Below are 72089 nucleotides of genomic sequence, written 5' to 3'. Positions count from 1 at the left end.
GCATTCGGTGGAGGCAGGACGTACTGCTGGGCTCCTGAGGTATCTGACAGGTACAACCAGTGGGCTTGCTGCACTTACGTAGGGCCCCTTTATTCTCTATGAAGTCTAAAATACAACCCCATCCCAAACCAGCCTGACCCTGGCTGTGTTTCACCCAAGCAGGGGCTGCGTAAGAGGCTTGATAATACTAACAACAAATAAAACAAAACCATGTTAGTGAAAGATAATATATGAAATAACAAATTAAAAAAAGAAATAATTAAAATATATGGATAAACAAATATATAAATACCAAATATAGGGGTTCTTTTACCAAGGTGTGGGGGAAACGGTCCTGCGTTAGTGGCAGGGGCTGTTTTTCCCGTGCGCCAGGGCCCTTTTTACTGCAGTGGGTAAAAGTCCCCCAGATACACATGGCCATGTGGTAAGAGAACTCTTACCACATGGCCATGCAATAGGGAGCCCTTACTGCCACCCACTGAGGTGGTGATTGGGGCTCTCGCGCTAACCTGATGGTAACCGGGCAGCGTGTGGCGATGCTCGATTACTGCCAAGTTATCACTACACAAGCCATTTCCAAGGGTTCTCCCCCCCCCCCAGAAATACTGTGTGCTAAAGGCTAGACTACTGCCGGTGGCTGCATTGGGCCAGCGGTAATCCCAGAACAGCGAGTGGTAAGCAAGCCCTCATTGGGTTTACCGCCGCTCTGTAAAAGGGCCCCATAAATACTAGAACGTGTACATGAAAACTCATTATTAAATAATATCAAAATCAAATACAAACTCATCTGACTAATAGCACTACAGTAGTGCTATTGCACAGGTAGAGTACGGCAAAGCAGCACTACAGCAGGATGTGGCAAAGTGCCTTAAAGTAGTTTTGTGTTTCCCATGTGGCATTTATCATGCCAGAAAATATTTTTCTATTTTATAGCACGGAGGCATGGTGAAGGAGTGCCTGGCAGTAATTAACCATCGCCATGCGCTGTCTGAGTACCTTTGGGATAGCGCATGAGTCTTTACCGCCTACTAAATATGTGGCAGTAAGGGCTCAGGCAATAAATTGCCAAGCACCAATATTTTTATTAGCACATGGCCATTTACAATGTCCTTTTAAAATAATGGAAATTCCAGCTGCGATAACAAGTAACCACAGCGAGCAGCAATTCACATGTCCATATTATCACCGATTTTATTCAAAAAAATAGGGAGCAATCCAGAGTTAAACAATACAATATTGTTGGATGAATATGGGATGGATGAATGGTAACTGTTAGAGGGTTAAGTAACTCAGGCACATATTGGATTAGTACTGATATTTAATAAAGTGAATATTTGATGTAACCAGTGCTTTTTTTGTGCCGGTACGCAACGGTACGGCGTACCGGCACCTTTTTTTTTTGTTCCCCTCGCCCGTGACGGACGCAGTGCCAGCCCCCATTTCCGGCCGCTGCTGCTTCTCCTGTTGAGCAGCAGCGGCCGCTACACAAAGAAAAAGATTTAAAAAAAACTTCAAACCTGGCTGAAACGCGGCACCCCGGCACTGTAGACAGCCATTAGGCATTGGCTGCTGTCCCGCAGCCGCTCCTCCTCTTGCCTTACGTCACTGCGCTCCTCCAGGGTCTTCCTCCAGGGGCAGTGACGTAGAGGCAAGAGGAGTAGCGGCTGCGGGGCAACAGCCAATGCCTAATGGCTGTCTACAGTGCCGGGGTGCCGCGTTTCAGCCAGGTTTGAAGTTTTTTTAAAAAATCTTCTTTTTCTTTGTGTAGCGGCCGCTGCTGCTCAACAGGAGAAGCAGCAGCGGCCGGAAATAGGGGCTGGTGCCGCGTGCGTCGCGACTTCGCGCCGTTCGCGCCAAACTTGGCAGGGAGAGGGAATCCAACAGAGGGAAGGATTGGGGAGAGAGAGAAGGCGGGAAACCAACAGAGGGAAGGATTGGGGAGAGAGAGAAAGAGGGAAACCAACAGAGGGAAGGATTGGGGAGAGAGATAAAGAGGGAAACCAACAGAGGGAAGGATTGGGGAGAGAGAGAAAGAGGGAAACCAACAGAGGGAAGGATTGGGGAGAGAGAGAAAGAGGGAAACCAACAGAGGGAAGGATTGGGGAGAGAGATAAAGAGGGAAACCAACAGAGGGAAGGATTGGGGAGAGAGATAAAGAGGGAAAACAGAGGGAAGGATTGGGGAGAGAGAGAAAGAGGGAAACCAACAGAGGGAAGGATTGGGAGAGAGGGGAAAACAGATGGAAGGATGGGGAGAGAGAGAAAGAGGGAAAACAACAGAGGGAAGGATTGGGGAGAGAGAGGGAAAACAGATGGAAGGATGGGGAGAGAGAGGGAAAAACAGATGGAAGGATTGGGGAGAGAGGAGAAAAACAGATGGAAGGATTGGGGAGAGAGAGGGAAAACAGATGGAAGGATGGGGGGAGAGAGAGGGAAAAACAGATGGAAGGATTGGGGAGAGAGAGGGAAAACAGATGGAAGGATTGGGGAGAGAGGAGAAAAACAGATGGAAGGATTGGGGAGAGAGGAGAAAAACAGATGGAAGGATTGGGGAGAGAGAGGGAAAACAGATGGAAGGATGGGGAGAGAGAGGGAAAAACAGATGGAAGGATTGGGGAGAGAGGAGAAAAACAGATGGAAGGATTGGGGAGAGGGGAAAAACAGATGGAAGGATGGGGAGAGAGAGGGAAAAACACAGATGGAAGGATTGGGGAGAGAGGGAAAACAGATGGAAGGATAAGGAAAGAGAGAGGGAAAACAGATGGAAGGATGGGGAGAGAGAGGGAAAACGGAAGGATAGGGAGAGAAAGAGGGAAGACGCTGGATGGAAGAATGCAGAAAGAAAGAGGGAAGACGCTGGATGGAAGAATGCAGAAAGAAATAGGGGAGACACTGGAAGGATGGGGAGAGAAAGCAGAGCTGCTGGATGGAAAAGGGGAATAGAGAAAGACTGGAGAATAAGAGGAAGGGGCATGGGGAGAACAAGGGTGAGGAAAAGATGAAAAGCCACAGGTAGATGAAGGAAATTAAAGAATGGATAGTAAGAATGAATTAAATCTGGACAGAGAGAGAGCCTGAAAAATATTGAAGAAAGCAATGAAAAAGGAGACAAAAATGACAAATGGCACAGAAGAGTTAAGCGAAAACAAAGGAAAGGAGAATCACAGACTGGGACCAATATGGAAAGAAAAACAGTCACCAGACAACAAAGGTAGAAAAAATCATTTTATTTTCATTTTAGTGTTTGTAATATGTCCAATTTGAGAATTTACATTGGCTGTCTTATTTTGCACTGGGTATACTACTACTACTACTTAGCAAATCACGTTATTTTTTTCTCCTATAGTACTGTAATATTTTCAATGATGTCTGTTTATATGCGCCATGGCTGGTATAGGGGGTGTGGTTAATGTGGGTGTGGCTATCATAGGGGTGGAGCCATATGTGGTGACCCCGCCCATAATGAGTACCGGCACCTTTTTTTCTACAAAAAAAGCACTGGATGTAACATCATAATTGTCTGGAGTGATAGTGTTAAATATCATATTATCACAGGCCACTTTTTACTACAGCTTTGTAAAAGGACCCCTTAAATAGACAATGGTTAGTGAAATAAATGGAGAGTACCTTTAGAGAATTTGGAACAGAACCTTGTAACAAAGAAGAGTATAACAAATTATCTATCCAATTTAACATGTTCTCTGAATTCTCTTTAATTGATGAAAAAGGTACTAAATCAAGAAGCACACAAGCATTTTTCAAGTCACTTACTGGTTCTCTCACTTTATCTTGTCCAATAAGTGAAAAAGAATCCAATACAACCATCTTTTTCAATGAGTTAAGTAACAAACTCTCCATTTATTTCACTAGCCATTGTCTATTTGAGCGTTCTTTGCTTACATGTGCTATTAGTCAGATGAGTTTGTATTTCATTTTGATACTAATTATTAATGAGTTTTCATGTAAATGTTCTGGTATTTATATTTAGTATTTATGTATTTATGTTTATCCATGTATTTTAATTATTTATTTTTTAATTTTATTTTGTATACTATCATTTACTAACACGGTTTTGCATTATTTGTTCTTAGCATTATCTAGCCCCTGATGCAGTCCTTGCATGGGTGAAACATGACCACTGTTGGCTTTGTTTGGTTCGTATTTTAGACTTCATAGAGAAAAAAAGTTTTGAAGAAAACATTCGATTCTGACATGCTTCTTTCAACTGATAGATGTTTTGGAACATAAAATATGTTCTTTGAAGGCAGCTCTTCCTGTATATGATATATCACATTTTTATGCATATACCCCTGGATTCTATATAGTGTGACCAACATTGCACGTGCAAATCCGGTCATATTCTAGAATTGAGCATGCAATTTAATTACTTAACAAGCCAGTGCTGATAATTGCCACGTAATAAACAATTATTGACAGAAATTGTCATTAATTAGAATTTACACACACAACTTGCTAGGTATATTCTTTAAAGTGGTGCGTGTAAATTCTAATGCATGCAGCCAAAAAGGGGGCATGGCCACTGGCGTGGAAAGGGCAGGCCATGGGCATTCCAAAAATCTACGCATAGGGTTAAAGAATACACCTGCTCCATGCCTAACTTAAGTGCCAGTATCTCCACCAAGTTTTACTTGGCATAAATGTATGCACCTAGAGTTAGGCACAGGCATGGCTGCTAGGTGTATACTATAAACCCACTAGGCATATTCTGTAAACTGTGCCTAAATCTAGCCACAGTTTACAGAATATGCCTAGGCATAAATATTTTCATCGTCAATTTTTCTGGCACCATATATAGAATCTAGTCCATAATACACTTGTTATATGTGTTTTTACAATCATTGTATCACCCCTTGTACTCTATATGCATGAGCATGCTAGACCAGTTTATTTTTATATTTTGTCCTGAATCTGGTGTCCCTCTTTTTCTTTAAACCCCACCCCCTCCCCACGAGTCCTGCATCTCTTCCTTTCTCTTCCTGTCTCTCCCCCTCTTGCAGCCCTCCAAGGTACCTCATGAAAGGCTACAGAGGAAATTGGAGGGTCATGGGATAGGAGGAAATGTCTTATTGTGGATTAAAAACTGGTTGAAGGATGGGAAACAGAGAGTGGGGTTAAATGGGCAGTATTCACAATGGAGAAGGGTAGTTAGTGGGGTTCCTCAGGGGTCTGTGCTAGGACCGCTGTTTTTTAATATATTTATAAATGATTTAGAGATGGGAGTAACTAGCGAGGTAATTAAATTTGCTGATGACACAAAGTTATTCAAAGTTGTTAAATCGCGACAGGATTGTGAAAAATTACAAGAGGATCTTACGAGACTGGGAGACTGGGAGACTGGGCGGCTAAACGGCAGATGACGTTTAATGTCAGCAAGTGCAAGGTGATGCATGTGGGAAAAAAGAACCCGAATTATAGCTACGTCATGCAAGGGTCCACGTTAGGAGTTACGGACCAAGAAAGGGATCTGGGTGTCGCCGTCAATAATACACTGAAACCTTCTGCTCAGTGTGCTGCTGCGGCTAGGAAAGCGAATAGAATGTTGGGTATTATTAGGAAAGGTATGGAAAACAGGTGTGAGGATGTTATAATGCCGTTGTATCGCTCCATGGTGCGACCGCACCTTGAGTATTGTGTTCAATTTTGGTCACCGCATCTCAAGAAAGATATAGTAGAATTGGAAAAGGTGCAGCGAAGGGCGACAAAAATGATAAAGGGGATGGGACGACTTCCCTATGAAGAAAGATTAAGGAGGCTAGGGCTATTCAGCTTGGAGAAGAGATGGCTGAGGGGAGACATGATAGAGGTATATAAAATAATGAGTGGAATGGAACAGGTGGATGCGAAGCGTCTGTTCACGCTTTCCAAAAATACTAGGACTAGGGGGCATGCAATGAAACTACATTGTAGTAAATTTAAAACAAATCAGAGAAAAATTTCTTCACCCAACGTATAATTAAACTCTGGAATTCATTGCCGGAGAAAGTGGTGAAGACGGTTAGCTTAGCAGAGTTTAAAAAGGGGTTGGACGGTTTCCTAAAGGACAAGTCCATAAACCGCTACTAAATGGACTTAGGAAAAATCCACAATTCCAGGAATAACATGTATACAATGTTTGTATGTTTGGGAAGCTTGCCAGGTGCCCTTGGCCTGGATTGGCCGCTGTCGTGGACAGGATGCTGGGCTCGATGGACCCTTGGTCTTTTCCCAGTATGGCATTACTTATGTACTTATATTGTCTCCAGCAATAGCAGGGATCCAGACAGGCAGGCTTCTGACAGCATCAGGGCCTTTCCTGACAGAAAGGTACCTCAGAGGAGGTGGGATGCACCAGAGCAAAGGCCCTGATGCCTGAAGAATGCTGTATGGTAGGATTGTTGCTATTACCACAGACTATGGAGGAAGAGAGAGAGAGAAAGGAAAGGCCTTAATGCTGTTAGAAGGCTGCCTGTCTGGATCCCTGCTATTATTGGAGACTATGAAAAAGTGGGGTCAGGAGGAAGAGGGAGAAAGGGAGAGAGAGAGAGAGAGAGAGAGAGAGAGAGAGAGAGAGAGAGAGAGAGAGAGAGAGAGAGAGAGAGAGGAAAGGATCTGACACTGGCAGAAGACTGCCATATTTTTACATATATAAAATGCATAGTATATTCATAGGTGCGTTATATCAATAATTGTTGCATGTTATATGGGTAAGCACACTATAACCCTAATTCTATATATAGTGCTCAAAATTGTACATGCAAATTTGGGTAATTGCTTAATGAGCCAATTAGCATTAATAATTGGGCACTAATAATTATGTGCATTAATTGGCAATAATTCGAATTTATGCGCGGATCACTATAGACACTATTATAGAAAGATGTGTGAAAAGGGGGCATGCCCATGGGAGGGACAAAGGCAGGTCAGGGGTGTTTCTAGGATTTGTGTGAACAATTCAGAGGTTCTGCACCTAATTTAGGTGTGGGGATTTACACTAGGGTTCAGTTGGAGCAACATTTATAGAATAGCATTTAGCGCACATTTGTTTTGGTGCCCATTTAACGAATTGAGTCCTATATGGATAAATATATCCATAACTCATTGGAAAAGATGGTTGTGTTGGATTCTTTTTTCACGTATTGGACAGGATAAAGCGAGAGAACTAGTAAGTGAACTGAAATATGCATGTGTGCTTTTTGATTAAGTACCTTTTTTCATTAATTAAGGAGAGTTCAGAGAATATCTTAAATTGGATAGAAAATTTGCTATCCTTTTTTTTGTTACAAGGCTCTGTTTCAAAGCCATGAAAGGAAGCTGTAGGGAGGCCAACTGTGAAAAAAAGAAGGGTGATATGAAAATTTTACACCCATCTTTATGGAGCACCTGGTGCAGGAGCCGACGAGAGAAGGAAAAATTCTAGACTTGGTCCTTAGTGGAGCGCATGATCTGGTGAGGGACGTTATGGTAATGGGGCCGCTTGACAACAGTGATCATAATATGATCAGTTTAACATCAATCTTGAAGTAACTATACACAGGAAGTCATATATGTTAGCGTTTAACTTTAAAAAAGGAGACTATGATAAAATGAGGAGAACAGTGGACAACTGAGAGGGTAAAAACTGTACAACAGGCATGGATGCTGTTCAAAAATACCATCCTGGAGGCCTAGGCCAAACATATTCCACTAATTAGAAAAGAAAGACGGAACTCCAAAAGACAGCCGACCTGGTTGAAAAGTGAGGTGAAGGAAGCTATTAGGACTAAAAGAATTGCCTTCAGAAAATGGAAGAAGGAACCATCTGAAAATAACAAGAAGCAGCATAAGGAGTGTCAAAGCAAATGCAAGGCGCAGAAAAAGGCCAAGAGAGATTACGAAAAAAAGGGTATGGAGGGCAGGGGAGGGGAGAGAGCATTGCTGGACATGGAGGGGAGGGCAGGGGGAGAGGAGACATGCTGGGCATGGGCAGGGAAGGGCAGGGGAGAGAGGACGGAGAATTGCAGGGCATAAATGAGGGGAGGGAGGCGACATGCTGGGTATGGAGGGCAGGGGAGGGGAGAGTGAATCCCTGGACATGGAGGGGAGGGCAGGGGAGAGAGGAGACTCATTGGATATGGAGGGGAGGGCAGGGGTGAGAGGAGATATGCTGGACATGGGGAGGGCAGGGGAGAGAGGACGGAGAATTGCTGGGCATGGATGAGGCGACATGCTGGGTATGGAGGGCAGGGGAGGGGAGAGAGAATCGCTGGACATGGAGGGGAGGGCAGGGGAGAGAGGAGACTCACTGGACATGGAGGAGAGGGCAGGGGGGAGAGGAGACATGCTGGACATGGGCAGGGGAGGGCAGGGGAGGAGGAGAATCACTGGGCATGGGTGGCTGAAGGGGGGCAGGGGAAGAGGAGGGTTGCTGGACATGGGTGGGATGGAGGAGAGGGCAGGGAGAGAGAAGAAATGCTGGACATGGATGGAGGGGAGGGAAGAGTGAGGAAGGAGATGAGATAAGGGAAAAGGAAGCGAGGAGAAAAACTGCACATGGATGAAGAAAATAGGCAGAAGCTGGTTCCACTGGACAGTCAAGTCTGCGGAGTAGGACCCAGCTTTTACTTACGGATGTAGGGCAAGAAATGAAGAAGAAAGGTGGAAAGTAAAGAAATAAATGGAAAGGAAGCCCTGGATACGGAGTTAAGAGGACAGCAGCAGAATCGGATTCTGGGCCAACATGATCAGAAAAACAGTCACCAGACAGCAAAGGTAGAAAAAATCATTTTATTTTCATTTTAGTGTCTGGAATAGCACACTTGAGAATTTACATCTGCTGTTACAGGTCCAGTATCCCACTGGGGATACTGGACCTGTAACAGCTTACAGAAATTATTTATAATGAATAAAAATCACATTATTTTTTTCTCCTATACTAGTATAATATTTTCAATGATGTCTGTTTATATGCACCATGGCTGGTATAAGGGGTGTGGCTAATGTGGGTGTGGTTATAATAGGGGTGGGGTCATATGTGGTGACTCCACCCACAACGAGTACCGGCACCTTTTTTTCTACAAAAAAAGCAGTGCTATCAGCAATACTTGAGGATGATATATATACATGTGCCGAGGAAATCTATAAATGGTGCTTAAAATTGTGCGTACGATTCAGGCATGTACTCAATTTGAATGTGCAATTTAATTAACAAGCCTATTAGCACAAATAAATAGGCACTAACAATCAATTATTGGTGTTAGTTGTTTTTCCTTTAGATAGTTAGAATCCCAGGTTACTTACTGTACATGTATTAATTTGCTTCTTGAACTTATTGTAATTGTTTTACATTCTGTATATTATTCTGTTTTATTCACTTTATTGTATGTAAGTCACATTGAACTTGAATCTATTTTGGGCTAATGTGGGGTATAAATGTCATAAATAAATAAATAAATTGGCAATATTTAGATTTACACGTGCATTTTGCTAAGCACTATTCTATAAAAATGCACATACAAATCCTTTAGTGTACAACTGAAAAGGGGGGCATGGCCATGGGAGTGGTATGGGTAGTTCAAGAGCATCAATAAAGATTCATATACTATTATAGAATTTTGGGGATCTGCACCTAATTTAGGTGCAGAAATTTACACCAGGATTCAACTGATGTAAATTATCATGCCTAAAAGTTGAGTGTGGATACTGGTGCTATGCCATTTATATTAGCACACAGCATGCATTTTATTCATGCCCAAATTTGGGCACTATTTACTGAATTTAATTCTATATACTTATAGCTAAAACTCCCATCATGTTTGGCTACCTATGTGGTTGGCATGGTGGAGACTTGACAACCAGTGTTTAAGCATGGGTGGCTGTGGCCAGATTGGTGAGCATGCTTCTGGCCACCTTGTTGGGCAGACTGTATGGACTGTGCAGATCTGTCATCATTTACTGTGTGTTACTGTGAGAGGGAAACTGATTAGTAAGTATGTAACGTGGGCATCAATCAATTTTGAGCTCTGTGTCTGAGTTAGGATGAGGGGAGAGTTGGAGAGCAATTTTTGCTGTGTTTCCCAGACTGAAGAGAAGCATCAACCCTTCCACTTGCACCTTAGCGAGTGTGGAGGGGGGAAGGGAGATGGTGCTTTGCTTATGAATTGGAGGTTGGTAAAGAACAGAAGAGTGAAGTTACAGCTGGGGGAGGGGTTCAAGTAGTCATCTCCCTTAATATTGCCTAATGGAGAATGATAAGAATGCTAAGATTCCAGTTAAGCTGAAGGTTGAGCATTCCTATGTGAATCATCAACATGGAATTCCAGGGGTAATTAGGCAAGGGGTTTGTCGTTACAGCAAACTATGTCGTATTTAAGTCTATCCACTGGAGCCTTTGTGGTTTCTCAAAGTTGATTAGGTCATGACCATCTTAACCTGGGAATTCCGTTGACGAATATGGATAGCCATCGGGATGATGGGAATTGTCAAGGGAATGTTTGTTTATAATTAGATTGTAAGCTCCTTTGAGCAGAGACTGTCCTTCATTGTTAAACAGTACAGTGCTGCGTAACCCTAGTAGCGCTCTAGAAATGTTAAGTAGTAGTAGTAGGCACAAGTTTATTAATGAAGTCTGCTGGTGATTAATAAAGCTACAGCTGTTTGCTTGTTTATTGTTTGTTTTTTTGCTACTTAAAGTTTTGGTCTCCTTGTGTTTATTCATTTCAAGATCTTAACACTTGTCTTCAAAGGCTGCCTCCATCTTGCTCCTGACTACCAGTCTCACTTATTTATTCCCTATACTCTACCTCATACCATCCGATCACTTAACTCAGATCAACTCACACTCCCACCACCCCCACCCCCATCAGTCTGCTGCCTCATAACTACTTGTGCCTCGACTATTAGCTATGCTGAAGCTAAACTAAGGAAGGCCTTACCACCTCAGCTTTGTTCAGATCCCTCCTATTTAAAATTGAAGACTGCTCTTAAAACACATCTCTTCAGTCTGGCCTTTCCTAAATCCTGAACTGTTCCCTTTCCCATTTTCTAGTCTTTTCACTCTCTCTTCCCTTCCTAGCCCCTCTCTTTCTCATTTTTCTTCTTTTCCATTCCACTTTTTTTCCCCTCTGTTAACCGCATAGAAACCAGGTTTTGACCTTTGCAGTATATCAAGTGGAAATAAATAAATATAAATAGAGTGAGAGTGTGCCAGTACACATATTCAGTTTTACACAGGTATACATTAAAACACACATTTGCCCAAATTGTATGCTTTCTTTCAAAATTGTGTTTCCCCCCTCTTTACATTACAAAGAGGATTTAAGGAAATAATACGGTAGACTTTTTATAAAAATCATTTTTTGCATGCTTATTTGTTTTTAGTCATCCGCTGAGTTTTGTCAGCTGATGCCCGTTCAAAATTAGAAAAACAAACATGGATAGATGAGCCACCTGCAAACCACTCATTACATAACATTGTGCTCTGCATTTCACATTTGCTTTTTGATCAAACCCATAGATACTCATTTTGAAACATTTTTTGTAATACTAGATAAATGCTGCTCATTTTTCCACAGCAAATATACCTCTACACTATCTCTTTTTTTTTTTTTTTATCAGATTGAAAATTCATTCTGCTGTAATAGTATCGCCAGGAGCAACAACATCTATAGGAAATCCGATACTTCGCTGACTCACTTGTAAGGTAAAAGACCAATGTAAAGCTACATTGGATAATTTAAAGGATTTAGCTTTGCATGAAAATGAAGAGCTATAAAGGATCTCTTTTTTTGTGCCATTTCCAAATGTAAATCTTTATTCACTGACCTTACTTTGCCCTTTATACATTTTTCAGTACTTCTGCTGCTAAACATATAAAAAAGGTATTTGCATGATTGAAATGTAGACATTTTAGTAGCTCTCTTCCCTCACCCCCTTCTTTTATGTGGTTACAAAATTCAGACCACAAAATGCAAATTTTACATAACTCAGCTTTTTCTAAAGGATGTGTCTGCTATAGAAAAGGCGCAGATAAGCTTTTCTTATCCACTTCCCTAGAGGATCTAACTTCAGTCAGCAGCAGAAGTAATATGAATTTTTTTTTCTCCCTTTTAGGCTCGCATGTGCTGCAATGCAATTTATCATATAAATCACTGTTAAGTGAGGTAAGGACATATACTAAGGCATAGTGAGCTGTATAACTAAGGAGATCAGTCCATGCTGTGAGAGGAGATGAGAAATGGAGAATCTACCCTAGGGGTTATGATATGAAGAATCTGTAAATTTCTTAGGTTAGTGGTTTGCTTAGCTGTTTCCTAGGGTGATGAAAGATTTGAGGTTTCTGTGATATACGAGCATGAGAGACTGTGCAAGAGAAATTGGTGCCAGGTCAGTTTGACAGGAGGAAAGAGTATATGTGATACTGCACTGCCTCTGTCCTGAGTTGTCTGTGTCCAGTCTAGATGAAGTGTAGATAGATCTTCCTGTTCCTAAAGAATCTAAAATGTTAAGTACATTTGTTTAAACATTGATAAGGCTGCATACGAGTTCAGTCCAACAAAGACCATATCTGTCTCTGAATTTGTAAAAGACAATTAGCCAGTAAAATATGAAGGAAGAGAAGTGAGATGATTTGTTTAATATTATATTAATTTTAATGTATCAGCAACAGCAAAAATCTATATACCATATTCCTTTTCCTAGTATTTCTTCTATAGAAAGCTGACATTTGAAAAATGCATGTTTTGTTTGGAGTGGTTTTTGACATTTTGTCCTATCTCTGTGATGATAGTAGAAACTGAACATACCCAGTGTGGCTTTTCAGTTCCTATTGTAGATGGTCATGATGGTATTTGATGGGAGAAGTTGATTTTTAAAAGCAATAGTGATAGAAACAGTCATCGAAATGAGGATTTTAATATGTTTAATGGGTTAGATATGGATTGACTTTTCACATTATGTGCATGCAATTTAAATAAATTTATGATAAAGGGGTGTGGTGCTGGGGAGGACATGAGATGATAGCTAGCATCACTATTGTGACTGCACTTATGCCCAAAAACAGAGGAGAGAAACCAGAGAGGCTTCTGAGACAAACACATTATTCTCCACTAGTAAAAAAGGCCCGTTTCTGGAACAAATGAAACGGGCGCTAGCAAGGTTTTCCTCCCCAACCCCCCCCCCCCCCTGTACCCCTTCGTTGTTGTGAACCCACTGACGCCATTACTCCGCACCTCATCAATGCACCTTCATCACCTTCTTCGTTCTGAAGCCACTGACGCCATTGCTCCGCCCTCGACGTTATCACGTTTGACACGAGGGCGGGGCCCAGAGACTTGGTGATTTTGGCTTCACCACCACGAACCCTTCATGAAGGAAGTGACGTCAGTGACATGACTTCAGTGACGTCAGTGACTTATAGATTACTCTATAGCCTGATGCTTACATTTATGCACTAAGGACTAGAGTCAGTAAATGGGGCTCAAAAACTGGTGCAAAAAAAAAAAAATTGGCACTCAAAGATGATAGCCCATTATAGAATAGCATTCTTACAGATCACACAAAATTGGGTGCAGATATTTGGGAACTGATCCAAGAAGTGTGCCCAATCAAAATGGCTAATGAGCCAATTAGTTCCAACCCAAAATGCGCATGGCCATGGAGGTGCATGGATGGTTAGAGGCATTCCTAAAATTTGCACGCAGTGTTATCGAATACCAAGGATGTGCACCCAAACTGGGCAATAGGAATTACACCTCACATGGCATGCCCCCTTTTGGGTTGCTCGCCATGGGATTTGGGTGCATATTGTTACAGAATAGTGCATAGTGAGCTATGTGTGGAAATAGTCGATTTGATAGGGAACATATCTTTGATAGGCATCCAAATATCGGTGCCCAATTTTGGGTGCCATATATAGAATCTGGGAGTAAATGTTTGGTTGCTGAGATAGGAGGTAAACTAGACAATGCCCCCATGCCAAGCTCCAAAAGTTGAGATAGCTTCTGGTGGATAACCAGATCAAAGGCTGCACTAAAATGTAATAAGTCAATAAAATTAGATTTCCCATAGCCCAGGTGGCATCATATTTCATTCAGCATGACCACTGAAATGGATTCAGGTCCATAAGCCAAAACCAGCTTGTCTAGGATAGAGAACATTGATATCTTCAAGGAATTTGCTAAAGTATCGAAGCTCTACATTGGGCCTTCATGTACATTCCTCACTTATATTTGACTATCAGATAGGGGTGTGCATCCTGAAAATTTTCATTTTGTATAATTTTTCATAGCCAAACAGAGAGGAATACGAAGTACAGATACCAGAACACCAGAGCTTTTGACTGCTCAGCAGGTCGACTCTCACTGTTTGGAGCCCTGGTGGTGAGCTAGTTTTTCCTCATTCTGAAGGTATTGTTTTATGAGCCCTGATGTAGGCACTGTGTGCCGAAACACGGCCCGTGTCAGGTCACTGATGTATATCATCATTTCTACTTCTATTAATTAAAGGACATGTTCTGGTCTTGAAGGCTCCTGGTGCTTTTTGTTTTGTATAATTTTTCATGTCATTTACAGAAATTTTCATTTTTGATACAGGAGCAATGTCATTAAGATTTTTGATACAGGAGCAATGTCATTAAGAGTGCACATTGTTCACAGAGACCCCCTTTTACTAAGGTGCACTCATGTTTTTAGCGTGCACTAAAATTGGGTGTGTGTTAAACATTAGAGACACCAATGCATTCCTTTGGGCGTCTCTAATGCTTAACACACACCCAATTTTAGCTCATGCTAAAAATGTGAGTGCACCTTAGTAAAAGACCCCCAAAGTGTGCACTACTTGCAAAAAAAAGTGCTATTTTGTAAAAAGTGTGCACTGTTGAATGATAGTGCATGATAACAGCACTATCTTCCCATGCACGTTAGTTTGTGCACATGCACACTATAGGGTAAAGACTGCACACTCTTTCAGAAGAGAGTGCACTAAAACATTACAAAAAAAGACAGAATTGCTTCTCTGATAAAATAACCTCTCTCTAACTTGTGGAATATTTACTCCGCTAAATCACTTCTCAGTACTTGAAATCTAAGGACTAGTGTTTCATGCTTTCATATTTGATTTCATCGATTAGTGTAATTCACTTTACAGTGATCAGTCTTTTATCACTGAAACATTTACAGCTGTTATTAGGGATGGACAGCCAAAACGTTTTCATGTTTTGGTCAATTTCAATATAATTTCTGGGAATGTTTTTTTTTTTGTTTTCATTTTGTTTTCCTATTGCGGTCATCACTGGAGCAAAGTCATTGAAGGGGTCTTTTATAAAGGCACACTAGCATTTTTAGCATAACATTCATAGAAATATAGGGGCATCTAGTGTCTAGCACACACTTATTTTTAGCATGCGCTAAAAACGCCAGTGCACCTTTATAAAAGTACCCCTGAGTGCATAATCTTTTGAAAGAGGACATGTAGGGGCTAGGCCCTTGCCTATATAGCTACAAATAGAGCTTGGCTAACAGCCTCCTGCAATTCATAATTCAGACAGTGCTTCAATTAGCATCAAGTTTTGCCTCATTATTTGTCAAGGCATGCACATCAGCAGAACGGTGTCTGTGATCCACTTTGGCTGATATAAGCAGTGGGCAATCATTGTATCATAGACCTCTTGTTCAGAGACAAGGATTTATGGTCAAGTCAACGAAGCCACTTGGGAGCATGGATTCTGGGGAAAGGCCTCAGAAATAACATCATGAGACTGAAATGAGCCATGATTTCTATGCTACAGCTTTTCTTGCTGAATAACACTAGCTTCCAATCTCCCTCATATTAACCCACTAAACTCTTTGCTCTGTTACTCCTCCAAACATAGCTAATCTCTTTGGCCTTCACCAGCCATCGTGCTTCTCCCACTCATAGCATCTTAATCTGCTTATCATTTCCTTCTCTAGGAATGCTTATTTCATGATCACACAATTCACTGTCTATTGGCTCCTCTACTCTGGCACTCTCTATTATCAAATCTGAGGATTGGCTTGTCCAGTGTAAAACTGAAGGTTGGGCTTAAGACATTTTCTTCATTCAGGGTTACTATTTGCAGGGTTTGACAGCAGTTCACAGGAGTCACTATGCATGCCATGTGTAAACGTATGCATGGTTTAAGAGGCTCTTCCGGCTTAAACTATTTGAGCAGGCCATACCTGGATTTTCAATGGCATTTAAATGCACAGTGCCACTGAAAATCTGGTGTGACTGCTTCAGCACTGACCAGTTAGTGCCAGGTCAGTCCAGGAGTGGAGTCAAAGCGGAGATGGAAGATATGCTGGCACCAGTGATATTCAGTGCCAAAGCCCACATATATAACAGCAGACTTCTCTTTCCCCAGTTAGGTAGACACTGAATATTGGGTGGCACCTGCATAACTTCTGAGTCCGTAAAAGAATGCCAGTAACCGTACATGACCAGGCAGTGAATATCCTAGTCTAATTCAGTCTATAGCTTTCAGATGCTTTAAAACTAGTTACCACTGTGATCTGAATATCACCCCCTGATTTCCAAGAGTTCTTTCTGTATGTAAACATTGTTTACATATGCAAACAAATTATCCCACAGTGTGTGAAATAAAGTATAATCTCATTGTATATCTTCAAAATTCACCTGGTTGACAGGAATGTATTCTAAACAACAATGTGGGGTTTCTATGACAAATGTAAATAACTTATGAAAATTACCATTTTAGGTATCTATGTTTTATGACCATCAGTGACTTTCAATGAATTATAGTGGTTACAATATATTGTATTGTGAAGAGTATCTTATCAATGTAGGGGTAAAGATTACCTAAGTGATTTATACAAACTAATTTAAATGTGGGCTGTTCTGTGCAAGTGTGTGTACATGTGTGATGGTCACTTAAGATTTTCCCATGCATTCTAATTTTTCATTTGGGTTTTTTATTTAATTCATTATATCCTTGCTTATACTATCCATGTTATATATTATATAATGAATTCAGTCATGCTCTGTCTTCATAATACAGTAATTCCTTGAGACCATTGATACTTTTCTGTCTGTCAACTTAATCAGTTTACAGCATTTGTGCACTTTAAAAAAATATATAATCCCTTTCCTGATAAGTCTGCACAGCAATGCATGACTTATTATAATGATTTAAGAGGGCAGATGGAAGGTTAATTTACTGGATCTTTACTCAAGCCTGAAGCCTCATGGTATAAATGAAGAAATAATACTTCTATCACGTTTCTCTTAAGACAGTGAGAAACATACTGCTGTAAATTGATAAGGCATGAATGACAAGCAGTTTTCCAACAATTAAGATGATCTAAAATATCACATCTTACAGTTCAGTTTTCAAATTCTGCTGCTATGTTAAGTCTTTATCCTTTCCTTGTTGAAAACAAATGCTGGTTAGAACTTACAAACCACATCTGAAAAATCAGAAAACTTTAGATTAAGGATAATTTGCAATTCTGATGAAAAAAGGGCTATTTGACCGATTTCTAGTATGTAATGACTAATTCACTTACTAGTATCTATGCTTTCGATTTAAGCATATTACAGACTCAAAATGACTAAAGAATAGGGGGGAAAACATTTCTATGAGACTAAGGGGATCATTTCCAAAGTATTACAATTGATACTTAGGATTGAGCAGTGGCATTAAAACTGACAGTAAATTTGTGAAGCAGTGCTAAAGGCTTTCTTGATGAAAAAAGCACTGCATTTCTAAGTAAAGGATAATACTGCAGCTTAGCAATCTGAATTATAATGATATGAAAATGAATTGCAAGAAGAGGTGAAATATTTCCAAATGAGTCAATAAAATTGGCAAAATTATATATATATATATATATATATATATATATATATATATATATATAGTCTCACCTCAAACATTCTGAAGCTCACTCTGTGGCAGGGAAGCACTGAAGCCCTGCACTGTTGGTAGGCTAGGCTGTCAGCACCACTCACTGTCACTTATAGACCCGCCCTCAGCCATGCCCCTTCCACACATAATTCGCAACCCCAACATTCTAAATGAAGCTGCAACTTCCATTTTGAGGTGGCAGAGATCGGAATCTTTCCCCATGAGTGTCTGCCCCGCCCTCGCGTCACAACGTGATGACGTCAAGGGCAGGGCTATGACACTCAGCGAATCGCCGCTCAAGCCATACACCCACCCCAACTCACCTTCGACTGCCACGCCCTCGGGGGGAGGGACCTTGCTAGCGCCTGTTTCATTTCATAAATGGGCCTTTTTTACTAGTATATATATATATATATATATATATATATATATATATATATATATGAAACGGGCACTAGCAAGGTCCCCCCCCCGAGGGCGTGGCAGTCTTCAGAACATTGTGTTCAGAACGTTGAGGGTGAGTTGGGGTGGGTGTATGGGTTGAACGGCAATATATATATATACAGTGGGGGAAATAAGTATTTGATCCCTTGCTGATTTTGTAAGTTTGCCCACTGACAAAGACATGAGCAGCCCATAATTGAAGGGTAGGTTATTGGTAACAGTGAGAGATAGCACATCACAAATTAAATCCGGAAAATCACATTGTGGAAAGTATATGAATTTATTTGCATTCTGCAGAGGGAAATAAGTATTTGATCCCCCACCAACCAGTAAGAGATCTGGCCCCTACAGACCAGGTAGATGCTCCAAATCAACTCGTTACCTGCATGACAGACAGCTGTCGGCAATGGTCACCTGTATGAAAGACACCTGTCCACAGACTCAGTGAATCAGTCAGACTCTAACCTCTACAAAATGGCCAAGAGCAAGGAGCTGTCTAAGGATGTCAGGGACAAGATCATACACCTGCACAAGGCTGGAATGGGCTACAAAACCATCAGTAAGACGCTGGGCGAGAAGGAGACAACTGTTGGTGCCATAGTAAGAAAATGGAAGAAGTACAAAATGACTGTCAATCGACAAAGATCTGGGGCTCCACGCAAAATCTCACCTCGTGGGGTATCCTTGATCATGAGGAAGGTTAGAAATCAGCCTACAACTACAAGGGGGGAACTTGTCAATGATCTCAAGGCAGCTGGGACCACTGTCACCACGAAAACCATTGGTAACACATTACGACATAACGGATTGCAATCCTGCAGTGCCCGCAAGGTCCCCCTGCTCCGGAAGGCACATGTGACGGCCCGTCTGAAGTTTGCCAGTGAACACCTGGATGATGCCGAGAGTGATTGGGAGAAGGTGCTGTGGTCAGATGAGACAAAAATTGAGCTCTTTGGCATGAACTCAACTCGCCGTGTTTGGAGGAAGAGAAATGCTGCCTATGACCCAAAGAACACCGTCCCCACTGTCAAGCATGGAGGTGGAAATGTTATGTTTTGGGGGTGTTTCTCTGCTAAGGGCACAGGACTACTTCACCGCATCAATGGGAGAATGGATGGGGCCATGTACCGTACAATTCTGAGTGACAACCTCCTTCCCTCCGCCAGGGCCTTAAAAATGGGTCGTGGCTGGGTCTTCCAGCACGACAATGACCCAAAACATACAGCCAAGGCAACAAAGGAGTGGCTCAGGAAGAAGCACATTAGGGTCATGGAGTGGCCTAGCCAGTCACCAGACCTTAATCCCATTGAAAACTTATGGAGGGAGCTGAAGCTGCGAGTTGCCAAGCGACAGCCCAGAACTCTTAATGATTTAGAGATGATCTGCAAAGAGGAGTGGACCAAAATTCCTCCTGACATGTGTGCAAACCTCATCATCAACTACAGAAGACGTCTGACCGCTGTGCTTGCCAACAAGGGTTTTGCCACCAAGTATTAGGTCTTGTTTGCCAGAGGGATTAAATACTTATTTCCCTCTGCAGAATGCAAATAAATTCATATACTTTCCACAATGTGATTTTCCGGATTTAATTTGTGATGTGCTATCTCTCACTGTTACCAATAACCTACCCTTCAATTATGGGCTGCTCATGTCTTTGTCAGTGGGCAAACTTACAAAATCAGCAAGGGATCAAATACTTATTTCCCCCACTGTATATATATATATATATATATATATATATATAGAATTGTCCAGGATTGTTTTCCTCCAAAATGTAACACTGCTGAAAACTAGGTGCACATTTGTTCGTTTTCAGGATGCTGATTCTCTCTTTTTTAGGACAGAAAGGAAAATAAGGTGAATAATTTCAGAAAGTCCTGTTAACTTCAAACAAGACAGTTAAAGTCAGAACAAGGGCTGTATGGAAGGCCAAAAAAACCCAGAGAATTAAGTATTAGTGCAAAATGAGAAATTTCTGGTCTGCTTGCTCTGAGCTACAAAATGCACTAACTGCTATTTCCCTATTCAGGAATCCAATTACTCTTTGTTAGATTTCAAACTTACCCAGGCAATGTTGGCCCCCTACAGGAAAAGTACAAAACCAATCAGCGCATGTATATGCCCTAATATCAGCACAAACAAAAGGCAAAAAGTTAAAAATGCTTTTTCATATTTCTATCTGTACATTGCTTCTCAGAAACACTTAAGGCCTCATTTACCAACATGTGTTAACCAATTAAGATATGTGCTGTCAGTCCTTCTAAATACTTTGATCCTAAGATCACCTTCTGTCCTTCAAGTAATTATCTAAAGGAGGAAAAGACTTCAGACGCTTTAACTTGGAATACTCTGCTTTCACTGATGTTGTTCTTAACATCTATTGCAGGGCTCTTTCATGCAGCATAACTAGTCCAAAAATCTCCTTCCTTCCTTTCATTCTTAATCTTTGAATATCATATGATTATATTTTATCATTTTTTCTATTCTTTAAAAATCTTTAAATTATTTACCCTGTTTTCTCAAAATGATAGTAAATGCTTTAAACCAATTGTGTTGGCTCTATGGAGCGTCTCTGTTTCACCGTTTGTAGCTTCGTCAGGAGCTGTCAGTTTATGCTATCTCTGAATTAAACAAATGAGTGTCTTCATACAGAACATTATAGGATCTCTGTGTTCCTTATTACTTTCTCCTTTTTATAAATCTCGCACTGACCTGTCTGCTACCTTGTTGGCCATACTCTTTAAATCAAACACCAACAAATTTACCACCAATCCCCTTGTTTTCTGGGATTTACTAAACCAAATTGGTGTCACAACTGTCAGGAATGGTGAGCCCTTGGACCAAAGCTGGAGCTTTGGCAGACAAATCACCTAAGCTGGCGCAGGCAGGAATCAGAACAGACTGGACTAAGATAAACTAACAGACTCAACACAGGCAGGACCGAGGCAACTAAACACAATGGACTAACAGACTCAAGACAGGGCAGGACAGAGGTAACTAAACACAATGGACAAAACAAGGACCGGATCCAGACAAGGCAAGGAAAAGAAGGCAAAGGGGTCAGAACTGGAACCCAGACAGAACAAGGCAAAACTCAGAACTGGATTAAAACTGGGACCCAGAAATGCAAGAAAAGGCAACACACACAGAAGTAGATAAAAACTGGATCCAGAAAAGGGCAAGACAAGGAAAAGGCAAGAACTGGATTTGGACAGGACTACACTGAAAGAGACAAGACAAAGCACACCTAGACAGGCAAGACAGGGTAGGAGCTAGGCAACAAGAATAACATGAGCAAGACAATAAACAAGGCAGGAACAGGATTCAGGATTCTCAAAACAGGCTTGGCTGGAACAGGATTCAGGAGTCTCAAACAGGATTCAGGATTCTCAAACAGGCATGGCTGGAACAGGATTCAGGATTCTCAAAACAGGCTTGGCTAGAACAGGATTCAGGATTCTCAAACATGATTCAGGATTCTCAAAACAGGCTTGGCTGGAACAGGATTCAGGATTCTCAAACAGGCATGGCTGGAACAGGAATCAGGATTCTCAAACGTAATTCAGGATTCTCAAGCAGGCTTGGCTGGAACAGGATTCAAGATTCTCAAACAGGCTTGGCAGGGAACAGGAACAGAAACTAGCTCAAATACATAGCAGGGGCTGAACCTGGCTCAAACACACATCAGGAACAGAACTTAGCAGAAACAGAACTCAAGAGCCAGGAAGCAAACATAGCAGGCAAAGGATTAAGCAGACTAAGTGAACACAAACAAACAAAGAAGCAATGTGCTTACCAGCATCCACAGCTGGAAGGGAAATGCCAGGCAGATTGAGAGGCAGCAGACACACCTGCATAGCAGTGAGTTAATTAGGGACAATGCTGGCTTCTACAGACTCTCAGAATTAACAGACAAGAACTACACACACAGGAAACAGAACAGGGAAAACAGAAACAGAGCTTGGCTAAACACAGAGATTGACTTAAACACAGAACTTAACTATATCAAGAGTCAAAATCAGGGCTAGACTAAAAGCAGAAGCCAAGGGAAGTCAAACAGATACAGACACCAAGGGCAGGGTGTGGCTCTAGAGCTAGGCCTTCAGGATCAAGGTTCAAAAGCAAACTCACAGAAACAAAACAAAGCATTGAAACACAAGACTCAGGGAAACACAGAACAGACCTTCAGGAAGCAAGACTCAGGAAAAAAGCCAAGCAGGGATATGACCTATACAGGTAACACAGATTAAGAGACCTCTTGCAAAGGCAAAACATGATAGTTCCCAGATGCTTATAAAGGACTTGCCGATGATGTCACAAGTAGGAAATGAAGCAGAAGCAGGGAGACCAAAGCAAGGCTTGGCTTACAAGAAGAATAACAATAGGGAAAAAGGAAGACTGGAGAGGTCACAGAGCTAGATACAGAGAAACAGTTAGCTCAACAGAACACTGCTATTTTGCTTCTACTTCATCAGGAGCTAAGTGTCTCCATGCTAGTTCTTATAATCAGTCTTCACTGAACCTGTCGCCTTGACTTCTTAAGAAGTCAATTATCGGTGCTAATTAGCTCATTATTCAATTAAATTATGCAATGAAAGTTGTGTATGTGACCACATTTGTGCATACAATTTTTAGCAACTTATATAGAATTTGGAAGTATATGAACAAAAAAACAAAACAACAACAACATCAACATCCTGAGGGTGAGTTTATTAGGTATGGAAGTCAAAGAGGCAACTACGTTGAGTCTTTTTTTTTCATATCCTTATCTTTGGGGGTGGTGGGAGGGATTGGATTTTCAAATGTTCGTAGGTATGTGTAATCTGCTGTGTTGGTATAATAACCTTACCTAGCATCAATTATGTGCCTAATGATGACCTCCTGTGCTAGTGACAGTACTCGGTGTAGCAGCAATGTATATTTTTAGTATAAGGAACCAAACTGAAAAGTGAGAACTATTGCCATGACTTATGTTCATAAAGTCCTTTGTGAACCCCAAGTGAAATGCGAGCAAAATGCAAATAACCGGTATGTTAATCATTCTTGCCATGAATACCCCATAAAGAATACTGGTGACAATACCCCATAAAGAATACTGGTGACATAAATGTAAGAAAACACTCTTATCTATAGGTAAGTGCTGAAGAGAAGATGTACTATAGAGAAGATGGATGTGTCACCCTTTGATAGTTAACAAGCCTGAGAGCCGGTAGATGTAAAACTAATGTGTGCAGTTACTAAACTGCAACCTCCAGTGTTTATGTAATTACCCTACCCAGCCTCAATTATGTGCTGGTTTTGCCATTGTAAGTGCTAGCATTCAAGGTAAATCCATTATGCCTGAGACTACCTACAGTGTAAATGTAGTTACCCTATCTAGCAGTCAGGTATGTTCTTAGCTGGGGAACCTAAAGTGACACCAAGTTGAACATCAAAGCCAATGGAGACTCTGTACTGACAGAAAGGTAAGAACTGCTGTCATGAATTATGCTCCCAAAGCCCTTTGTCAATAGCCTCATGCTCATCGCTAAGCATTGTCGACCTCAGCCCTAAATACCACATATTGAATGCTGGTTAACCACCGATTTCTTGATGTACATTCCAGTTAACCGCAGCAGGTTTCCAAGTGCGAAGCTAGTTATGCTAGTTATATGCGCACCACAGCGTATCAATTGGGGTATAACACCAACGATCTGAACTAGGGCCCAGAGTTACATGTGAGTGCGTGCATGTCAAAACTGAATTGAGAAGATGTAGTATGATCTGAGTGCTATTCAGTGGCTAGTTGCTGGTGTGCTTGTGTAGAGTGCCATCTGTCATAATCCAAGCCATGGATACTCTTTAGTTGGATTCAGCGCCCTCCTGCAGGCTCCATTCAGAAAAGGCTGTATATGTTGGTATGTAAAATATATGTAGATGTACCATGCCCCATGAGTCCAAATGCTAGTAACACAGCATAGTAACATAGTGAGTGCCAGGACATAAAGTTTTGAACGATCCATCCCGTCTACCCAGCAGTCACATTCATTATCTATTCAAGTTTAAGTCAACAATAAGCATGAGATAATATACTTACTGATTATGAGTAGGAAAGCTAGGAATAACCATATGGTGTGCTACATGTCTTCCAAACGGTAGACTGAATGTGTGCAGGCATGGCAGTAACTGCTGACAAATTCTACATACCTATACTAAGGCAGATGTAGTGTGCCCTGGAAGGCCAGGAAAACTTCACATCCATACCATTATTCACTGGCACCAAGCTAGTGCCGTCTCTCTGCCTGCTGCTTCAGAGTATTCCGTGAGTGGAGGCATACCTGCAAAACCATACTGAAGAGGATGTAAATTAGTGAATGCAATACTCTCAATCATGTTAACAGGGAGCCTCTACCCTCAACACCAACACAGATATTCTAAACATTCTAAAGCATAGGAACTAAGTGGGTCCAAGTGGTCATACGTTCAGTGCCAGGAGGGCAAATTTAATGACAAAGGGAATGGATACTGTGTTTTAACCCTATCCAGTATCCTGTTTACTGCTATATATGCATGTCCATGGGATTACATCTTCACCAACCAATATGTCCCAGGAAGTGTAGCACAGGTACTGAATAACATTAAACTCACCATAGGGTTACCAATCACACCATAATGCACCCTGAATGGACATAATGCACATAAACTTGCATTGAACAACCTTGGAGCTAACAGTTACTCCTTAATAATGAAACTACAGGGAGCAGTATGATATATCCATTGAACAGCACAAACATTCCATAGGCATAGATATTGTATAATGTCAGCTTGACCTTAATGTGCCTTCTAATGAGCAGTCCTTTGTAACCTTACAATAATATAGTTCCTTGGCAGTGTTTTGCTTGGGTGGTGTAGCTTGGGTGTTTTGCTTGGGTGGTGTATGCTCTCTGTGTTCGTTTGGAGTGCATATCTCATTGCAGCCCTGGTTTTGTCCTTTAGTATATCTTTCAATTTATAGTAATGGAATAAGGCCTCTATAAAGTTGCTGGATGTTCTAAAGCCTATGTATAGACAGAGAGAGAACTATATATATATATATATATATATATATATATATATATATATATATATATATATATATATATATATATATATATATATATATATATATATATAGTGATAAGTAAGAGGGCGTCCTATACGGGGTAGGCCACTAGTAAGAGAGTAGGTGGAGTTGGCTAGGACCGGGGAGAGCCCTGGGATATCCACAGGTGTAGGAGGTTATGGGCTGGGTCCTGTGTAGCTAATTAACCACTTTATACCCCACCTGAGTTGTGAAAGGAAGAGAAGTGAGCTAGCAGCAGAAGAAGGAGATCTCCCTGGAAGATACAGGCTAACCCTATGGACGTGTGGTGGACTGTGTGTCCAAAGGAGATCAGCAGGCTGAAAATCCTGGGGTAAGAAGTCCCTAAAGTATTAGCGTTTAACTGTGTGTCCTCAGTACTTATAGGAACTGTGTGTTCAGTGAAAGGACTGTGTGTCCAAAGAAGAAAGGACTGTGTGTCCAGAACTGTGTGTTCAAAGGGAGGACTGTGTGTCCAGGACTGTGTGTCCATAGTACTGAGAGAAGCTGCAAAGCCTGGGGTTAAAAGTCCCCAAAGTATTGAAGGTAGTACTGAGCCCATGTATCTGTGTGGGGAGGCTCAGTGTGAAGACCTATAAAAGCATAAAGTATCAAGCTAGAAGAAGTGTGCCCAGGGGCTGGAATAAAGAGTTGCCTGAGAAATATGCAGTTGGTGAGACCTGTTTAATTTGCTTAGTGGGAACCAGGTCACCCTGAGCGAGAAGAGGTAGCACACTAATTTGCATATTATCTGCATATTGAGAACCAGGTCACCCTGAGTGAGAAGGGGGATATCACTATATATATATATATATATATATATATATATATATATTTATCCAATGTATCTTTCACAGCATAAGACATAAGAACCTAAGAGTAGCCATACTGGGTCAGATCAATGGTCCATCTAGCCCAGTATCCTGTTTTCCAAACAGTGGCCAAGACAGGTCACAAGTACCTGACAGAAACCCAGATCATGGAATCATTCCATACTACAGATTCCAGGGCGAGCAGTTGGTTCCCATGTCTGTCTTAATACCAGACTATGGATTTTTCCTCCAGGAATTTGTCCAAACCTTTTTTAAACCCAGATACGCTAACTACTGTTACCACCTCCTCCGGCAAAGAGTTCCAGAGCTGAACTATTTGTTGAGTAAAAAAATACTTCCTCTTATTTGTTTTAAAAGTATTTCATGTAACTTCCTCAAATGTCCCCTTAATTTTGTACTTTTGGATGAGTAAAATTTGATTTACTTCTACTCGTTCTACAATTTTGTAGAGCTCAAACATATCTCCCCTCATCTGTCTCTTTTCCAAGCTAAACAGCCCTAACCTCTTTAGCCTTTCTTCATACAAGAGGAGGATTTTTTTTTTTTTATAAATCCAAAAACATTAATTATTGATCTGTAACACTTTTAAGTACAACCAACTTGCTGGCGGATGGATTTGAAAAGGTGTTCTTTCCTGTTATGTTATAGGTGGAATGAGTTTTTTTTTTTGGGGGGGGGGGGGTACATAGGGAGGGACATAAAATAGCCACCTGTGCACTCAGTGTCGTAAGACCTCACCAGTATGGCTGCCACAATAACTAAATTGTGCAGTATTATAATCCCTCCTAAGATGACCGCCAGGTGCTGTAGTGATTCACCTGGAAACCCCTCTCTGCCTCCCAGCTTGCACAGAATGGTCCTATGTGCAGCGACTTACAATCAACCCACAGACTGATCAGGGGCACTATGAGCTGACACATGTCCCCCACCCTGACACTGCAATTTGTGCATCGAAGCGGCACATTCACAGAGTCACGTGCGTGCAAGGGAAAAACACACCTGCCTATTCAGGAGGACCACGGCACAACTCGAAGGCATAAAATAGTCCACATTCCCAGATGAGACCATACGTAACACACGCCCTTTCATGGTCACCAACCCATGACCTGATGGTTGACAGGGAAGGGGGCATCCCTTATCCAGATGCTTACCTTTGCCCAGGGCCATACTGAAACCATAAATTATATAGTAAACCCAGGCCATTGGCACACACACATTTTTAAATTGAAACTTGCCTGCAATCCGCCCTCAAACAATGCCTGGTACCAGCACAGCTGATGTTAATTGTGCCCCCAGAGTGCACCGCTAATGGCTCATCATGATTTCGCGACACCGCCCATCACAGCAGCGCAATCATTTTACCTGCGACCATGGTTTGCTCCGCACTTGCAGGAGCGGAATCGCGTCTGCCAGAGCCACAGATGCATACCCAACCAATCCAGCAGCACCATTCTATAAAATGGAACCATGCTGTTCTCACCACGGCCACTGGCATGCTCACCAGCACTCCGCCTCTCTGTAGGCACATTACACCCTATCCAGAAGACACAGGTCCTGAAAAGAAGGGCAAGTCAAACAGTGAGGACCCCCATACCAGCAAATGGCCGACCTGCGCCTGAGCAACTCACTACCCTTCAGCCCTCTGCTGCGAGCCAAACCCCTGTGTTCCCTTCCTGGCCATAACCAATGGCCCACAGAGAAAGCATCCTGTACCAAACAACGCAAAAGGCAAGAAGAGAAAAAGATTAAACAAATTAAATCTTTCAGTGGAATGGAGCAGCAGGCTAAAATGGTGAATGCACCTTGCAGGCACTGCCCTTCTTGCTCCCAGAGGTCACCGTTTTCCCCACCTGCCAAACTTCCTGTCTTTTTACCTGCCTCCCTATAGGTAGGGTTACCATATTTTGTCCTCTCAAAAAGAGGACACATGTCCCGCCCCGCCCCTTTCACATCCTAACCCCGCCCCCCGTCACATAGTCACCTCCCCTGCCCCCCTGTCACCTCCCCTCCCCTTACTTACTATCTACTGCCCTGGTAGTCTAGTGACCTCTTCGGGGCAGGAAAGAGCAGTGGTGTAGCAAGGGCGGGGCGGTGGGGGCGGTCCGCCCCGGGTGTCAATGGGTGGGAGGGTGCATCCGTCCACCCCCCCGGTGCAGCACCTCCCCCCTTACACAGTCCCCACTTGCCTACGAGCTCCATCCATCTGCAGTGCTGCTGTAAAGAAGAAATCGCTTCGTCGGCCCTTCCCTCACTCACTGTGTCCCGCCCTCTCACATAACTTCCTATTTCCTCAAGGGCGGGACACAGTGAGTGAGAGAAGGGCCGATGAAGCGATTTCTTCTTTACAGTAGCGCTGCAGATGGATGGAGCTCGTAGGCAGGTGGGGACCATGTCGGGGGGTGGTCCACGCTGGTGGGGGGGTGCCATCTTCATCTGCAGATGGACGGAGCTTGTAGGCAGGTGGAGACTGTGTCAATGGGGTGGCGCTGCGCCGGGGGGGGGGGAGTGCCGTGTTGGTCTGCACCCGGGGGGGGGGGGTGCAGCGGCGATCCGCCCCGGGTGGTAGCCGCCCACGCTATGCTACTGGGAAAGAGCCCCCTCTTTCCTGCCCGGAGCTCTGTCCTTGCCCTGCATCCTGTTGCTGTGACGGTCTCGGGATTCAAAATGGCCACCGAACTCTCGGTAGCCATTTTGAATCCCGAGACCATCACAGCAACAGGATGTAGGGCAAGAGCAGCGCTCCGGGCAGAAAAGAGGAGGCTCTTTCCTGCCCGAAGAGGTCACTAGACCACCAGGGCAGTAGATAGTAAGTAAGGGAAGGGGAGGCTAGGATAGGCCTGCCGCCCGCCCGTTTGTCCAGAAATCCGGACAAACAGGCAGACTGGCAAAACCCGTCCAGATGCCCGGACATGTCCTCAAAAAGAGGACATGTCTGGGTAAATCCGGACATATGGTAACCCTACCTATAGGTCCTCTATTCTTTAGTGCCTCCCCCTTACTTATCCCTTCCCTAACTTGCCTGTGCTTGCAGCTTTTCTGTACTTCCCATCACCCTCCCCCCTCCCCCTACCTCCTATTCCTGCTGTGCTGGGCCACCGCCTGTTTGTGCTTGTGACCGCGTAATGCTAGCTCACTGTCCTTTTTGAAAAAATGCACAAAGGCTACTGGGAGTCCCTGGTGCCCCCATATATCATTAATCACTTTGGAATAAGCCAGAGGTAAGGTAACGAACTGTGCCAAGAGCGGCTCTGGGAAATGGAGGCTGACATTTGGCTTTTAAGGGGTTCAATGTTTATTTTTTTTGTACATTTCAGCAAAAGTGCTAGGGTTGGGAGGTTTTCTAGTGGCATACTAGTTGATCAGGGACATAAAGTTTACTGTTGGTTTTCTGACATGGAGCCAGAAGCCCCTTTCCACCACTGCCATGTAAAATAGTAAAATTTAAAAAAAATTATTTAACATATGATGATGGTTACAAATTTCCTATTTCAGCTATGTATTAAAGCATTCCTCGAAAATTCAGTTAGATGCAAATGGGCCAGGTGCCAAATTTCAAGAAAAACATGTGCCAACCCATGAAAAATTGTGCAGGTTAGTACATCAGTTTCCATATCATGATCTATTTCTAATCTATTTGTGTGCCCTCAGCATTAAGCTGAAGGGCAGATAAAAGTAGCCAAGTCTCAGAATAAATAAAATATTGAGAGAACATATAAGGAAAGGGTGTAGGTGTATGGATTTAGAGAAAAGGAAGGAAATGGAGACAACATTGGGTAGCACAAGAGGCAGGTGGGAAAACGTGTGAAGAAAGGGGTTCTGATTGGTTAGGTTTTTTTGATTGGTGGAAAGGAATGAGGCATAGAGTGGAAGGGCTGAAATTCATTGTGTGGAGTTTTGGCAGCCAACAGGTAGCAGGGTGGTGAGGGATTAGAAGGGGGAGTAGGTGAAAACAAAGAGCAGTAAAAGTTTGTTCAAACATTAATTTTGTCTTACTTTTGCTGTTTGTTTACCTTGGCATTTGAGAATTTTGTTTGGTGCAGACGGTCTTCAAGCAGTAGTCTGGGTTTTTTGGTTATTTTTGAGATGCAACAAGCAACGCACTGTCACTGATCTTGGCAAGAATTGGGGATTCACTAGAGAGCCCAGAGGATGGGGAAGCAATGGGGGAGGATATAAAATTATTGTCAATTGGGAGTTGAAAGCTGGCGGGTGACACCGCCACAAGTTTTGGGTGTGATTCAGCGGCACCGTGGATCATACTGCGGATGATATTGTTACAGAGTTCATGTTGGTTAACGAGGCAAGTTCATTACCAACTAGTCACTTGGGGGCAGGAAAAAGGGGTTGAAGACAGCTCTGGGCGATGGATTTTATGCACTGTTAGGAAATTGTATAATGGATGTTCTATGTATATGTATTAATGTTGAGAGTTAATAAAACTGTGGCCAATGTACACCATATGCTTGAATGGAGAGCACTTCTTAGTATTATTTTTCACAGACAGATGTTACTGTGTGATGCATGCAGGAACAGAAGTGCCAATGTTACAGTTGTACAGGCTCTCCATTTAGGGTGGGCTTTAGCCAGCCCAGCTGTGGCATATGCATACTGCAATTCACAGTACTGCATGAACTACTATTGCCTGTTTAGCTACAGTGCAACCTCTAATACAATATTCTATTATGGAAATTATTAGGAATGACAGCGTAGCATGGATTGTAAGTGAGGACATTCATAAACCATACTCACAGTAAGGTATCATTTCATTTTGTAACTTGCACAGTGCAATTGAAAACAAAATATGTGAATGATGTTGCATCACTGAAACTAATTTAAGATAGTGCCATTCAGTTGCCCTCTTTAATACATGGATAAAACATTGTTGTATTGGTCACTGGAAAGATGGAGATTGATATTTATTAGACTAAGCAAAATATATTATATAAACTGACATTATTGTGCATTAGCTTTCCGGGCCACGTGCACATCTGAAGCAGGGATCAGAGGCTCTGAAAGTTGATGCATAATAACTTTTATGTGCATTGTTTTTATTTTCAAACTAGTAATTGATATTTCATGCTCTTAAATTCATAAATAGAGTAAAAGCATAAGAACACTTATTCCTGTTTTTATAATCAAGCTCTGTTGAACATAAAAATCTGTAACCAAGTTCAGAACTGATATTTATTTTTTTCACAGGAGGCTGATAAACGAAATAGGTACCTTAGAATGAAAGTATTCACTCCTTCATACCAGTGCAGCTTTAGAGAGTTAGGGGCCCTCTTAGTAAGCCGCGTAGGTGCCCACGTACGCCAATTTGGAACTACTGCCCGGCTACCGCATGGACCAGGCGGTAATGCCATTTTTTTAACATGCATCTGCTTTCCTGCGCAATGTGCTAACTGGGCGGTAATCGGCAGTGTACGCGTGCTGATGATTACCACCCGGTTAATATGCGAGACCTAACCGCTAAGTCAATGGATGGTGGTAAGGTCTCAGGCCCAAAATCAACACGTGCCAATTTTTGTTTTGCCACACATCCATTTTCAGCCAAAAAAAAGGACTTTTTTGTGTGCGTCCAATACACACATCTACAACAGCGCAGGCCATTTTTCAGTGCACCTTAGTAAAAGGACCCCTAATTTTTTAACACACTACCTTATTTGAATGGCAGCTATGCAGTTATGTTATGTTTAATATTTTCACAGTTTTGGGGTTTTTTTTGATTATGTACATTTCTGTAAGCCATCTAGGGGCACATTCACAAAGCCGCGGTAGGGCTACTGTGGTAATGGCACACATCAAATCAGCCCTACAGCGGGAGCCCAGCAGTAATACTGGTTTGTGCCATGCACCATTTCCGGCACTCAAAAACTAACATTTTTTTAGTGTTGGGGGCTTACTGGTGGTTATCAGCACTGCTCAGGTACTGTCAGCTTAGGGCAGGATCCCTTACCGCCTCCTAAATAGAAGGCGTTACGGGACCCTCAGGAAATGGCCACGTGGCAAGTGCTTAATTTACAACATGGCCATTTCCATTTTTTTAAAAATCCTTTTACCTGCTGTGGTAAAAGGTGGCCTCGGTACACTGTAAATTCACACACCGATGCTACCGCAGAAGTCTTTTTACTGCAGCTTGGTAAAAGGACCCCTTAGATTGGTACATAGGCAGGTGTGAAAGATCCCTACGCTCCTTTAAGGAAAACTCTGGCCTCCGGCCCAAGTTTAAGAATGAAATTCCAAAACAAACAGTTCAAAAAAACCCCCCAGTAATTTTAATAATGTAGTTCCAAAAGCAAAACAGTTCAGGAATCTCAACAGCTTCAAAAATGCAGTTCATAAACACCCAGCTCAGAAATCACCCATCAGTTTCAATAATGCAGTTCAACACAAACAGGGCATGAATCTCAGCAGTCACAATGATGCAATTCAAAACAAGCAATTCTCAAAAACAAACACCGTTCCAAAAAACAAGCAGTTCAAAGAAAACAAGCACTTCCAAGAAAACAAGTACTTCCAAACAGGCAGTTCAAAAACAAGCAGTTTAAAAATCCCCACCCCCCCAGCAGTTCAGAGGGAGAGAGCCTCCAGGAGTCCCACCCTTCTATGGCCAGCTCTATCTCCTGGCTTCCTCCCACTTGACCCTGTCGCTTCCTCACTCCTCCACGATAGCCACCGTCTTCCTTTTTTAACCCAGACCCCACACCAAGCGGTTACCTGCTGTTTGAACTTTCCACCTTTGGATCTTGCCAGAACTACAATATCCATCGGCTCCTCCTGCCTCACTTTCTCCTCCTTTTCTTCCCCCTTCCATTCCATGGGCTCCTCGCCCCACCCATTCTCCAGCTGATCCTCCTCCCCCTGATCAGTTCTGCTTAGAGGCTCCCCCTCCATTCCTGGCCTCCCGACCGTGTCTTGGGTTTCACCTTTACCTGCCTTTCCCTTGGGCTCCACTGGGGGCTGCTGGGATAGGAAGTCTTTGATTCTGTAGTAAGACCTCCTCAAGGGCTGCTGGGAATTGTAGTTTTTACCCTGCCTCCAGCCCTCTGGGGAAAATGATCTATGCCTTCTCCTGACATGGTGAACTCCCTGAGCTAAGAATCTGGGTTGTCCCCTCCTCTGGGCCTTATCTTCTCCTCCGCTGTTACCCACCCCCCCCCCTGTTCCCTTATCCTCTTCTTCACACAGGGTATAAGAATTTTTTAAAGAAATAAATAACTTTTTCTAAGGGAAAGTGTGCGTATACTTTCCTTTTAAAATATTTCCAATAGAAAGCACTGGCTGCAATCTCTCTTTATTACACACTAGAGGCGTAGCCAGACAGCCAGTTTAGGGTGGGCCCAAAATAAAACTAGGTGGGCCAAAAATGTAATCTCCATCCCCCCAAGTACAGGAAATATGAAAATTTAAAATCTTCCCCTCCCTCCCGGTGCCCCCTCCAAATACCTGTGCTGGCAGGGTTCCCTTAAGCCCAGCCAGCTGAAGACACCCTCCCTGATGAATGAACTTACACCTTGGGTGGCCGGCAGCAGTGTTCCTGAGCAGCTGCTGCCAGCTGCAGGCCTCCACATATGCTTGTTTTCATGAATATGCGAAAACTGAATCTGTAAAAGGGGGCCGGCGGCTGGCAGCAGCAGCTCAGCAACACTACCACTCACCACCCAAGATTAATTTTCATTCTGCAGGATGGAGGTCTTCACCCAGCAGGATATAGGAATTCCTGTCAGCCACACTAAGGAAGCACAAATTTTGGGTGGGCCTCCTTATGTTATGTTTGTACATGTGCATATTTTATAAAGTATTTAAAGAAATACTAACCTTCCAATACCATCCCCAGGAAATTTATACACATATATACTGGGTATTCATAAGTTTATCCATTACTACTACTACGTATGATTTCTATAGCACTACTAGACGTACATAGTGCTGTACATTGAAAATGTAAGACACAGTCCCTGCTCGACAGAGCTTACAATCTATTCAAGATAAACATGACAAATAAGGGATAAGGGAATTATTCAAGGCAGTAATTATAAAATTGATATGGATACTGAACAAGTGAATATGAGTTAGGAGTTAAAAGCAGCCTCAAAAAGATGGGGTTTTAGCCTAGATTTGAAGATGGCTAGAGATGGAGCTTGACATACTGATTCAGGAAGTCTATTCGCCGCATATGGTGCAGCAAGATAAAAGGAACAGAGTCTGGAGTTCGCAGTGGAGGAGAAGGGTACAGATAATTTTTATGATGTAATCTTTAAATGTAACTCTAATTTATTTATTTTCTTTTATGTTTATATTGTAAGCCACATTGAACCTGAGTTTCACTTGGGCTTATGTGGGATAGAAATGCCATAAATAAATAAATAAATAAATAAATAAATAAATAAATAAATAAATAAATAAGAGAAATTTACCCAATGAATGGAGTTCATGGGGAGGATTGTAGGGAGAAATGAGTGGAGAGGTACTGAGCAGCTGCAGAGTGAATGCACTTGTAAGTCAATAAGAGGAGTTTGAATTGTATGTGGAAACGGATAGGGAGCTAATGAAGTGACTTGTGGAGAGGGTCAACATGAGAATAGCGACACTGGCTGCACACAAGTTGTGCAGCAGAGTTTTGAACAGATTGAAGGGGAGAGAGATGGCTTAGTGGAAGACCTGTGAGAAGCAAGTTGCAGTAGTCTAAGCGAGAGGTGATAAGAGTATGGATAAGGGTTTTGGTAGTGTGCTCAGAAAGGAAAGGACAAATTTTGGTGATGTTTTAGAGAAAAAAACAATAGATGTTAGCAGTCTTTTGCATATTTGCAGAGAAAGAGAGAGGTTGCAAACTGATGAGACAAGAAGGATGAGAGTGTTATCCACAGAGATAGATAATGGGTGAAGAGGATAGGTGGGTTTAGAGGAGATGATAAGAAGCTCATGGCCCTGTTTACTAAGGCATGTTAGCATTTTTAACACACCTACAATTAGCATGCGTGCTAACCGTGTAGGCGCCTATAGGGATATTATAGGTACGAACACAGTTAAGGCGTGTACATGGTTAACGGGCAAAGACGCTAATGTGCATATAATGCAGCTTATTAAACAGGCCCCTCAGTCTTGGTCATCTTTAGTTTCAGATGGTGGTGAGACATCTAGGCTTCAATGTCAGGCAGGCAGGCTGAGACTTGGACCTGGATTACTGCTGAAATTTCTGGTGTGGGGAGGTAGATCTGGGAGTCATCAGCATAAAGGTTATACTGAAAACCATGAGAGGAGTTCAGAGCACCATGGGAAGAAGCAGACATGGAAAAAAGAAGACGTCCCAAGATAGATCCCTGTGTAATTTTATAGGAGACTAGCTCTATAGATAGAAATGTCTTTTAAAATTGCTCCCTTACAGTTGATTTTAAAGCAGGCCCTGTATAAAATATCATAAAGGCACCTATTTTAAGCATATTTTATGAAAGTAACATAGATGCCCAAACACCCTTGGGAATGCCTATGCATGATCTGTATAAAAGTGTATGCCTTTCATGCATATACATTTTACAATACAATAAATATTCTGTTACTATCCCAGAAAACGTCCAGTGCAAATACCATTAAAAAAAAGGCTAAAACAACCCTAGGAAATATACTAATCAGTAATAACATATTAAATTAGTTCAATTTCTGAAAAATAAATGTCTTTAGACTCTTTTGAAATTTCATATAATTACTTTCCAGCCTGGTATAGAAAGGAAGATGACAAACATTTCTTAAATTTTATGCCTGTCACTGAGGAATAAAAGTGTAATGGACACTCTTTTGAACAAGCTTCCTTCTAGGAATTGTCAAAACAATGGGTCAAGTATAATGGTAAATTACTATAATGGATTCTGTGTATCATTATACAAAATTTAAACCAGACCTGAGCTTGAGTCAGGAGACAGTTTATATCTTTTTATAATGGTGATACAGTATCAAACTTTTTAGTTTTCAATGCAAGTCTAGCAGCAGTATTTTGAAGAGTCTGCTACTGTTACTGAACATTGGATGAACTGCCTATATATAGAAGATTACAATAGTCCAGATGTGCAAAATTAAGAATTGAACTAATAAACCTAAAATGCTGTGTCAGAAAATTCTAACATGTTGAAATTGTTGCAACTTATAGAAAATCTTCTGTGTAAGAGCATTAATCTGATGTTTCCATTTTAACTGGGATTTCAACATGTTTAATGGGATTTACAAGCAAAATCTTCATAAAACTATTCCTTCCATCCACAGTACAATGCTAAATTTCAACAATTTGCTATGAATTCACAGTGCAATTTTGGGATAGGGTTGACATGCCCCTCGATATTAAAAAAAAAACATATTAAGAAAATACATTTTAACTTAAAGTATATCTCTGAATGAACGATTCATTATTAATATATTTAATAGTTCTTAACTAACAATTCCAGATTAATGTTATGTTTGTTGAAAATGTTGCTTATAGTTGTACCTTACAATACTACTATCCTGTTTTTCCCATGCTTTAAAAAGAGATTTAATTTACATAGACATCATATGAAAAATGCCAGTGCCAATCAGGATGTTACCTCTGTGGGACAGCACTTCACAAAACCAGAACACGGTACTAATGATTTTATAGTGAGAATACTTAAAGGAAACTTTAAAACAATACAGGAATTCAAAATGATTAAATATTTTGACACCCACCAGACAGGACTTAACAAAGATCTGGGTTTTCTAGCCCATTATAAACCATGAAATTTCACTGCTTTGTCACCCTCTGATCACCATGCATATCTCCCTGTCCCCCATCCTTTCAGCCTGCTCTGTTTCTCACCTAGTCCACCCCTCCCTCATCCTATCAGACTGTCACTGAAATACTTGATGTTTCACTTATATATGCTGTTACTTATCAAAATTTGCTTATTTCTGATCTGACAAAGAAGGGCTACCTTCAAAAGCTAATAAAAAATGTATTAAGTTAGTCCAATAAAAAAAGGTGGTATCTTATTTTCTTTTCTCTGTTTTTATTCTGTTTCTATTGACTGGCTTTAGAAGTGGACTAACATGGCTACCACATCTCTCTACTGTTTTCCCCCCAAATCAAATCTTTCTAAATCCTTGATGGATGGTAAATATTGTTTACTTCACACATAGAAAACAATGCTTTCAGACATTTTTACTCATAAATATATTTTTACAGCTTTTTGTTGTTCTTTGAGTAAATGGGTTTTTAGATTGTTTCAGTGAATGAAGAGTGCACTCTTTCATTTGTTACACATATGTCCTGTATATGATCTGACATATGGATGAATTATGGAAAATAAAGAATCTAACAGAACACCAGGCACCATAAACTAAACAAAACACTGAGGTAAGCACCGAGCGACACGACAACTGCAGACAAAACCATTTTATCTGACTACATGTTAGCATTGGAGCTGAACTCTTGAAATTAGTACTAGCTTTCCTTTCAATTCATAACCCAATGCTGAGATAGCACTGAGAATAAATGAGATTTATTAAAATTCAAACCATGCACACACAATTGTGACAGAATTATATATACCTATTTTCTACCTATACGCTTCTTAGTATGGACTTGTCATATCCTGCCAGTTGCAGGCCAATCTCTAATCTGCCCCAATAAGTAGACTCTTGGAGCAGGTCATTCTCCTGCAACTGCAGAAATTAGTGAAGATCAAAAACTTTAGATCTGGATTAATAATTTGCAAAGTCAACAATAAAAAATCAAATTAGGACATAAAACATTAGGTTGGACACTCATTTAGCAGGACATCCCTCATTGTTTGACTTTATTGCTGGTGATTTCTAATTGGTTTTTAATGCCTATTTGCGCATTCTGACATAGGAATATATTTTGTTTTTAAACTATAGGCAGATGATATCCAATTAGCCATTATAGAAATGCCCATCTTCATCGCAGCATTAATAAAACAGGGTCTGCCTCCATCCATGGCCAGTTTTTGAAAAAAAATTGTGTCAAGGATCAGCAGAATCTTCTATGAAGCACATTCTTTGCTCACTCAGCTTTACATTGCTGCTGCATAAAGGTTTATTTATAACCTTCAGACATGTCCACTGAGCAGCTTCAGACTTATCGTTGAGCAGCTTTCTCATGAGTCTTAAAAACCTCCTCTTAAGTTAATAAATTATTGTTCATTAGTTTATATCATGTTCAAATCAATTTCAAAACTTCCATGTGCAGTCTTCTTCAAAACATTTTTTTTATAAAAACTTAAGCTGGAAAAGGTCACTCATCTGTATTCCAAGTCGGTATGCTCAACAGAGCACTAACTATATCACTACTGCTTTTTCAGAAGTTGCACCAAGCAGATATTATTGCGCCCTACAAAGGCACACTAGTATTTTTAGCATGCACAAAAAATAAGCATGCACTAAACGTTAGAGGTGCCCATATATTCCTGTGGCATCCCTAGTGTTGAGCGAGCTCTAATGATTAGCGTGCACTAAAAACACTAGCATGCCTTTGTAAAAGGACCCCATAGCAGACAGAAATAAAATAAAGGCAAAGATCTACCACAGAAATAGCAAACCAAAAGAAAACAAGCAGATCAAAAAAGACAAAAAAAATGGAACAGGAGGGTAACAGAAGAAGTGGTGTATAAACCACTTCTTCTGTTACCCTCCTGTTCCATTTTTTTTTTTCTTTTTTGATCTGCTTTTTTTTTTCTTTTGGTTTGAAAGGACCCCATAGCTACATAAGGAATTTTCACAAGTGTAACTGCGTAAAATGTTTTTGGATTAATTTAGGCGTTTGATGTAGTAATGGGCAATTATTGGCACTGATTGGTTTGTTAACAAAGTCATGCACACAAATCCAGAATATGACCAGATTTGCATGCGCAATTTAGGCCATATTATATAGAATCTGAGAACAAACATCTAAGTTAAGAATCCCAAAACTTTTTACTCAGTCTCACTTGTGAAAATGTTTTCTGCGGCTATATTTGTTATTTTGTAGTGTACAATAATATTATTTGCTTGGTGCTGCTCCTGAAAAAGAAGTAGTGAAATAGTTAGTGCTCTGTTGAGCATACCAGCTTGGAATACAGATGAGTGACCTTTTCCAGCGTAATTTAAAGCTTTTATTTCAAACATTTTTTTTGAAAAAAATTCACATTGGAAGTTTCGAAATTGATTTGAACATGATATAAAACTAATGAACAATAAATTTTTAATTTAAGGGGTGATTTAATGACTTATGAGGAAGCTGCTCAGCGATAAGTCTGAAGCTGCTCAGTGACATGTCTGTAGGTTATAAAGGAACCCTGACATTTTGAGTATTTGAAGTCTTTTCCTCCTACTTAAAAATTAAAAAACTAAAAATTAACCCCCTTGTTTACTAAGCTACACTTGCAGCTTGTAGTGCATTAATGCCGACACAGCCCATTTACTTTGAATGGGCTATGTTGGCATTGCTGCACGGTTTATTAAATGGGGGGGGGGGGGGACTTGAGGGTCCTTTTACAAAGGCGCGCTGAAAAACGGCCTGCGGTAGTGTAGGCATGGGTTTTGGGCACACACAGAATCATTTTTCAGTGCACCTGTAAAAAAGGCCTTTTTTTCCAAAAATGGACGTGTGTTAAAATCAAAATTGCCGCACATCCATTTTGGGTCTGAGACCTTACCACCAGCCATAGACCTAGCGGTAAAGAATTTGAGCGGTAATGACCTACACGCATCAGATGCCACTTGCCGTGCGTCTGCTACATGCACCCAAAAATAAAAGCTATTTTTCAGACACGCATATTGGACATGCACTAAAAATTAAATTATCACAATAGCCTTGTGGTAGTCAGGCAGTAACTCCATTTTGGCGTGCCTGCAAAGATGCTTTCGTGGCTTAATAAAGGGACCCCTTGATATGTTAATAGTAGTAGTAGCTTGCCTTGAATTTGATGGAATATTTTCATAAGACCAAGTTTTGGGACCCTTTTACTAAGGCATGTAGGTGTCTATGCATGGCATGCCCAACACATGCCAAATTGGAGTTACCACCTGGTTAATGTGTGGCCCTTGTGGTAATTTCAATTTTGGCATGCGTCCGCTATGCACGTCTGGAAAATAATTTTTATTTTCTGGCGCACGTAGTGGACGCATGCCAAGTGGCATCTGATGCACATAGGTCATTACCGCCCAAATTCTTTACCGCTAGGTCTATGGCTGGCGGTAAGATCTCAAACCCAAAATGGACGCGCGACAATTTTGATTTTGCCGCACATCCATTTTCAGCAAAAATGTGCTGAAAATGATTCTGCGCTGGCCCAAAACCCACGCCTACACAACAAAAGATGGACATCCATCTTGTTTCGAAAAAACACAGGTTTCTCCGCCCCTGGATCAGGACGTTTTGCAAGGACGTCCAAATCAAAACTTTGACGTCCCTTTTGAAAATTCCCCTCTATATGTCTCTCAAAAGGAGTCATCTATATGATAGTGTCCTTACGAATTACTATAGATAGCTCAAAACAAATGCGCTTTGAAGACTAGATTGATAGAGCATAAACATTGCATTACAACTAAAAAATTAACGGTAAAATCATCAATTTAGTGATCTAAAGTGCATAGTGATTGACCAGGTGTTCATGAATAAACGTAGAGAGGACGTTTCAAGAATATTGAAACAGTGTGAACAGCGGTGGACTTTCAAGCTTCAAACAGCGAGTCCGCAGGGACTAAATGGTCCTCTGGAATGGGATACATTCTTTTAGAATAAGGGACCATGTCTTTCTAAGACTTTACTTTTTGCTGATTGGTAATTTTGCACTGGTATTCTTAAAACAGTCTTGTCGCCATCTTGTGACAGTAGTCTTGGTTGGATGTCATTCCTCCTCCTGAAGCAGCAACACTAAACAAGGAGGCCCTTTATTGAGGCACTGTATTTGAGCTATTGGTGCTACAGGATGTTTTTCAACATGAGTTAAAGACTAGTGTTGTGTGTGGCACTGCATGTTTAAAGCTAAGTACTCATCTTTACTACAAGTTCTGATTTAGCTCTATTTTATGGAACTGTGGTGTGGTGCTGAATAAAGTTGCTTTTATCGACCTCTGGCTGTGAAGATTTTTTGGTCCACCCCTACTTATCGGATTTATGTTTGGTTTACACATAGGGTGTGTTTTTTTTTTTTTTTTTTTTACCTTTACCTTTGGGTTTGGTTTGGTCTAATTTAGAGTGACATTTTCTGAATCTGGTCCTTTATGTATGCACCATGCCCAGCAGTGAAACCTAGCAGACCAGACCAGAACAAACCCACTGTCTTCTACAGACACGGAAAGATGTCTAATAGTAGAAATGCTGTCATAGAAGTAAAGTTGCAAATTCATCAATCTGGTTTTAAAATCAAAATTTTGTTTAATTTTCTACTAGCATTTCAACAATGGAACTCATTGTACAGCATATTGAAATGGAACCAGAAGAATTTAAAGTAGCCTCACTGTAGCACATCACAGTACCTAGCATAAAGAGGTGAATACAACTGAAACAGGATGTGTTTGCTCATCTAGAATAGTTTTAAGCATGAGCATGGTCTGAGGTTTTTATACAAAGCAAACATATTATATAAACTGCTGCTAGAGCATTGCTGATGTGGGCAGCCTGGAGACATATCAAAAATAACACGGAAAAGAAAACAAAAGAAAACATAGGCACAATTGATCATGCAAACTGTCTCATTCATTCAAACTCATTCAGTTGGCAAAATGTTCTATTTATATACTTTGCTGGTATCAGTTCATCTGCTTTGGAACAGTATTTTATATACTATATTTTACATCCATCTATTTATTCAGTCTGTGCAAAAGCATACTCTTTTGGTTCATTGATGCCTGCTGCCAAGAAAGCTCATATGATTCAACTTGGGGCATGGCCAAAATACATCAACTTAAAACAGCCCAAAATACTTTTAGAGGCTTGCTGAATCTCCTTGGGATAATTTAATATGTTATGTTAAGGGAAATGTTAGGTTAGTCTATTTCTGAGGCCAGTGTTGGTTTTTCCAAACGTTTGCCTTGCACATGACCTTATATTCTTTTCAGTGGCTACCATTGCAGATTAGGTTGCCAACTGGCTCAATTCTTTTTCTCAACAGTCTTATTTTATTACCACATCACATCTGTAAACTTGTTTTGCTGATTCTCAGTTGTTTCATTGCCAACATGAGGTGGGGTAAAAATCAGGATTGGATCACCCTTAGGAATGAGAGGACTTAGTAACACACCTGGGCTTTCTTTGTTCTAGTGGTTTTGGCTTCCAAAAGGTGAAAGGTGAACAAGGTTTAACCAGGTAGAGGAGGAAAAGGAAATTGGGAATGAGGGTTTGTGATTGTTAAGAAAGGTTTGGGTTATGTGCAAGTGGTTTTACATATGGTGGTGGGGGAGAGGGAGTTTGATTAAGACAAGGAAGCCAGGTATATGGGTTATACATATACTGTATTTTATAGGGCTTCTAGGGAAATGACTGATACAGACAGCAAAAGAGAACATAAGAGTAGCCATACTGGATCAGATCAATGGTCCATCAACCCAGTATTCTGTTTCCAACAGTGGCTAAGCCAGGTTACAAGTACCTGGCACAAAACTAAATTGTAATAAACAGAAAAAGGAGGAAGAGAGCATCAAGATAATACAATAGATCTTGCTCCACAAGAATTGTTGTATACCCAAGGGAACAAAGAACACTGTGACATATCACTAAAAAGGAGGAAAAAGGACCTGGAGGCATCCATGGCAAGGTTATCAGGTCTCCTATAGCACAAAGCTATTTAAACCCCTGAGCCTACTGCATGTAATCAATCTTTTGCCTCCAGAGACCAAAACTCTATATTATTCATTAACTTTTTATTTTAAGTTTAATTATAATTACATTTAAAATTCAAGTATATTGAAAAAAACTTCTTGAAGCAAAAAATCAGTATACACAAAAAGCTTCTAAAGATACTTTTTATGCGGCATTAAACATAAAACTTCAATAAAGTTTCAATAAATAACTGCTCATAAAGCTAACAACAAAAATTGGAAAAGAAACGAAGTAAGCGACTACTTATACTGTGTTAGCAGGCTCAGCGTTGGCTAAAGAGTTCTTGCACCCAACACTGATGCTCATATGTAATACAGCATTTCAACCAAAAGACCTACTTCTTTTTTAATGATATGTTACAGTGTTCTTTGTTCCCTTCATTGTACAACAAGAAACCCAAATTGTGGCAACATTCCATGCTAAGACTCCCAGGGCAAACAGATGCTTCCCCATGTCTGTCTCAAAAGCAGACTATGGGCTTTCATCCAGGACCTTGTCCAATTCTTTTTTTAAACCCAGGTACTCTAACTGCTGTTACCACATCCTCTCTTCTTTTCACCTTTGCAAGTACATGGAATGCATCTGGTCTGTGCTTCCAAGATAGTACTTTTGAATAACATCCATGCCTGATTTAGTGTCATAACCTTAACAACCAATCCTTTTAGCTTCTTTTTTAACCATTTTCCTAATTTTTTACAGTTGACTTTCAAAAATTAAATGGAGCTGCAGTAGATTTCCTTTGAGGATTCATCCCAGATAGTAGCTCAAACTTGATCATGCGATGATTACTGTTTTCCAGGGGACCCAACACCACCATCTCTCTCACTACACTCTGCATGCCACCAAGGACTAAATCCAAAATGGCTCCTCCTCTTGTCTATTCCTGGACCAGTTGCTCCAAGAAGCCATCATTTATTACATCTATAAATTTTATTTACCTGGTACTCCCTGATATAACATTTATCCAGTCAATATTGGGGTAATTGAAATCATAAACCTGAAAAAAACTTCTACAATCTTATTCTGTATCTCAAAGGATGTCCTATAATTTATAAACAACAAAAAAAGTGGAAAAAAAGACTTCAGAGTAAACAGGAAACAAACCTACTTGTAAGGCAAAGCCTGCATAAACGTAGGAGGCTCCTCATTATCACTAGTCAGAAAAAAACTCCACTTTAACAAAATGACAAAATTCCTTTTAAAGATACAGAATATAGCGTAAGCCTTAGAAAGCATGTAAAAATGTTGCCAATAAGTGTAAATATGGTACTTATCTTGGATGATATCATCTGTCCTTATTCTTGACCAAAGTTCATTCCAAAATCCTGACAGGGGTTCCCTGTTTCACCATTATAGTCTGTGTCAGGGGAAAAGGCTCTCAAACTGTATTCAAGATAGCAAAAACTTAGCAATCATAAAAAAACTACACTACATGTCCAGTGACTCGCGCCAGCCCCCACCTGTTCCCCTTTTCAGCCCCCGAGTTCCAGTTCCAACCCCACCCCTCACCTGCCCACCCTTTTCTCCCATGACAGCCCTCCTTTACTTCCTGCCTCCCTGAGTTTAAAACTTTTATTTTACCTCTAGTCGCAGTGGCAGCAGTGAAAGCAACAAGCTTGCATCCGGCCTTCCCTTCCCTCTCAGTGTCCCAACCTCGCGGAAACAGAAAATTACATCAGAGGAGGGGGGATAATAGTACCACAAGTTCATTTTTCAATTCTATCAGTACTCTGGAATAAATCCAGTCTGGTCCAGGAGATTTGCTGCTCTTCAATTTGTCAAATTGCCTTATTACATCCTCCAGGTTTACAGAGATTTCATTCAGCTTCTCCGACTCGTCAGCTTTGAATACCATTTCTGGCACCAGTATCTCTCCCAAATCTTCCTCAGTGAAGACCAAAGAATTCATTTAATCTCTCCACTATGGCTTTGTCTTCCCTGATTGCCCCTTTTACCCCTCAGTCATCTAGCAGTCCAACCGATTCTTTGGTCGGCTTCTTGCTTTAAATATACTTAAAAAGATTTTTACTATGTGGTTTGCCTCCAACGCAATCTTTTTTTCAAAGTCCCTCTTTGCCTTTCTTATGAGCACTATGCATTTGACTTGACATTCCTTATGCTGTTTCTTATTATTTTCAGCCAGTTCCTTCTTCCATTTTCTGAAGGATTTTCTTTTAGTTCTAATAGTTTCCTTCACCTCACTTTTTACCCATGCTGGCTGTCATTTGGTCTTACTCCTTTCTTTTTTAATACACAGAATATATTTGGCCTGGGCTTCTAGAATGGTATTTTTGAACAGCATCCACTCCTGATGTAAATCTGTGACCCTCACAGCCGCTCCTCTAAGTTTTTTTTTCACAGTTCTACTCATTTTATCATAGTCTCCTTTTTGAACATTAAACACTAACATATTGGATTTCCTGTGTATATTTACTCCAAAGCTAATATCAAATCTGATCATATTATGATCACCATCGTCAAGCGGACCTGGACTCTTCTGTGCCTTCTATTAATGCTATGGCAGAAAATAGAAGATAGAAAATATGGGTAAAAGGGTATGGAGACTAACTAATAAAGTTTGCTTGCTTTTTTTAATTTTAAAATTCTAACTGTATGTATGTATCAATATCATACAATTCCTCTTTTAAACCCTAATCTTTAAGCTGTGGCAGAAACTTCAAGTTTTAAAACTATGGGGAACAGGGTATGGAGACTAGCTACTAAAGTTTGCTTGCCTTTTTTTATTTTAAAATTTTGTGTTTATCAATATCCTACAATTCCTCTTCTAAACCCTAATCTTTAAATTACCAAGCTCAGAATAAAATAATGTCACTTACCCACAGAGATGTCCTCTTCTTGCAGAACTTACCAGAAAGGTGTCTTTATATTACCTCTTACCCCTTCCTAGGCTCCCTAGATCCTTCATACCATCTCTTCACCTTTCCCTCCACTTTTTCCACCTTCTCAGAGTACCTTTCTTGGCTATTACCCCCCTTCACAATGTAACCAGTTGGTAAGGATTTTTTTTTTTAACCTGGGTCTGGGGTTTTTTTCTTCAGGGTCTGGGTAGCAAGGGGCCGTGTTGTGGCCTGTTTGTTTTATTGGTGGCCAGCTGGTAGTAGTCCTTGGGGTCTGGAGGCATTCAGGACCCTCCGGGAAGAGGTTGTATCAGGCACGACCTTCTTCAATGCTGCCCAGCCAGGAAATGAGTTTTTCTGGGCTGGCAGTGCTCAGGAAAATGGCCGGTCAGGGCCTGGCCAGGTCTCTGCATATGCACAGTAGCACTCTGGAGACACAGCTAGGCCCAAACTGAAGCTGGGTCCTCGATTTGTAGGCCTATCAGTTTTGGTTCCGCAGCTTTCTGTTGTTTTTCCTGCCGTTGCTGGCGGTCTATTGGGACCCATTCTGCCATTGGGGGTCAAGTGAGGATCCTTCAAGGATCAAGGTAAGGGATCTGGTGGACCATGGTTTTATTTATTTAATTTTTTTATTGCATTGTTTGGTCCCATTTGGCTCAGAGCTATGGGGTTAATTTTTGTTAAAAGGTAAAGGTAGTTTGGAGGTCCTGAGAACCTTCTGATGTGGGGTGGTACTTTAAATTTTTTGGCAAAACTCATTTGTAGAGAAAATGAGAAGGTTTTGATTTGGGGTATTTCTGGCTTTTAAATTTGTTTTTTTTAGACAGACGTTTGGGGGTGTAAGTGGGACTTTATTAAATATTTTTGGAGTGGACATTCTTGGTTGTTTTGAAGGGTTTTGGAGCAATTTTTGAGGAAAATGTGCTAACGTTTGTAAAGGAGGAACAAAATCTATGGAAAAATATGGAATGTGGGATTCGATGGGCTTTAGGGTAATAGGACCATTTGACTGAATCATGTGGAAATTACTGTGTTAATTTTAGTAAAAATGTCTTTTCCCCATTGATTTCTATGGAAACAAAATGGAGACTTTGGACTTTTCAGTTTCATAACTTTCAAAGTTTTGTGGAATGGGATTTGATTGGCCACTGGAGGTCACCTGGTGAGTCAGAGTCCATGTCACCCCTAGCAACAGCTGATCAGACTGTTGTCAGAGGGGCTGAAGATGTGAATGAGGTGGGATACATGTATGAGAGCTCTGTGTGTAAAATAATGTTTTGGGGCTAAAAGGCTGTCAAATGATTTTAAATTTATTATTCCTGACATTGGTGATTTATAGGAACACTGCCAATCACTTTAGAAGTAATTTTATTTAAAATAAAAATAATTTATTGTTCTGTCTCTCTGGGAAGGGATATAAGAGAATGTGAGTGTGATTGGTACTGAGCAGGACCTACATTTTCAAAGTGAGAGTGAGGTCACAATAGGGAAAATAAATTATTTTCTTTCCAGGACTGTAATTTTGAGGTGGGGCATTAAGGTTCTGGCCTACAAGGCCTATGTGTTGGCTTACTGGCCTAATAGTATAGCAATGACTGTATTCTCATATATTCTTAGTTACAAAGAGTAAATGGGAGAGGACTGGAGTTCCATGTAAAAGCAGAAGTGGAATCCTGAGAAAGAAAAATTTATTTTAAATGTTATTTTCTTCAGTATAATTGCCGTCCAACGCACGTCAAATTGGAACTACCACTCGGCTACTGCATGCCCCGGGCAGTAATTCCATTTTTGACGCACATCCAAAATGTGCGGTACAAAATATTTTCTATTTTCTACCGTGAGGTGCTTACTCAGCGGTAATCGGCAGTTTACACATGCTGACGCTTACTGCCCGGTTAGCGCGTGAGACCATACCATTAACTCAATGGGTGGTGGTAAGGTCTCAGGTTGAAAATGGACGCACACTCATTTAAATTTTGACACACATCCATTTTCGGCCACAAAAAAAGGCCTTTTTCCAGGCATCCAAAACATGCGCCTACACCAGCTCAGGCCACTTTTAGGCACATCTTAGTAAAAGGGCCCCTCAGTTCTGTGTAACAGCTTTACAACAAAGAAACACCACCTGCTGACCAAATAGGAGAAATATACTTCAGAACATAATCAATGCAGGAAAATATCTGATACACTTTACAGGCTTAAAACGCACTATTTCTTCACACACACAAATAATCAATTCTTAGAAAAATGCATTTTCTTTTGGAGTTAAAGTTAACAGAAAAACTGAGATTACTTGAATAATAATACGTATCTGATATTGGGTTTTCATCCTGTTCTTGATGGGGAATGTCTAATTGTTCTTGTAAGAGAAAAAAGGTTATGAAATGTTAACTGTTAAAAGTGAAACCATTCAAAATTATTAATAATTTATTTAATTGAGAAAAGGTTCCCAGACTAATCAATAATAAACATCAATTAATGCTGTAACATTTGTCTGGATATTGACTCAAAATCCTTTTAGTTTCCCTCCTTCCTTTGGTTTAGAACTAAAGGAGCGTGGTTAGTTTAATGTGCACCATTATTCAGTTTTGTCTGGTAATTTGTGATAATCGGCCAGTTTGAATACAATAAAGGGTATTATGTCACAAGTACAGGACTGAAGCAGTGGGAGGTTACAACATATTCTTCCTTCTAGAGAATTTGCCTCTTCTCAAACCTTTCTCCTAAAGGCTCTTCCTCTTCACACCTCCAATCACAGGAGCTCCCCATGGCTGCTGAGCCAGTCAACCCCATGACTCATTACCCCAGCCTCATCTGACACCCCACAGCTCAGTCTCCTTATTACCCCCCTCTCCCCATTGCTCAGCCTCCCTATCACCTCAGTCTGATCCTTCTACTCACCATGTAGTCTCCTTCCCCAACATATCAGTAGCAAGAAAAGTGCATAATGAGATGTCATCTCATGCTGTTGCAGGACCAGTCTCATGATAAGATCTGTAAAATACAGATTTCTCTCAAGCCTGTGGCAGGAGAGGATGTTTCATTAAGTGCCTCTTCTGCTGTCAATGGGAGGAAGAAGGAGGCTGTGAAATGGGTAGAGGGATCAGATCAGTGTGATAGGGAAGCTGAGCAGTGGGGAGAGGGATAAGCAAAACTAACCAGGGCAACAAGTGATCAGATTGGCCATCAGTTTAGCACAGGCTCAATTAGATGGCTGATATTACAGAGGCAAAAGGTGACATGCAATTTATTTTAGGGTGGTACTTGCTACCTCTGCTACCCAATAGTGAGGTCTATGTCCTCACTCTCCCCTGTCCAGTATTGCCCCTATTCCATTCCTTCCTTCCATTTTTCCAGCATTACCCCTTCCTCTCCCAGTTCAGTTGCACTCTCCCCTCCCCTGGTGCAGCAGCAGCACCCTTTCCCCCTATCTTCACCTACTCCCCTTACCCTGATCCAGCATTGCTCCTACTCTCTTCCCTCCCATCTGTGCAGTAACATCCCTTTGTCCTTTCTTCTCAAGTCCAGTATCACTATTCTCTTCCCTTCCATCAAACCCACCCATCCATCATCACCCCTCTCCTCCTGCCCACCCATGCAGCATCAGCCCCTTGTTCCTTCCCCACTCCCTGTACATTATCAGCCCCACTCTCTTCTCTCCCTCCACCCAGAATTTCCTCTCAAACATCCCTCCCTCCCTCCCTTCTGTTGCTGTCACTGCCATGCCTCTGGCCTGCAGCAGCAATAAACAAATCACCAGAGGGAGCAGTAATTGCAAAGGTTCTGCTGGTCCTACTGTTGCCAACACATTTTGTACATATCAAAAACATGTTAGAGGGGGTGGGATCAGCAGGATCTTTGCCAGTGCATAGGCTAAAAGGTTCTTGGGTACTCATCACTAGTAGTATATTCACTGTTACTGCAGGCCTAGAGGCAAGGTAGTAAGGGGGAAGGGGTGAATTGGCCTGGGCCCTGTGATCTGGCCCTCCTACAGCTCCCTCATTTTATCAGTTGGCAACTGTGTGGCTTTGCCCCTTTTTGCAGTGGTCTGAGACAACTGCCCCTTTTCCCCATTGGTAAAATAGCCCTGGGAACAATATACATTAACTTGGTCTCCTACAGATCCAAAGTAACCGGGGCCAACATTAACAGAAAGTTGTACATTCATCAGTGGCCTGTAAATGTTTGATTTTCTTATGTGTGGATTTTCAGCCACAATATGGATTGTATCAGGCTAAAAATCCCTCTAACTGGCCTGATACTATCCATATAGTGAGGGTCTAGTTTTGTAGTGGAGTGAGGGCAGGCTGAGGAAAATGTCTGGATAGTGATGGTTTTCAGATGCTACTGTATCTGGATAAGCTACTCATTTACTGTAGGTCTGCTGAATAGCAACAATGGCCACCACATTCCATATGTATTCAGCACCACTGGGAGAGGAGGCAATATTCTGTTGTGGTTTTGGAATGTATTGTATTTAACATGCATTGCCTGTCAGAAATGTTTGTCTCTGTGATTACTCTGTGACCTCTGATGTGAATTACTTAGAGAGGTCACACCCATGCAACTTCCTGTGGGGGTTAGACACAGCACATGGAGCTCATGATCTCTCCTAACCTGAGAGAATCTATGGTGTGAGCATCCATTACCATCTAAGCACATGGAAAGAGCTGATAATCCAAATGTATAGTATTATGTATATATAAGCCTGTCTGAAAATAATCTAACTACAAACTGTGAGTAAACAGATGTTTTGTTACTTCAACTTTAAAGTGACTCAGCAGTGAATTATTCTGGGGTGAATGAGAGAGAGATGAAGAAAAGAAATTAACATTTCTAAAGCTGAAGCTGTGTGTATAAAATCTGCTAATTATTTACTACAAATAATCCAACAAAAGGGTTATGGGCCCAGGGGCCAGGAATTGAAAAAGGAAGAGAAATATTACCAGGCAGTAAAAAAAAGCCACACCTTTTTCTCTTAAGTTTTAAAAGAAAGATTCAGTCTGTCTCTCTCTCCCCCCACACAACAGACAGAAGGCTAAGAAAATGGCTGAGGGAGGAAATTCACCATTTTTCTACTCTCTCAAGGTGCCTAAATTAACTGAATTTAATTATCAGCAGTGGGAACTAAGATTCATATGTCTCCTTCAAGCAAAGAAATTAAATATATGCTTAGACCAAAACAGAACAGCTGAAAATATGGCTGAATGGGACAATGCAAACTATTATGTGAAGTGCATGTTTTTGGAAGCTCTCTCAGAGAAACAAGCCATATTAGTGGAGGAAAAAGATACAGCAAACAACATTTTATATAAACTGAGAACTATGTATGCAACTACATATGCAAAACAGCAACCAATTTGGTTGGCAGAGTTGAATGAAACCAAATTAAGGGATAAAAGTAAGTGTAATGATCACATTATGCATCTTATGTCTTCATTTCAAAAGCTAGAACTTTCTGGAATTCCCATGTGTGATGCATTGAAAAGAGCATTTCTTTTTACCTCACTATCAAAGAAGTTTGATGTTTTTAGGTCTGTAAATGAAGCCATTGAAGGGCAATCTTTTGAACAGGCAGCATCAAAACTGAGGCAGGAATGCATAATTAATGATTCTGAGGAGATGTGTTCTCAAAGCAAGTCAGAGAGAAATGAAACAAATTTCTTGGCAAAGAACAGAGGAAGGCGGAGCTATGGGAAAACTCCACCCAAGGGCAAGCTGATTTGCTATTCATGTGGAAAGGAGGGACATGTATCTAAATGGTGTAAGGAAACACAAAACACTCCCTCTAGCTCACCTAAGCCAATGGAACAAAAGAATTCTCCAACCAGGAAATGTATGAAGGACAATAATAAACATAAGAGCTTTCTAATGGCAGAAAAATCTTTGACTATGGTAAATAATAATTCAAATGAAAGTACTTGGATTTTGGATTCGGGGAGCACATGCCATTTAACCAATTCTAAGGATTTCTTTCAGGAAATGTGTCCAGAAGAAGGTATTCTTAAAACTGCAAACGCAGGGACTGCTAAGATCCAAGCAAAAGGCATTGGATTCTTAAAATGCAAAGTGTCTAATGAAGTAAAAGAAATTCCTGTAAGTGATGTCTTGTATATTCCCCAAGCAGTTTGCAATATGCTTAGTGTATCTACATTAGATAAGAAGGGATTTGTGATTCATTTTGAAAACAGTAAGTGCACAATCTCTAAAAATGATGAAGTGTATGCTGAAGCTTTTATGCATAATGATATTTATAAACTGAGCATTTCAGGTGAAGCCTCACATCTGGCGCAAGTAAGGAAGAATGATGGTAAATGTAGTCTGGAAATCTGGCACCGCCGCCTGGGACATCGTGATTTTAAGGTGATCCAGGATCTTTACAGTAGGCAACTAGCCACAGGCATTCAGATAAGTGCAGGTACTGGTAAAATGGAGAAATGCATAGACTGTGTTACTCAAAAAGGTGTGAGACCCTCATTTCCTGCATACACAGGAAATAGGAGTAATAAAGTACTGGACTTAATACACAGTGACTTATGTGGACCGTTTAATATCCCATCATTGGGAAATAACAGATTTGTGCTAATATTCTTGGATGATTTCTCTAGATACTGTGTGGCCTATTTGCTGAAAGAAAAAAATCAAGTCACAGACATGCTGAAGAAATACGTAGCCATGGTGAGCAATAAATTTGAAAGAAAACCAAAGGTTCTTCAGACCGACAATGGTGGTGAGTTCACTTCACAAAGCATGCGCACATTTCTAGAACAAGAAGGCATTCAGCATATCACAACAGTAGCTTATACACCAGAGCAAAATTCTGTTGCAGAGAGAAAATTTAGGTCACTTGTGGAAATGACCAGATGTATGCTGTCAGATAGCAATCTCCCTAAAAGACTATGGGGGGAAGCCATTCTCACAGCAGTGTACCTACAAAACAGAATGCCAACTAAAGGCGCTGAGCGCACACCACATGAGACATGGCATGGTAGGAAGCCAAACCTGTCACACATAAGAACATTTGGAAGTACAGCATATGCTCATATACCAAAGCAAAGAAGGCATAAGCTGGATTCCACAACAGAAAGGGGCATTTTAGTTGGCTATGCTCCAGGACACAAAGGATATAGAATTTTGAATCTGAAAACTGGCATTGTTGGCATAAGACATGTTACATATTTTGATGAAAACAAAAGGGTTGATAAAGGCTGGATTATCCCAGATGAGCCTTATCATCCAGAATATGAAACTAGAACCATAATAGACATGCCAGTGTATATAAATGCCATACCAAGGCAGATGTCTGAAAGCAACTCATCTGTATCTAACGAGGAACAGGCAGAGGTAGCAGACACAGAAAGGATCATTGCAGGAGACAGTACAGTTGGAGAAGGGGAATCAATTGGAGAAGGACTCTCAGATTTAGAGGATGCAGAAAGGTCGGACCAACCTGTTGTCAGACGCTCATCCAGGGAAAACAAAGGTGTTCCACCCCCAAGACTGTCTTACCTAACAAAGTCAGCAGAAGCTCAAGAGCCCTTAACATGGGATAAGATTGAGAAAATGCCAGCAGAAGAAGCTGCTGAATGGCATAAAGCAGCACAAGAAGAAATTGATGCATTGCATAAAAATAATACTTGGATTCTTACAAAATTACCTCCTGGCAAGAAAGCTATAGGATGCAAATGGGTATTCAAGTTAAAAAGGAATGCACAAGGAAAAGTGGAAAGGTATAAAGCCAGATTAGTGGCAAAGGGATATCTTCAAAAATATGGAGAAGATTTTGATGAAGTGTTTGCACCTGTAGTGAAACACACGACAATTAGAACACTTCTGAGCATTGCAGTCTCAAAAGGCATGCAAGTCAACCACATTGATGTGAAAACAGCATTTCTTCATGGAGATATAACTGAAGACTTGTACATGGAACAGCCAACAGGTTTCATAAATACAAAACAAAGACAGCTAGTGTGTAAATTAAACAAAGGTCTTTATGGATTAAAGCAAAGTGCAAAATGTTGGAATGACAAATTGCATGAAATATTGACAAATTTAGGATTTAAGCAAGGTGAAGCAGATAAATGTTTGTACACTAGGTGCAGAAATGGACAATATGCATACATTTTAGCTTTTGTTGATGATCTGCTCATTGCAAGCGAAAGTGAGCAAGAGTAGAAGGACATTGTAAAATATTTAAACCTGAATGTTGAGATAAAAGAACTTGGTAATGTGTCATACTATCTTGGTATAGAAATTGAGAAACAAAATGATGGTTCTTATCTTCTAAGCCAGAAGCAGAAAATAAATGAGCTTATTGAAAATTTAGGTATGCAAGATGCCCAAGTTGTAAGCACTCCCATGATCACTGATTTTCTGAAGGATGAAACAGTAAGAGAACCTTTACCAGATAACATCCAATATAGATCAGCCATAGGTAAGCTTTTATATCTGACTACCACATACAGGGCTGATATAGCAAATGCAGTAGGAATTTTGAGCAGAAGGGTCAGCTCACCTACCAAATCAGATTGGACTGCAGTTAAAAGGATGGTAAGGTATTTAAAGGGTACCATTGATTGTAAATTAAAGATTTCAGCCAATAGTAATCCAAAACTAATATGTTACTGTGATTCAGATTGGGCAGGGGATCATTCTGATTATAAATCCACAAGTGGATATGTGTTTATGTATGGAAATGTACAAATTTCATGGGCCAGTCATAAACAAAGTATTGTGAGTCTGTCTTCTACAGAAGCTGAATATGTGGCTGTATCAGAAGCATGCAGAGAACTGATGTGGATTGAAAAACTTTTGCTGGATTTTGGAATAGCTGAAAAGAGACCAATCCAGATAATGGAAGATAATCAGAGCTGCATCAGACTGTCACAGAATGACAAGGTTCAGTCACGCACCAAGCACATCGCAACGAAATACCACAACGTGCGAGAGTTGGCGAAAGAAGGGGTCATCAGTCTACACTATTGTCACACCAGTGAGATGACAGCTGACATCATGACCAAACCGTTACCCAGAGAACGTTTTGAGAATCTGCGTATAAAGCTTGGACTTTGTGTGAATTAATAATTGCATGACAGTTATGCATGAGAAGGGGTTTGTTGGAATGTATTGTATTTAACATGCATTGCCTGTCAGAAATGTTTGTCTCTGTGATTACTCTGTGACCTCTGATGTGAATTACTTAGAGAGGTCACACCCATGCAACTTCCTGTGGGGGTTAGACACAGCACATGGAGCTCATGATCTCTCCTAACCTGAGAGAATCTATGGTGTGAGCATCCATTACCATCTAAGCACATGGAAAGAGCTGATAATCCAAATGTATAGTATTATGTATATATAAGCCTGTCTGAAAATAATCTAACTACAAACTGTGAGTAAACAGATGTTTTGTTACTTCAACTTTAAAGTGACTCAGCAGTGAATTATTCTGGGGTGAATGAGAGAGAGATGAAGAAAAGAAATTAACATTTCTAAAGCTGAAGCTGTGTGTATAAAATCTGCTAATTATTTACTACAAATAATCCAACATATATAGTGAGGGTCTAGTTTTGTAGTGGAGTGAGGGCAGGCTGAGGAAAATGTCTGGATAGTGATGGTTTTCAGATGCTACTGTATCTGGATAAGCTACTCATTTACTGTAGGTCTGCTGAATAGCAACAATGGCCACCACATTCCATATGTATTCAGCACCACTGGGAGAGGAGGCAATATTCTGTTGTGGATTAGGAATTGGTTATTGGATAGAAAACAGAGGGTAGGGTTGAATGTCCATTTGTTTCTGTGGAGGAGAATGAAAAGTGGAGTACCACAGGGATCTATACTGGGATTGGTGCTATTTAAAATATTTATACACTTTCTGGAAATCACATGACAAGCGAGGTGATTAAATTTGCAGATGACACAAAACTATTCAATGTTGTTAAATCACATGCAGACAGAAAGATTGCAGGGAGAGGAGTTTAGGAAATTGGAAGACTGAGCATCCAAATGACAGATAAAATTCATTGTGGACAAATGTAAAGTGATGCATATTGAGAAGAATAATCTGATTCATAGTTACTTGATGCTAGGGTCCACCTTCGGAGTCAGCACCCAAGAAAGAGATCTAGGTGTCATTGTAGACAATACGCTGAAATCTGCCCAGTGTGTGGAGGCAACCAAAAATAAGACCAAGAATATTATAATGCCTCTGTATTGCTACAAGATGTGACCTCACCTTGTGTATTGCATTCAATTCTGGTCACTGTATCTCAAAAAAGATATAGCGGAATTAGAAAAGATTCAAAGAAGAGCAACCAAAATGATAAAGGGAATGGAACTCCTCCCATATGAGGAAAGGCTAAAGCGGTTAGGGCTCTTCAGCTTGGAAAAAGGAGATAGCTGATGGGAGATATAATTGAGGTCTATAAAATCTTGAATGGTGTAGAGCGAGAAGTAGTGGATCAATTTTTTACTCTTTCAAAAAGTACAAAGACCAGGGGACACTCAATGAAGTTACATGGAAATACTTTAAAAAAATTTAGGAGGAAATATTGTTTCACTCAACGAATAGTTAAGGTGTAGAACTGTTTACCTGAGAATGTGGTGACAGTGGTTAGCATATCTGGGTTTATAAAAGATGACAAGTTCCTGGAGGAAAAGTTCATAGTCTGCTACTGAGACAGACCTGGGGAAGCCACTGCTTGCTCTGGAATTGGTTGCATGGAACGTTGCTACTATTTGGGTTTCTGTCAGGTCCTTCTGACCTGGATTGGCCACGATTGGAAACAGGATACTGGGCTAGATGGACCATTAGTCTGACCCAGTATGGCTATTCTTATGTTCTTATGCTCTTATGTAATTAATGTTATGGCTGCCACTGCTGAATATCAGCCCACCTGTTTCTTAAAGTTGTACTAAACATTTGTTGAACACACCAAGTATTCTCCAAATAAATGCTTTCATTACAATTGCTATTTGACAAAATCTTAATAGTAAGAGATATTTTTCCTCTAGATCCTCCCCCAAAAATCATGGGTGACCCATAAATGAGCAGAATGTTATAAAATTACAGATGAGGTGGTTTTTGTAGAGTACTGATCCTTCACATGCAGAAGCTTTTTAGATTAATTATTGAATTATATTTTAATTAATAAAAATTAATAAATATAACAGTGTAGTCTACTCTCACTACACATGAAAGTTTTTAGTTGAAATAGCTCATTTTTGTTTTACAGTACCTATTTTTTTACAAAGCTACAGTAATTTCAAGAACCCTTTATAAGAACAAAACAGGCACAGTGGAGGAAACCTCTAGATGACCACAGCATGGATGTGTAACAAATACAGCCCTCTGATCATAGTCACCCCACCAAACACTTTTTTTGTCCTGACTCTTAAGAGTCAGTGACTACAGGACCCTACAGATAGCTTTCATTTAAGAGGGCATTTCAGGCATTTCAGCAGGAAAGCATTTTACTATCAGATTAAATTGGAACTTGCTTTCAAGTAGACTATTTAAAAATCAATAATTTTTATTAGTACCTAACAAAGTATGCATCATGGGGTGAATCACACAATGCCATAATCTTATGAAGGAAAAGGAAGGAAAAGGAAGAGGAATAATGCTGTGCATGTACCATACTATTATTTAAAGAATTTTACCCAAAATGAAAAGAAAAAGGCCAAAGGGAAGGTAATTTTATATACTTAACAGGACAACAAGGCAGGACTACCTGAAAGCTCCTGTGCAAAGATACACCTTTTCCAAGGCAGGAACGACCTTGTTCATTTATGTAGTGGTAAAAATCTGTGCATACTAGTGTATTTTATAGAATACACACAACTATTAATCCCACACCAGAGGCATCTCTTAAGAGGAGGGATAACCTAATGCTTAATGAGCTCAGAGCAAGGGAAGTCAGGGTTCAAAAGTCCACTGCTGATCCTCTAAATTTCCACTAATTTAGAGGCAAACTTCAATTGTAAGTCCTCCAGGAACATGGAAATACCTGCTTTCTCTAAATATGTCACCTTGAGATACTACAGAAAAGAAGCATGAGATAAATAGGAGACATTATTTACATCCAGAAACTCCTTATTTTCTAAAAGGGCAATTTCATAACCTATGTGTCCATATTTACATGCAGATTGCTCAGGTAAATGCTTACAATACTAGTACTTACTCACATATATGTGCCCATACCTACATAAGTACTAGCAGGGCGCCTGAGCACCATTCTGCAAATACCCACTTAACTTACATAGCACACATTTGCAGGGGGATCATACACAGGAGACGAGCATGGGTGGACTTAGGCAGGACTCCCACTGATGTGGGTAACAGAATACTGTAAGTTATGCACAACCTTGCCATAATTAGATATCCACCCTTACCCAGCTCTTGGGCTTGTGCAACTGCAAGTGCCTGTTTTTTACACATGCCTATACTGAGTTATGTTAGTGAAACGCCCCCTTTCTGGTATTTCCTTGGGTCCAGGGTCTGAGTGGGCAGGAAGCCTCCTCGACAAGCAGACTCCTTCGGACTCTTTCACCTCATAGTTGATGCATAGTGCCTCCATCTGGGAAAAGGAAGTGGTTAGTGGGCTCAAAGACCATCTTCTCCTCCCAGTAACTCAGTCTCTGCTCTAAATTTCCTGTGGGATGCAAGCTGAATGTTAAAGTGACCCCAAAGAGTCATTGACTCCCAAACACTTTCCATTATTAAATCACGCCACAGTCCGGTGATTTTTATGAAAAATAACTGGAACTTTTATTAACCTCTGCAACCAGCAGCTCAGACAGTTCGAACCAGTGAAATTGATAACAATCCAATATAAGTACATAAGTAATGCCATACTGGGAAAAGACCAAGGGTCCATCGAGCCCAGCATCCTATCCATGACAGCGGCCAATCCAGGCCAAGGGCACCTGGCAAGCTTCCCAAACGTACAAACATTCTATACGTGTTATTTCTGGAATTGTGGATTTTTCCCAAGTCCATTTAGTAGCGGTTTATGGACTTATCCTTTAGGAAACCGTCTAACCCCTTTTTAAACTCTGCCAAGCTAACTGCCTTCACCATGTTCTCCTGCAATGAATTCCAGAGTTTAATTACATGTTGGGTGAAGAAAAATGTTCTCCGATTTGTTTTAAATTTACTACACTGTAGTTTCATCGCATGCCCCCTAGTCCTAGTATTTTTGGAAAGCGTGAACAGACGCTTCACATCCACCTGTTCCACTCCACTCATTATTTTATATACCTCTATCATGTCTCCCCTCAGCCGTCTCTTCATTTTGGCAGAATATTTACAGGAATGCAAATCAGAAATATATACACTTTATACAGTGCCTTTCCTTGTCAATCCCTTCTAATGAGCAATCAAACCCTGCATGGGCTTTGTGTCTCTTGCACACGGGTTCTGGACTATGATGTCCTGGCTCCCTTATAAAATGGAACTCTCCTCAGTTCCCATCTCCAGCTCCTGGAAGTGATCCCCTTGATCTACTCTTCAGAGCTCACTCTCAGTCTCTGTCCATGTGAACTATGACTTCTTTCCTTCTACAAACCCATGGGTTGCCAGTTTCTAGTCAAGGACTCCTTCTTACTCCACACTGGTCTCTAAAGTCTTTTTTTCTACACTATTTTTTATGATTGGCCTGCCATATTTGCCCCCAAACAAATTGTATGTAAGGTAGAATTTTTTCGAAGTTTGTTAATTGTCTCTTTTTCCCAGCTACATAGATGGCTTTGAATATCTATCCCCTTGTTTTATTAATAGGCATGAAGGATTTGGGAGTTAACAGGATGAATCTTTCCATTTGAAATTAAGGAGTTGACAAATGGCTAAATTCTAGATTACAGAGTGTGAGAAGCATGCCAGGGAAGTGGTTAAATATAATCAGTTAAGAACTTGAGTTACTGCTATGTGCTACTATGTTACCTTCTGGTTCCTAGATTTTGAGAACCGAGTTTCCTTGGTTTTGGATAACAGTTAATAAGTACATAAGTACATAAGTAATGCCATACTGGGAAAAGACCAAGGGTCCATCGAGCCCAGCATCCTGTCCACGACAGCGGCCAATCCAGGCCAAGGGCACCTGGTAAGCTTCCCAAACGTACAAACATTCTATACATGTTATTCCTGGAATTTTGGATTTTTCCAAGTCCGTTTAGTAGCGGTTTATGGACTTGTCCTTTAGGAAACCGTCCAACCCCTTTTTAAACTCTGCTAAGCTAACCGCCTTCACCACTTTCTCCGGCAACGAATTCCAGAGTTTAATTACACGTTGGGTGAAGAAAAATTTTCTCCGATTTGTTTTAAATTTACTACACTGTAGTTTCATCGCATGCCCCCTAGTCCTAGTATTTTTGGAAAGCGTGAACAGAAGCTTCACATCCACCTGTTCCACTCCACTCATTATTTTATATACCTCTATCATGTCTCCCCTCAGCCGTTTCTTCTCCAAGCTGTATAGCCCTAGCCTCCTTAGTCTTTCTTCATAGGGAAGTCGTCCCATCCCCGCTATCATTTTAGTCGCCCTTCGCTGCACCTTTTCCAATTCTACTATATCTTTCTTGAGATGCGGCGACCAGAATTGAACACAATACTCAAGGTGCGGTCGCACCATGGAGCGATACAACGGCATTATAACATCCTCACACCTGTTTTCCATACCTTTCCTAATAATATCCAGCATTCTATTTGCTTTCTTAGCCGCAGCAGCACACTGAGCAGAAGGTTTCAGTGTGTTATCGACAACGACACCCAGATCCCTTTCTTGGTCCGTAACTCCTAACGTGGAACATTGCATGATGTAGCTATAATTCGGGTTCTTTTTTCCCACATGCATCACCTTGCACTTGCTCACATTAAACATCATCTGCCATTTAGCCGCCCAGTCTCCCAGTCTCGTAAGGTCCTCTTGTAATTTTTCACAATCCTGTTGTGATTTAGCGACTTTGAATAACTTTGTGTCATCAGCAAATTTAATTACCTCGCTAGTTACTCCCATCTCTAAATCATTTATAAATATATTAAAAAGCAGCGGTCCTAGCACGGACCCCTGAGGAACCCCACTAACTACCCTTCTCCATTGTGAATACTGCCCATTTAACCCCACTCTCTGTTTCCTATCCTTCAACCAGTTTTTAATCCACAATAGGACATTTCCTCCTATCGCATGACCCTCCAATTTCCTCTGTAGTCTTTCATGAGGTACCTTGTCAAACGCCTTTTGAAAATCCAGATACACAATATCAACCGACTCCCCTTTGTCCACATGTTTGTTCACTCCTTCAAAGAATTGAAGTAAATTGGTCAGGCAAGATTTCCCCACACAAAAGCCATGCTGACTTGGTCTCAGTAATCCATGTCCTCGGATGTGCTCTGTAATTTTGTTTTTAATAATAGCCTCTACCATTTTCCCAGGCACCGACGTCAGACTCACCGGTCTATAATTTCCCGGATCTCCCCTGGAGCTTTTTTTAAAAATGGGCGTTACATTGGCCACCCTCCAATCTTCCGGTACCACGCTCGATTTTAAGGATAAGTTGCATATCACTAGCAGTAGCTCCGCAAGCTCGTTTTTCAGTTCTATCAGTACTCTAGGATGAATACCATCCGGTCCAGGAGATTTGCTACTCTTCAGTTTGCCGAACTGCCCCATTACGTCCTCCAGGTTTACCATGAAGTCAGTAAGTTTCTCCGACTTGTCCGCTTGAAATACCATTTCCGACACCAGTATCCCACCCAAATCTTCCTCGGTGAAGACTGAAGCAAAGAATTCATTCAGTCTCTCCGCTACGTATTTGTCTTCCTTGATCGCCCCTTTTACCCCTCGGTCATCCAGCGGCCCAACCGATTCTTTTGCTGGCTTCCTGCTTTTAATATACCGAAAAAAATTTTTACTATGTTTTTTTGCCTCTAATGCTATCTTTTTTTCATACTCCCTCTTGGCCTTCTTAATCTGCGCCTTGCATTTGCTTTTACACTCCTTATGCTGTTTCTTGTTATTTTCAGACGGTTCCTTCTTCCATTTTCTGAAGGCGTTTCTTTTAGCCCTAATAGCTTCCTTCACCTCACTTTTCAACCAGGCCGGGTGTCTTTTGGACTTCCGTCTTTCTTTTCTAATTTGCGGAATATGTATGGCCTGGGCCTCCAGGATGGTATTTTTGAACAGCGTCCACGCCTGTTGTACAGTTTTTACTCTCTCAGTTGCCCCCCTAAGTTTTTTTTTTACCGTTCTTCTCATTTTATCATAGTCTCCTTTTTTAAAGTTAAACGCTAACGTATTTGACTTTCTGTGTACAGTTACTTCAAGGTTGATGTCAAAACTGATCATATTATGGTCACTGTTATCAAGCGGCCCCAGTACCATAACGTCCCTCACCAGATCATGCGCTCCACTAAGGACCAAGTCTAGAATTTTTCCTTCTCTCGTCGGCTCCTGCACCAGTTGCTCCATAAAGCTGTCCTTGATTTCATCAAGGAATTGTATCTCTGTAGCATGTCCCGATGTTACATTTACCCAGTCTATATTTGGATAATTGAAGTCACCCATTATTATCACATTGCCCATTTTGTTCGCGTCTCTGATTTCTTTTATCATTTCTGTGTCTACCTGCTCATCCTGGCGAGGCGGATGGTAGTACACTCCTATCACCATTTTTTTCCCTTTTATACATGGAATTTCAACCCACAGTGATTCAAAGGTGTGATTTGTGTCCTGCTGAATTTGTAATCTATCTGAGTCAAGGCTCTCGTTAATATACAATGCTACCCCTCCACCAGTCCGGTCTACCCTATCATTACGATATACTTTGTACCCCGGTATGACAGTGTCCCACTGGTTATCCTCCTTCCATCAGGTCTCAGTAATGCCTATTATATCCAATTTTTTATTTAGTGCAATATATTCCAACTCTCCCATCTTATTTCTTAGACTCCTAGCATTTGCATATAGTTCTCAGATCCATGGGAACTGATTTAAAGGTTTTTAGACCCAATGCCTAGATTTAGGGCTCTTGGATTTTGATGTCCATGACCAGAAGCTTCTCAGTTCTGGGGTCCTTGACTTTGAGTTCTTGGGCCCAAATGCTTTTTGAGTCCTGGATTCCTCGGTCAACAGCTTTTTGTGTTTCTTGGTATCAGGTTTAGGGCTAATGGATGTGGGGCTCTCAGGTCTAGAGGACCTGAACAAGGGCTCTTGAATTCAGGGTCCCAAGGTCACATGTTTTCTCTTCCAGGATCCCTCAAAACCAGGGATCTAGATTTAAGATCTACAGACTACTAGAACTAGGGACTTCAAACCCGAGATACCAGGACCCTGTATAATCTTTCAGACAATATTTTCCTTACAACACTTGATTCTAGAAATATTTTCACACACTATCAGGCTTATTTTCGAAAGAGAAGGACGTCCATCTTTTGACACAAATTGCAAGATGAGCATCATTCTCACAGGGTCGCCCAAATCGGCATAATTGAAAGCCGATTTTGGGCGTCCTCAACTGCTTTCTGTCGCGGGGATGACCGAAGTTCACGGGGGCATGTCGGAGGTGCAGCGAAGGCAAGATTCAGGTGTGCCTAACACATGGGCGTCCTTGACCCATAATGGAAAAAAAGAAAGGCGTCCCTGACGAACACTTGGACAACTTTACCTGGTCCTTTTTTTCTTATGACTAAGCCACAAAAATGTGCCCTAAATGACCAGATGACCACTGGAGGGAATCGGGGTTGACCTCCCCTTACTCCCCCAGTGGTCACTAACCCCCTCACAACCTCAAAAACATTTTAAAAAATATTTTTTTTCCAGCCTCTATGCCGGCCTCAAATATCATACCCAGCTCCATGACAGCAGCATGTAGGTCCCTGGAGCAGTTTTAGTGGGTTCTAGCTTAACCGGCTATGTGAATATTTGTGTTTTGTTCTGGCTGACTGCAGGCCAGCCTTGTGTACCTGCTAGAGACTGTGCTGGTAACTGATTCCAGGGAGCAGGCCAGAAACTAGTAAGAGTTGCTGCTGAGCTGAGAGACATTCATTATGTTGTGGACCTGCAGGAGCAAGCCACCAGAGGACACCGTTATGTTTACTGAACTAGCTTTGAGTATTGTTTCCTCCCTTCTTTACCAGACACCTTTAATAAATATTATTTGCTTCCAGCATAATTTGCTGAGTGTGTGTGGCTTGTGTTACCTGGATCAACAGCCCACCTTCACTCACGTTACCACATATTATTGTGGCTGTGGTGGGATTCGGAGCTTACCCTGCCAGGAAAGCCGGAATCCTTAGCCTCTGGGGCTCTGGGCCTTGTAAACCATGCAGGACCAATGGGCTAAAGAGAAGCTGTACCCTGAGAGAGAGAGAGGGTGTTTTGAAAGAGTTTAGCAAGAGTCAGACAGATAGGTTTATATTTTTGTTTTGATTCTCATACAGTGTGTGCTGTGGTGTAGAAAAACATAGAGAAACTGATCCAGGCCCTATTGAAAGGGCAACAACAACAACAGCAGCAGTTTATGCAAGCTCAATGTGAGCAGCGATGACAATAGGAGCAGCAACAGCAGAAGTTTATGCAAGCTCACTTGGAACAGCAGCAGCAGGTGCAGCAATAATGTTGATAGCGGTACAACATTGCTCTCTGGGCCAGGCAGGCTCAGTACTTCGGGCACCCAGGCTACAAGCCACTCCTCTGGTTTCAGTGCTTTAAAAAACATTGTACCAGAATAAGACCCAGACTGTTTTTTATACATACTTTGAGAAGACTGCTCACCTATCAGATTGGCCAGAAGCATTATGGACTGCCTATTTAAGAAATATTCTAATCGGTAGCAGCCAAACTAACTTTCAGGATGTTAGTTCCACTGGGATGGCCACCATTCTGGAGAGATCCAGAAAAAAAGCACAAAGGACTCACAAAAACGAAACATGTGTGCTTTATTATAGACCTGACACATGCAGTGTTTTGGAGTAACTAATGCCTTCTTCGGAGGTCAATTCAAGCAACGTTAGATGATTTAGGGCCCTGTATACTCAGCTGTGCTGTAGGTGTGCTAGCATTTTTAACGCACACTAAAATATATGGGTGTCTCTAGCGTTAGCACACGCTAAAAATGCTAGCGCACCTTAGTAAGCAGGGCCCTTAGTTTTTGCTCAAAATTTAGTGACATAACACTATAAAAGTCCACATGAAGGAGAATAACGCCTGGTTGCAGAACAAAATGCCAAGAAACTGCGCATTTCCTTGGCATTTTGTTCTACAACCTGGTATTATTCTCCTTCAGGTGGACTTCCATAATGTTAGTTTTTACTCAAAATACAATGACATAACACTATGAAAGTCCACCTGAAGGAGATTAATGCCTGCATTTTCTTGCCATTTTGTTCTATAACCTGGCATTATTTTCCTTTTTCAGGCAGACCTTATAGTATTATGTCACTGTATTTTGAGTAACAATTAAATCATTCAGGGGTTACTTGAATTGACTACTGAGGCAGAATTTAGTTACGCCGAAACACGGCCTGTGGCAGGTCTTTAATAAAGCACACTTCTTCCATTCTTAAGAGCCCTTTATGCTTTTTCTGTACTGCTTGTGTTGTGTACTTTGATCCTCTCCATTGGAAATCACCCTTTTGGAGAGGGCAGGCTGCACACCAAAAACTGATTGGCAACAATTTCAGAAAAGGTCTCTACAAATAAAAGAGAATCTACAAAATTTCTTTTACAGGCTCAAATAAGTGGCCTGGAGATGGCTCCAACCAGAGGGCAAGACTGGCCTAGAGATAGAAAGAGTTGTTCTTGAACAGCTCCTTGAGGAGTTACTCCAGTCCATGAAATAGTGGGTGAGGCAGCACCCTAAAATTAATACCGTAGAGTGCTGTGGAAGTGGCTGAAGCCTTTTACCAATCATAACCAGAACCCTAAAAAGAGGACACACACACACACACACTTTGTTCTATGTAATCAGAACGCCTTCTCAGTTCAACTTTCGTTATATTGTGAGCCACATTGAACTTCAATCCTATTTGAGGTAATGTGGGATATACATGTCCTAAATAAATAAATAAATAAATAAATGTCTCTTCAACATGTATATCTAAATACCATGTTATGCATATTAAAACAGACATAGGGCTTCTAAACTAAACTAAGCATCATAATATATTCCTCCACATATCCCATGTCTAACTCTTCCAATACAACTTTACTACAAATCCGTCCACCAACCCTCTATACAAATCTCTATTAGAACGCATATTCATAGAAAGCCATACTACATTTATGCTTTCTGTACTTGTACAATTATTTTTAACTTATATGAATTATGTAAATAATTAGCTTACTAGTTGGGTTGTGAAACTATTTTTTCCTCATGCAGTAACAATTCTTTCCTAAGTTTCAGTGCACATTTTTATCTGAAAAGATACTTAACAGATTTGCATTACAAAAGGAAAATATATATAAACAATCATTCCTTAGTATTTGTTGTTGGCTCCATCTCATACTGTACAGTCTATATTGTAACATAGCTATTGGCTAGTTTAACTAACTCAATGCTTCATTTTGCAGGACTAGTCATCCATGAGACTTGCCTTTTTTTATTCCAGGTTGATAGATACCTAAGTATAAGATGTTGAAAGATGGCATGTTAAAATGTAATGTTCCTGTAAAGTTTTGTAGGCATTTTAAGTCAAAAGATCATATCTAACAGAGATAAAATCAAAGATCACACATCATTCTAATGCTCTTGGATGCAATTCTACATGTCTACACATTGGAGAAATTGTATATTGTGTCTTTGTTTCTTAGATCATTTCATCAACTGAATAAGCATTGAGGATTTTCTGACTTTCCAGTTCACCCTTCAGTTTTAGAGTGTTCTAATGTACAGGGAGTGTCATGATACTTTCATATTTCATATATGCATCTGGGCAGCTGGCCAAAGTTTTATTCACAGCTGTATGGAAGACAAGAATAATGGAGTGTTGAATGATGTGCGCAGTGCAAGTTTCTTCTTTCCTTTCCTTTAACAGAGGTAGTATATCATGCAGAAGAGATTTTAAAGTCCAATTGAAAACATCTAGGTTAACTCTTACCTCTGCAGGGAGTTCTCTCAAGAAGAAATAGAAACAATAAAAAATGAAGACTACAGAAACTTCAACATCCACTCCTTGCAAATAATTTGTGAAAAAGAACATACTGCCTATGATTTTTTTCAACATAACACACACAGAAACAGTTTATAAATAATACATTGTTAATATTTTATGCACATTTGTGAAAAAAAAAAACTTTATCAGTTTCTCACAGATTTTCTGGGAAAAAAGTATTTTCTTCTTATTCAGTGCTTCTCAACCCTCTCCTAGAGGTCCACCTGGCCAGTTGGATTCAGGATTACCATAATAGGTCTGAAGACCTAACTAGTTAGATGTGCCTCCAGAAGTCAATTGAAAAGCACTACTCCTATTGAGAAATTTTACACAATTTTGACATCTTTGAACACTGTGGAATTGTCCTCAAAGAAAATGTTCCATTGTACACATCCTGATTTGCAATCCTTCAGCAGTAGCATGAAATTTAGAATCTGGATAGACCAATGGGGTAAGATGTTGTACTGAATACTTAAAAATTATCTTTTGAAAAGCAGGATTTGAATACTTAATTTGTGTTGTGAGTATGGGGCTCCTCCTTTTTAATTTTTACCGTCAGGATTTGGGGTGGGGGACTCAATTCTTTAAAGTCAGGACCTTCTATCATACATGTTCCCAGCCAATGCAGTATAAAATAATTTATCAGGGAATTCACTAACCAGCAATACTGAGGTACCACAGTTTCGATAATCCTAGTGTAAGTTTTCTGTGATAAAATAGAGTTTAAAAACACTATTACTTTACCACAGCCTCCTAAAGTGCATATTGCAACAAAATTTTATATGTGATGTACAAAGCTGTTAGTGTATATGATTAAAAAAAAAGACTCTAGGGATTCTAGAATGCATGCTCACCTGTGAAACCATAAAGTTTTATATGAAAATCTGTGATGTGCATTGACATTTATAGCAGAGGATTCAGTAGATGTGCTAAACATTTTTGCAATGCGTACCCTTAACTAAGGTTAATGTTCTCACTATCTGTGCGGAACAATGTCAGGTCTTGGTCTGTATCACCAACACCTTTCCAAAATCTATCCTTCACAGTTATACACGAATTCGCATTATCTGATGTTGAACCACAGATTCCATGAAAAAAATACTTTGAACAATACAGACTTTCTGTGATATTCTGAGGCTGATGCAGCAAGTTGTTGTGTACCCAAATACAAGATTCAAAAGCAGAGCAGCAGCAGACACTTGACTTCCAGGGTGCATGCAACAAGATAAAATAATCTTTGTCTTATCACCCATTCCTTCTTTAGGTCATACTCAAATCGGAGTGACAGTAGAAAATGCAAGCTCATTGTTGCTTTGGACCAAACTAATGGTACAGCTGCATGAAATATCCATGAAAAAGTTCCTTAACACATGAAACAGAACCAATTAACAAGATCTCAAGAGATATGATAGAGGACTATAAAATAATGAATGGACTGGAATGGGTACACGTGAATCGCTTGTTTACTCTTTCCAAAAATACTAGGACTAGGGGGTACGCAATGAAGCTGCAAAGTAGTAAATTTAAAACAAATCGGAGAAAATATTTCTTCATTCAACATGTAATTAAACTCTGGAATTCATGGCTACAGAATGTAGTGAAAGCAGTTAGCTTAGCAGGGTTTAAAAAAGGTTTGGATAGCTTCCTAAAGAAAAAGTCCATAGGCCATTATTAAAATGGACTTGGGGAAAATCCACTGCTTATTTCTAGGATAAGCAGCATAAAATGTATCGTACTGTTTTGGGATCTTGCCAGGTACTTGTAACCTGGTTTGGCCACTGCTGGAAAAAGGATGCTGGACTGGGGACCTTTGGTCTGTCCCAGTATGGCAATAGGTATGTACTTATGTAACCAAAGGGGTTTATTTTTTAAGTCTGCTAACAAAATGTGTATTGCTTAATTAAACAACTCTCACCCTATTAGACTGTAAGCCACCAATTAGGTATGAATTTCTGGGAACAGTAGGCAATAGACAAAAGTTGAAATCAAGGTTTACTAATCCTTCTCCCACTGTGAGCAAGCGGCATGAGTTACAAACCTGGGGAAGTTACTATTGTTTGTGATTTAAATACCTCTGTTGAACTTCAGAAGTTAAGTAAATTGATCCGAGAGAAAGAGAAAAGAAAAAAATTTTCTTTTGAAAAGAAACCTATAATGACTCCGAAATAGAATTTGTAGTGGAAAAGCATTTTTTTCCTAACAGAGGTAATGCAAAATCTTGTTTGCTATTATTTTCAAAAGCGTTTAGTATTGTTTTGGACAAACAAAGATGGCGGCAAGCTCCTTTCACTGGCTTTAGTCCATTTAGAGGGGCATAATCGAATGAAAACGTCTATCTCCATGGGCGTTTATCTCCGAGAACGGGTCCGTGAAGGGGCGGACTGAACCGTATTTTCGAAAAAAATAAACGTCCATGTTTTATTCGACAATTTGTGAGCTGGGCGTTTTTGTTTTTCAGCGATAATGGAAAATGAAAGCGCCCAGCTCAAAAATGAATAAATCCAAGGCATTTGTTCGTGGGAGGGGCCAGGATTTGTAGTGCACTGGTCCCCCTCACATGCCAGGACACCAACCGGGCACCCTAGGGGGCACTTTTACAAAAACAAAAAAAAAGGTAAAAGAGCTCCCAGGTGCATAGCACCCTTCCCTTGTGTGTTGAGCCCCCCCAAATCCCCCTCAAAACCCACTGCCCACAAGTCTACACCATTACTATAGCCCTAAGGGGTGAAGGGGGGCACCTACATGTGGGTACAGTGGGTTTGGGGGGGGGGTTGGACGACTAAGCATTAAGCAGCACAATTGTAACAGGTAGGGGGGATGGGCCTGGGTCCACCTGCCTGAAGTCCACTGCACCCCCTAACAACTGCTCCAGGGACCTGCATACTGCTGCCAGGGAGGTGGGTATGACATTTGAGGATGAAAAAATAAAAAGTTGTGAAACATCATTTTTTGTGGTGGGAGGGGGTTAGTGACCACTGGGGGAGTCAGGGGAGGTCATCCCCGATTCCCTCTGGTGGTAATCTGGTCATTTAGGGCACTTTTGGGGGCCTTATTCGTGAAAAAACAGGGTCCAGGAAAAGTGCCCTAAATTCTAGCTACAAACGCATACTTTTTTTCCATTATCGGCGAAAGGCGCCCATCTCTGTTCGGGTGATAACCATGCCCCAGTCCCGCCTTCACCACGCCTTCGACACGCCCCCGTCAACTTTGTACGCTTCTGCGATGGAGTGCAGTTGAAAATGTCCAAGTTCGGCTTTCGATTAAACCGTGCTATTCGTTTTTGTGAGATAAACGTCCATCTCCCGATTTAGGTCGGAACTTGGGCGTTTTTCTCATTCGATTATAAGCAGGATAATGGGTCATGCCATCTCTTGTCATCAAAAGAAAAAAAAAAATAAAGGCATATAGCACAGCACTGAAATCCACAATACAGTATTGCAAATAAAGCAAGCTCTGGAGCACTGACAAATACATTTTGAATCAGGGGCGTATCTGCGTGGGCCACAGGGGCCTGGGGCCTTGCAGATTTTGCCCTGCCCCCCTCCCCCGCTGCCGTTTCTTACTTTTGCGCCGAGGTCCGCTTCCTCCTGTGCCTTTAAAAATATTTCTTCAGCTGGCGGGGGACCCCAACCCCCGCCAGCCAACCTGAGGTGACGTCTTTCAAGTTCTTCGTCCGCCGTGGCCAACGTGCTGGAGTTGAGCGGCTGAATCCAGTTTGGAGTCTGACATTGTGTGACGTTCGGACGTCGTGCGACGTCAGACTCCGAACTGGATTCAGCCGCTCAACTCCAGCACGTCGGCCACGGCGGATGAAGAACTTGAAAGATGTCACCTCGGGTTGGCTGGTGGGTGTTGGGGTCCCCCGCCAGCTGAAGAAATATTTTTAAAGGCCCAGGAGGAAGCGGACCTCGGCGCAAAAGTAAGAAACGGCAGCGGGGGAGGGCTGGCGGCGGGAGGGGGGTGGAAAGAGTCGTTGGTGGTGGTGGGGGGGTCCGGTAATGGCGGCGGAGGGGGGTGCTAAAATGTGCCCCCTCCCTCTGGTTCTGGCCCCCCCTACCGCCGGAGGCTAGATACGCCTCTGTTTTGAATATAACCCTCCCCCCTTCACAGACCCCTCAAATACTCCCTAACCCCTCCAACACCCCTTACATTCCCTCCCATCCCCTCCTAAGAGAATGAAAAACCTAGGAGGTTTAAAAAAACCTCACAAGTTTTCTATTATTTTCAATAGCGATAGCAATTGTTTTGTTCTGGTCAATATGGCGGCTGCGCAGGAGAGATGGCTTCAACTTATTGACACCATTATGTCTCCTGTCATTAAAACTCCTTGGAGTAGACACAGGAATTGAAGGCTGGAAGACATAGGTTGTAAGAGAAAGAGAGACTGAGGGAAGAGATATGGTCATCAACTACTAAACACATGCTCTGTCAATTCTCTTAATTGCAAAGCTGAACACTGGCCAAGCTCATAGTTTCCACATGCAAACTTCATGATACTAGAGCAATGTGTAACTATGTATTATCCACCTAGGGCCTAACCAGTTGTTCAATACCTCCTTCCCAACCTCCTTCTCCCTGCACAGCCACAGGTTTATTCTGCCGACTCACGGAGGGCGCTCATGTGTATGCTCTCTTCTGTGTGCATAAATGCACAAAAAAACTTAGAACTTATGTGCGCAAGTGGCCTATATGCTATACTATAAGGGCACATATAAGCACTATAGTGTTCAAATGCAAGGAGTGGAGCATGAGCGGGATATGGGCATGCCTTGCATGTATGCACATAACTTATAGAATACTATATGTTATGTGCACTCTAGCTACATTTAGGTACCTGCAGTCATATTAGGTCTAGCAGTCATATTAGGTCTATACCTGGTATAATTGCAGACACCAAATGTAAGGTGCACCAATATTGGGTTACATTTATATCTCATAGAGCAGAATTTGGATGCCAATATGCCATTATGGAATAGACACTCTCAGCACTACATTGGGATCTACTCATACAATTGCCACC

This window comes from Microcaecilia unicolor, chromosome 2, assembly GCF_901765095.1.
Source record: "Microcaecilia unicolor chromosome 2, aMicUni1.1, whole genome shotgun sequence".
Taxonomy (NCBI): domain Eukaryota; kingdom Metazoa; phylum Chordata; class Amphibia; order Gymnophiona; family Siphonopidae; genus Microcaecilia; species Microcaecilia unicolor.
The sequence above is the reverse complement of the archived record's forward strand: the minus strand, read 5'-3'. Positions refer to the sequence as shown.